Here is a 69,783-nt window from a genome sequence, read left to right on the forward strand (position 1 = left end):
TGGGAAAAAGCTCGCCAGAGGCGAAGTATGGCCAAGAAATCCCATTGGTTGAGAGAGATCGTTGGGTCCATTCATCTGATCGTTGCATCGGCCAAGAAACACGAGGAGGAAGACATCCAGCGGTTCATTTCTGATCCAAAGGTTGGGAAAATTCAGTTATTTATCCTAAAAGGCATGCATATTATAGCTTGAAAGCGGGAGAAAAACGTGGAATGAGTACGATCATTGTACGATGTCCAATCCTGCGTTGTGGACGGCTTGGGAAATCCAGCGCTGTGCTACCTTCAATCCTACCTATGCGTAGGATGCATTGTGCTCCGATCTTGGTATGATGCTGGTGGAAATGGTGTCGTATTAAAATCACAAGGATTTTATCGTACTCACAGCGCTGCTCTAATACTCCAACCATTCATCTGAATAAGGCGCACGCCCATGTCAAAATTCAACTACAGTATATATTTTTATGACTTATAAAAAGTTATACCTCCAAAAACTTCTTTTGAAATACAGTACAATGGTATAATTTTTGTCACATATAATCCACATTTGATTGGTCTAATTTATAATCAAGGTTCCATTTTGAGATGTGTGGATCATAAATAATCTGCCTATGTTCATATGTTGTGCATTTAACTTAAGGCCATTATGTACTCATATGTAATTGAAGGCCATCATGTATACTTTCACGTTTCAAAGGAATTTCTGTGTTTTTGCTATACGCTGCCCTGGAGAACGCTATTGCATCTTTTTTGCTTTTGTTTTCTGTACTTTGTCATTGTGATATTATTGTGTTTCCTTTATTTGATCTTATGTTGTTTGATAGTTATAAGGCCTGTATAGTGAGCATTGGAGGACATCTTTTTAACACAGCAAATCACCAACCTATTGTTTGTGGGCGCGCGCCAAGGCACGCCTCCTGCACTAGTATATATCATTTTTTAACAAATTAAATTTGTTTGTTTTACACGCATAACAGAGCCAGCACAAAATATATCATTGTTGTGTAAAACAAAGCCAGCACAAACATATATGTGTAAAACAAAACAAAGCCCTCGTGCGTCATTTCCCTCCACATATATCCCTTAGAAAAGAAAAAAAGAAAAGAGGGGTTGCCCGGGTCCCGCTCAACATGCAAGCCCACGAGAGCGCTACGTACTAGTGGACCAAACAAAGACAGCACCAATTTTATCATTGTTCAACGCATGACTGAACCAGCATGGGCGACACGCCTGTCATGTTCGGCGCCCGCCAACCATGAGAATGTTAGGCGGGTGGTAGCAAGGAAGGCGAATTGTACTGCTAATCTGGGTCGCACAAGTCCCGGTTACCGAGAATGGAGAAGTTGATCTTGCGGCACACACAAATGACACAGAGAGAGTGATTTCGTTATGCCTTCGCCAACCGTGATCCAAGCTCGGATGTCGATTCCTCTGTGGTTGGGGGCTAAGTAGTGGTGACGCAGCCTTCCTCCTCCATGGGCTGGAACATGTAATTGACCCATTGTAGCCTAGTGAACTTGTGGTAGGGCCTCCTGACCCTATGAGGCATGTCAGTCTGAGTGAGTGAGCGCCTCTCCTCGTCTACCGGTTGGGTAGTCATGATAGGGTCGCTAACACCCTTCCCTCCTTGAGAATTTACTTGTCTCCAAGTCGGGGCTGTAGGAAAACATCAATGTACATCTTCTAGATCCTCTCAAGTGTCAGGTAACATGGTTGATTCAGGCCACTTGATCAAACCTTGTTTGTGCATCTTGCATGCTCCCAGGCGCCATCGTCATTCCAAGGCTGCAATTGGTGCTCTAAATTCATTAGAAACAGTAGGCGACTATGAGGAAACACGCTCGCACCTGGGGTTAAGAAGCACCATAATTGGGATATGTGGAACACTGAGAATACCGTCAAGCCTTCAGGTAATTGGAGACAATAAGCCACTTCGTTGATTCGAGCCACAATGGAGAGGTATAAAGTATTTGAATGATAATTCTGGTTGGCTCATGTTGCCACTAAAGTCAGGATGTAAGGTTTTCGTTTAAAGAAAACCATACCCACCCACCCACCCACCCCCCCACCCCACCCAACTTCAAATTGTCGTTCAGGCCTCCGGTTGTCACCTTGATGTTTCATCACTTGCTTGGCGCGACCAGGTGTTCCCTTAATATGGTTATATCAACTGCCATTCTTCTGGGCACTCATTCAGTTTTGCTATGGGTATCACATTAATTGTAGTGTCTAGATGATCGGTTGCGCCATTGGCGCAAAGACCAAATGCAAACAAGAAGTTAAGCAAGATACGGACATCATGTTTAAAAATGTTCATTTTATGAATTATCTGGGAGAGCCTGCTTATTATATCCTACCCCGATTTGGTTGCCTCTTGGTCTATCTTGCTTAGAGTCATCCCAAGGATGAGACACGCAACGCCTCTCGTGCCGAAGCTCTTTTTCGGTCTTCCGAACGGCTATGGCTCAGCTACCCGTCCTTTTGGTTTCGGTAGAGGCCTAACCACCCTTCCTAGCCAGACATGCCCTAGTCGGTTGTGCCGGGTTCGCACCATAATTCATTAGCGTGATCATTGATATGTGTCCAGGATCTCACTACGTGCGAGGGTCTCTCTATTTTTATGTCGGGTATGATGGGTGCTCCGTCTGCGGTCTCACCATTGGTCATCATCACGACCATGACACGATAGGCTTGATCTGTTCAAAACGATGTTCCCTGGTCGGCTATAATATGCACGAAGGGAAAGCACTTATGACATGACCATTATACACTAAGATGGCTCTGTCTGTCAGCAACAAGAGATAAATCGAACCATGGAAGGCCAGGCAGGCAAAAGACATGTGTTTTTTTACAGAATACAATGGCAATGGCTATTTTGCAACCGTCTCTTGGTGGGGCAGTCTGTTAGGCAGCATGACATGACCGCGCACCCTGACAAAGGTAACAACAAATGGGACGAAGGGAGAAACATGACTCCGACTCAAACAGACCGAGAGCTAACCTCCCCCAATGACCTCCTGACCGAGCACCGACAATACACCAAAAGTGGTCAAAGCCCGGAACCGGAAAGCAATGACCCCCACGGACATGGCAGGAGGATCGCCAACACATGGGTGGCAGTGTGCCCAAGGCCACCACTGATACGTCTCCAACGTATCTATAATTTTTGATTGCTCCATGCTATGTTATCTACTGTTTTGGGCAATATTGGGCTTTATTATCCACTTTTATATTATTTTTGGGACTAACCTATTAACCGGAGGCCCAGCCCAGAATTGTTGTTTTTTGCCTATTTCAGTGTTTCGAAGAAAAGGAATATCAAACGGAGTCGAAACAGAACGAAATCAACTGGAGAAGTTATTTTTGTAAGGAAAGCTACCGGATGGACTTGGACCCCACGTCAGGAGCCAAGGGAGGTGCTCACGAGGGTGGGGGCGCGCCCACCCCCCTAGGGCGCGCCCCCTGCCTTGTGGGGCCCCCGAAGCTCCACCGACGTAATTCCTGCACCCATATATACCTATGTATCCTAAAACTTCCAGAAGAGAGATTAGATCGGGAGTTCCGCCGCCAGAAGCCTCCGTAGCCACCGAAAACCAATCTAGACCCGTTCCGGCACCCTGCCGGAGGGGAAATCCTTCTCCGGTGGCCATCTTCATCATCCCGGCGCTCTCCATGACGAGGAGGGAGTAGTTCTCCCTCGGGGCTGAGGGTATGTACCAGTAGTTATGTGTTTGATCTCTCTCTCTCTCATGTTCTTGATTTGGCACGATCTTGATGTATCGCGAGCTTTGCTATTATAGTTGGATCTTATGTTTCTCCTCCCCCTCTACTCTCTTGTAATGAATTGAGTTTCCCCTTTGGAGTTATCTTATCGGATTGAGTCTTTAAAGATTTGAGAACACTTGATGTATGTCTTGCCGTGCATATCTGTGGTGACAATGGGATACCACGTGATTCACTTGATGTATGTTTTGGTGATCAACTTGCGGGTTCCGCCCATGAACCTATGCTTAGGGTTTGGCACACGTTTTCATCGTGATTCTCCGGTAGAAACTTTGGGGCACTCTTTGAGGTTCTATGTGTTGGTTGAATAGATGAATCTGAGATTATGTGATGCATATCGTATAATTATACCCACGGATACTTGAGGTGAGATTGGAGTATCTAGGTGACATTAGGGTTTTGGTTGATTTGTGTCTTAAGGTGTTATTCTAGTACGAACTCTAGGGCTGTTTGTGACACTTATAGGAATAGCCCAACGGATTGATTGGAAAGAATAACTTTGAGGTGGTTTCGTACCCTACCATAATCTCTTTGTTCGTTCTCCGCTATTAGTGACTTTGGAGTGACTCTTTGTTGCATGTTGAGGGAAAGTTATGTGATCCAGTTATGTTATTATTGTTGAGAGGACTTGCACTAGCGAAAGTATGAACCCTAGGCCTTGTTTCCTAGCATTGCAATACCGTTTACGCTCACTTTTATAATTTCAGATTACAAATACCTTTATCTACCATCCATATTGCACTTGTATCACCATCTCTTCGCCGAACTAGTGCACCTATACAATTTACCATTGTATTGGATGTGTTGGGGACACAAGAGACTCTTTATTATTTGGTTGCAGTGTTGCTTGAGAGAGACCATCTTCATCCTACGCCTCCTATGAATTGATAAACCTTAGGTCATCCACTTGAGGGAAATTTGCTACTGTCCTACAAACCTCTGCACTTGGAGGCCCAACAATGTCTACAAGAAGAAGGTTGTGTAGGAGACATCAAGCTCTTTTCTGGCGCCGTTGCCGGGGAGGTTAGCGCTTGAAGGTATATCTTTAGATCTTGCAATCGAGTCTTTTAGTTTCTTGTTTTATCACTAGTTTAGTTTATAAAAGCAAACTATAAAAAAATGGAATTGAGTTTGTCTCATTCGCTTCACCTTTTTAATATTTTTCGTGAGTATGATGGAAAGGATAATTGTGCTCAAGTGCTAGAAGAAGAAATCTATAAAATGTTTGGCACTAAATATTTGAATGATGAGCATGATTGCAATGTTGTTAGTATGAATTCCTTGAATATCCATGATGCTAATGATATGCAAAGCCACAAGCTTGGGGAAGCTATGATTGATGAAGATGATATTTTTTGTCCCCCAAGTATTGATGAGCAAATTTATTATGATGAAAGCATGCCTCCTATCTATGATGATTATTGTGATGACACGTATGCTTTAAAGAATAATGATAACCATGAAACTTGTCATCTTGATCTTAATTTTCAATCACATGATAGTTATTTTGTTGAGTTTGCTCCCACAATTATTCATGAGAAGAAATTTGCTTATGTGGAGAGTAATAAAAATTCTATGCTTGTAGATCATGAAAAGAATGCTTTGTGTGATAGTTATATTGTTGAATTCATTCATGATGCTACTGAAAATTATTATGAGGGAGGAATATATGCTTGTAGGAATTGCAATAATATCAAGTTCCCTCTCTATGTGCTTAAAATTTTGAAGTTATGCTTGTTTTACCTTCCTATGCTAGTTGATTATTGTTCCCACAAGTTGTTTGCTCACAAAATCCCTATGCATAGAAAGTGGGTTAGACTTAAATGTGCTAGTCATATTCTTCATGATGCTCTCTTTATGTTTCAATTCTTATCCTTTATGTGAGCATCATTGAAATCATCATGCCTAGCTAGGGGCGTTAAATGATAGCGCTTGTTGGGAGGCAACCCAATTTTATTTTAGTTCCTTGCTTTTTGTTCCCGTTTAGTAATAAATAATTCATATAGCCTCTGTTTAGATGTGGTTTTCTGCTTTTAATTAGTGTTTGTGCCAAGTAGAACCTTTGGGAAGACTTGGGAGAAGTCTTGTTGATCATGCTGTAAAAAACAGAAACTTTAGTGCTCACGAGACCTGCTGCCATTTTTATTTGGAGAGTGATATTTAGTTAATTCTTTTTGCAGATGATTAATAGATAAATTCCTCAGGTCCAGAAATTTATTTGAGAATTTTATGAGTTCCAGAAGTATACGTTTGATCCAGATTACTACAGACTGTTCTGTTTTTGATAGATTCTGTTTTTCGTGTGTTGTTTGCTTATTTTGATGAATCTATGGCTAGTAAAAGAGTTTATAAAACATAGAGAAGTTGGAATACAGTAGGTTTAACACCAATATAAATAAAGAATTAGTTCATTACAGTACCTTGAAGTGGTGAATTATTTTCTTATACTAACGGAGCTTACGAGTTTTCTGTTAAGTTTTGTGTTGTGAAGTTTTCAAGTTTTGGTAAGGATTCGATGGACTATGGAATAAGGAGTGGCAAGAGCCTAAGCTTGGGGATTCCCAAGGCACCCCAAGGTAATATTCAAGGACAACCAAAAGCCTAAGCTTGGGGATGCCCCGGAAGGCATCCCCTCTTTCGTCTTCGTTCATCGGTAACTTTACTTGGAGCTATATTTTTATTCACCACATGATATGTGTTTTTCTTAGAGTGTCAATTTATTTTGTTAAGATATGCTTGCTGTTATTTAGAAAAATGTTTTGCATCTTTTATTTCAATAAAAGTGGCATTGATAGCCTTTGCTATGCCTATTTTAGAAGTCCACATGTTGCTGTTTGAAAACAGAAAGTTTACCGCTGTTGCAATAATTCCCTAGAAAATTCATAATTTGATAAAATGTTGAAACCTTTTGCATATTAATCTCTGATAAATTTACTACAGTGGGAATTTTCTTTCATAATTTTTGGAGCTAGGGAAGTATGGATGTTGCTGCATTCTTTACAGACTGTCATGTTTAGGCAGATTGCTGTTATGTTTGCATTGTTTGCATATGTTTGCTTCTTTAATGATTCTATTTGAGGATAGGACTATTAAATATGCAGAGGCATTTAGTATGCAATGTTGAATAATAATTTTAGTGATTTGCTACAGTAGAGTATGATAAGGTTTTGGCAATGGTTTATACTAACTTATCTCACGAGTCCTTGTTGAGTTTTGTGTGGATGAAGTTTTTGAGATTTAGGGAGACCTTGATATGAGAGGAATTAATGAGACACAAAAGCTAAAGCTTGGGGATGCCCAAGGCACCCCAAGATAATATTTCAAGAAGTCTCAAGTATCTAAGCTTGGAGATGCCCCGGTTGGCATCCCACCTTTCTTCTTCAACAATTATCGGTTAGTTTCGGTTGATCCTAAGTTTTTGCTTCTTCACATGATGTTTGCCATTCTTAGAATGTCATTTTATTTTGCTTTGCTTGCTCTTTTAATAGAATACCAAGATCAGAAATTATTAAATGTTAGAGAGTCTTCACATAGTTGCATAATTATTCAACTACTCATTGATCTTCACTTATATCTTTCGGGGTAGTTTGTTGATTGCTCTAGTGCTTCACTTATATCCTTTTAGAGCACGGTGGTGGTTTTATTATATTGAAATAGATGAACTCTCATGCTTCACTTAGATTATTTTGAGAGTCTTAATAGCATGGTAATTTGCTTAAAATCCTAATATGCTAGGTATTCAAGATTAGTAAAATTTTCTTATGAGTGTTTTGAATACTAAGAGAAGTTTGATGCTTGATGATTGTTTTGAGATATGGAGGTAATAATATCAAAGTCGTGCTAGTTGAGTATTTGTGAAATTTAGAAATGCTTGTGTTGAAGTTTGCAAGTCCCGTAGCATGCACGTATGGTAAACGTTATGTAACAAATTTGAAACATGAGGTGTTATTTGACTGTCCTCCTTATGAGTGGCGGTCGGGGACGAGCGATGGTCTTTTCCTATCAATTTATCCCCCTAGGAGCATGCGCGTAGTGCCGAGGTTTTTGATGACTTGTAGATTTTTGCAATAAGTATGTGAGTTCTTTATGACTAATGTTGAGTCCATGGATTATACGCACTCTCACCCTTCCATCCTTGCTAGCCTCTTCGGTACCGTGCATTGCCCTTTCTCACATTGAGAGTTGGCGCAAGCTTCGCCGGTGCATCCAAACTCCATGATATGATACGCTCTATCACACATAAACCTCCTTATATCTTCCTCAAAACAGCCACCATACCTACCAATTATGGCATTTCCATAGCCATTCTGAGATATATTGCCATGCAACTTTCCATCATTCCGTTCATCATGACACATTCATCATTGTCATATTTCTTAGCATGATCATGTAGTTGACATAGTATTTGTGGCAAAGCCACCGTTCATAATTATTTCATACATGTCACTCTTGGTTCATTGCATATCCCGGTACACCGCCGGAGGCATTCATATAGAGTCATCTTTGTTCTAGTATCGAGTTGTAATCATTGAGTTGTAAATAAATAGAAGTGTGATGATCATCATTCATAGAGCATTGTCCCAAGTGAGGAATAAAAAACAAAGTCCATAAAAAAAGAAGGCCCAAAAAAGGCCATAAAAAGAGAAGGCCCAAAAAAAGAGAAAGGCCATAAAAAGAGAAGGCCCAAAAAATGAGAGAAAAAGAGAGAAGGGACAATGCTACTATCCTTTTACCACACTTGTGCTTCAAAGTAGCACCATGATCTTCATAGTAGAGAGTCTTTTGTTTTGTCACTTTCATATACTAGTGGAAATTTTTCATTATAGAACTTGGCTTGTATATTCCAATAATGGGCCTCCTCAAGTGCCCTAGGTCTTCATGAGCAAGCAAGTTGGATGCACACCCACTTAGTTTCTTTTGTTGAGTTTTCATACATTTATAGCTCTAGTGCATCCGTTGCATGGCAATCCCTACTCCTTGCATTAACATCAATCGGTGGGCATCTCCATAGCCCATTGATTAGCCTCGTTGATGTGAGACTTTCTCCTTTTTCTCTTCTCCACATAACCCCCCTCATTATATTCTATTCCACCCATAGTGTTATATCCATGGCTCGCGCTCATGTATTGCGTGAAAGTTTATGAGTTTGAGATTACTAAAGTATGAAACAATTGCTTGGCTTGTCATCGGGGTTGTGCATGATGAGAGCATTCTTGTGTGACGAAAATGAAACATGACTAAACTATATGATTTTGTAGGGATGAACTTTCTTCGGCCGTGTTATTTTGAGAAGACATAATTGCTTAGTTAGTATGCTTGAAGTATTATCATTTTTATGTCAATATGAACTTTTGTCTTGAATCTTTCGGATCTGAATATTCATACCACAATTAAGAAGAATTACATTGAAATTATGCCAAGTAGCACTCCGCATCAAAAATTCTGTTTTTATCATTTACCTACTCGAGGACGAGCAGGAATTAAGCTTGGGGATGCTTGATACGTCTCCAATGTATCTATAATTTTTGATTGCTCCATGCTATGTTATCTACTGTTTTGGGCAATATTGGGCTTTATTATCCACTTTTATATTATTTTTGGGACTAACCTATTAACCGGAGGCCCAGCCCAGAATTTTTGTTTTTTGCATATTTCAGTGTTTCGAAGAAAAGGAATATCAACGGAGTCGAAACGGAACGAAATCAACTGGAGAAGTTATTTTTGGAAGGAAAGCTACCGAATGGACTTGGACCCCACGTCAGGAGCCAAGGGAGGTGCTCACGAGAGTGGGGGGCACGCCCACCCCCCTAGGGCGCGCCCCCTGCCTCGTGGGCCCCCGAAGCTCCACCGACGTAATTCCTGCACCCATATATACCTACGTATCCTAAAACTTCCAGAAGAGAGATTAGACCAGGAGTTCCGCCGCCAGAAGCCTCCGTAGCCACCGAAAACCAATCTAGACCCGTTCCGGCACCCTGCCGGAGGGGGAATCCTTCTCCGGTGGCCATCTTCATCATCCCGGCGCTCTCCATGACGAGGAGGGAGTAGTTCTCCCTCGGGGCTAAGGGTATGTACCAGTAGCTATGTGTTTGATCTCTCTCTCTCTCTCGTGTTCTTGATTTGGCACGATCTTGATGTATCGCGAGCTTTGCTATTATAGTTGGATCTTATGTTTCTCCTCCCCCTCTACTCTCTTGTAATGAATTGAGTTTTCCCTTTGGATTTATCTTATCGGATTGAGTCTTTAAAGATTTGAGAACACTTGATGTATGTCTTGCTATGCGTATCTGTGGTGACAATGGGATACCACGTGATTCAGTTGATGTATACTTTGGTGATCAACTTGTGGGTTCCGCCCATGAACCTATGCTTAGGGGTTGGTACACGTTTTCGTCGTGATTCTCCGGTAGAAACTTTGGGGCACTCTTTGAGGTTCTATGTGTTGGTTGAATAGATGAATCTGAGATTGTGTGATGCATATCGTATAATCATACCCACGGATACTTGAGGTGACATTGGAGTATCTAGGTGACATTAGGGTTTTGGTTGATTTGTGTCTTAAGGTGTTATTCTAGTACGAACTCTAGGGCTGTTTGTGACACTTATAGGAATAGCCCAACGGATTGATTGGAAAGAATAACTTAGAGGTGGTTTCGTACCCTATCATAATCTCTTCGTTCGTTCTCCGCTATTAGTGACTTTGAAGTGACTCTTTGTTGCATGTTGAGGGATAGTTATGTGATCCAATTATGTTATTATTGTTGAGAGGACTTGCACTAGCGAAAGTATGAACCCTACGCCTTGTTTCCTAGAATTGCAATATCGTTTACGCACTACTAGGAAAAGGGCTATAGATGATATGGCCACTAGTGGCGCACCAGAAACGTGGTGCGCCACTACTATATAGTAATGGCGCACCATGAGCTGGTGCGTCATTAGTGTGGTAGACACTAATGGCGCACCAGACCCACGGTGCGCCACTACTAACATATTTTTTTTATTTTTTCAGAAATACTAATGGCGCACCAGGTCACAGTGCGCCATTACTAGTTTAACTAGTAATGGCGCACCTACCACACAGTGCGCCACTACTATATTTTTTTTTGCAAAACTACTATCATTTTTATTTTTCGAACTCATGAATATTTTTAAATTTAATTCATGGGCACTTTTTGAATTCATGAATATTTTTTCAAATTTGATGATATTTTTTCATATTTAATATGAAAAAATATTGAATATTCATGAGGACACTCGATCTCGATCCCCCTCCATCTCGATCGCTATCTCCCCTCGCCAGATCCCCCTCGCCGCTGAGCACCCCCCGCACCCTCCCCCGCTCCACCGCCGCCGACGATGCCCTGCACCCTCCCCCGCTCCACCGCCGCCGACGACCCACCGCACCCTCCCCCGCTCCACCGCCGCCGACGACCCACCGCACCCTCCCCCGGCCCGCTCCACCACCGCCGCCGACACCCCGCACCCTCCCCCGCTCCGCCGACGACGACGACCCCCCGCACCCTCCCCCGCTCCACCGTCACAAATGAATGCAACTAAAAATCCAAAAAAAACAAATTTGATTATATTTTCAAATAACAAATTGGATGATATTTTCAAATAACAAATTTAATGGATGCAACAAAGAAAATAATAATAAATTACTTATGGCGCACCGCTGGTTGGTGCGCCATTGCTATGCTAAAAAAAGTTACTTATGGCGCACCACTGGGGGGATGCGCCATTGCTATCTAAAAAAACTTACTTATGGCGCACCGCTAGGTGGTGCGCCATTGCTATACCTCCCCGACTAGGCCCCAATCCCCGGCCGATCCCATCTCACATCTCTCAGCCCCTGCGCGCCGCTGCCCCGACGACCCACGACGCCGCCGCCCCCGCGCCCCCCACCACTGCAGCTCCTCCGCCGCCCACCGGACAGCAAGCCGCCGCGGCCCCCAACCATCCAACCGCCGACGACCGCACGGGGTGCAGGACAACGACCGCCGCTGACCCGCAACCGTCCCGCCGCCGCCCGTAAGCCCCCCTCCTCCTCCGCCCGTCCTCCTCCGCCCGTAAGCCCCCGCCCCCCTCTCTGCTCCTCCCTCCTTGCCCTCTCCCTGTCTACTCGATCCCCACTATATCCTTAGTAGAATTGGAGCTTTGTAGTTTACTAGTCTATCAGCCCTTTCTTGAAAAAATAAATTATAAAGTGAATTTCATCGATCATGTGCTCACAGATTGTGATTCATGTGCTCACAGAAAAATTAATAATTAAAATCAAATTACAATAGGGAGTCCCAGGTTTTGACCCCATGATACATGCTACATCTTGGGATTATTCCTCTTCTGAACAAACCATCATGTAGCATTTTCTAATCCTATTATGTCTACAGAAACCACACATTTTGTTTATAGATATGAAATGTCCTGTCATTTCCTCTCCTTTTTGCTCCAGATGATTACAATGCTCTTCACACTGTAGTTGAGTGTCATGCCCGTTGTAGAACTCTGAACATTTTTACTGATAACCTCTAAACAAGTTCTGATCTCAGAAACTTCATGAGTATATTCTATAAGATACTAATATTCTATAAGATATATTCTTTTTTTTCAAGTTCTTTCCTCATAGTTCTTCCACATTCATGGAACATATCAGGTAAATTTCAGCTACTCCAGCCATTCCTCTGGTTGCCTCCCTCCTCTCCACACTCAAGACAGGACGACCGACGGTCGACTCCCTCCGCTGCTGACCAGGACGTTGGTAATATGAACTCTCTCTTCTTCTCTCTGTTTACCAATTCTACTATTGTATAGAAACATCTTTATGTGATATGTCAACTTGTGAAGTTTGTGAACTACGAGAATTAGAAAGATTAGGGAAAGGAACTAGTTGATAAGAGGGATGCATGAGAAGCTAGCTACACTGCCATGAACTTTGTTTTTCCTTTTGACAAACACTCTTGTTAACATCAGGAATTAAAAATGCAGCATAGAACAAGATATATAGATAGCTGAAACAAAGAGGTGTGCTTTGAAAGAAAAAAATGTGCATCTGCTACTGTTTATAATTAGCCCCCTCCCTCCCTAACTAACTAGAGTAATTAACAACACTAGCTAATTAACAATACTAGCCAGCTTGCTAGCTTGATGAGTCATCACCAGTTTCTCAAATCTTGTTTCCTCTGATGATCAATACATATGTTCAGAGATTAATATGCTAGCTTGATGAGTCATCACCAACCAATATGATGATCAAAGCTTGTCTATAATTGCTTCTATGTCTCTCTGTAATATGCTAGCTTGATTAACAATACATATGATGCAAATCAACCATTAGAGATTGTGGTTGGGATTTTATGGACTGTTCATTTTGGCTATTACATGTTACTGTGCTGGCTGGCTGGCTGGCCAGCGTCTTCTCTGACTTGTTTTCCTTTCCCACTGCTCACATGTGGTGCTAGTTTGCTGGGTTTTGTCTCCGACCATCGTGTCGTGATGATTTTGTAGGTACCCCGAGAGGCCCTTGAGTTTGCCGGAATGTCGATTAACTTCCGTTCCGGCAAATTCGGGTACTCCATATGTCCTATTTTCAGCAAAGGTCATGCTAAAAAAATTCGTGAATTTTAGCATGACTTCGCTAAAAATAGGACATATGGGGTACTTGCAACAAATGCATGGGCCGGGGTATCTTAGTACTTAATTAAGTAGGATCAACTGCCTCTTCTGTTATACATATAGAAGTGTGATATCAACTCATAGTTATTACTAATGTCAGTTGCTCATCATCGATAAACCCTAATCTGGAAGAGGAATCACTCATCCTAACCATTTGCTCTCAAAATTACCACTTCACTTCACCACACTGTGGATTATCTTATTGGACCCAACAGAGATGATGTAGTTTTGAATTATGAACGTAGGAAATGTCGTCATCGGACGACGAAAGTCTCCCGGGGGAGTGCGACTGGTGCCACGACGATCGAGGTCTGTGCGACAGGCCTCACCTGGACGATGATCGACGCTTCGCATTAAGTTCGAGGAGACCTTCGAAGTTGAAACGGTACGCAACGACGACAATTGTTTTTTTCATAATTAAGCATGACTTCAACTATTTCAACGTGTAATTTTCATCTTTTACAATTCGAGTATAGCTTATCCCATGCCATGCAAGACGCTATGTCTTGGAGAGGATGGATTTTGAAGACCATGAAATTTCTGAAACAAAGAAAATTCACCTAAGGACTCATCACGATGTGGATTTTGAAGTAAATCTATATAATTCTGGGAGCGTAACCCATTTTGGTTGCAAAAATTGGGAAGCATTTTGCAAGATGTATGGTTTTGATGAGGGTATGCTTGTCACCATGGATCTTGGTGATCCTAAAATCGAGCAAGACAATATGGACATTTGGGTCCTTGTTGATACGCCTCAAATTCTACCGCTATGTGAGTTTCTCAAACATAGTTTTAGCTAATTTATATTGTTTATTTGAAAATAGTTGACAGCTTATTTTCATTGTTCAAAGAATGTGCGGGAGATGGTAGACAAAACCCACTACACCGATAGTTCCGAATTAACAACTTACAAGGAGAAAAATCATCTGGTCGGATTTTGTACTGACATTGAGAATTACAATATCTACAATCAAACTCCTCAACATTATGGTCAATACGTGCCACTAGTGCATGTGTTCAACTACGGTAACTACCATGGAGATACCCTGATAAGATTTTTTTACTATTACGATATCCGTGCATCTTTTGCATACTTCTAAAACTAGTACATCATTGCTAACTATGAAGTTATTACTATGTTTTTCAACAGATAAGCTCAGAGAATTGTATGCCTTATTTGATGTATCAGAAAGGTAGCCTTAATGTTTTGAACATACAGCCAGGTCATCCACTGGGCACCTATACCGTTTATGCTCACTTTTATCATTAGTTACCTTGCTGTTTTTTATATTTTCAGATTACAAAAACATATATCTACCATCCATATTGCACTTGTATCACCATCTCTTCGCCGAACTAGTGCACCTATACAATTTACCATTGTATTGGGTGTGTTGGGGACACAAGAGGCTCTTTGTTATTTGGTTGCAGGGTTGCTTGAGAGAGACCATCTTCATCCTACGCCTCCTACGGATTGATAAACCTTAGGTCATCCACTTGAGGGAAATTTGCTACTGTCCTACAAACCTCTGCACTTGGAGGCCCTACAAGAAGAAAGTTGTATAGTAAACATCAACCGCGTCCGCCACCCACTGCCCTCGCCCTGTGTGCACCGCCCCTTGCGTTGGTGGTCGGACCCGGTGTTTGCTCCATTGGGCATAGGCATCAGGTCTTGTAACAACCCCAGCCTAAAACCCTAGCCTTTCGCATTATATTTTGGATTGTAATGTAATTTTGGTTGGATAATTTATGGATTAAATTATTATTTTATTTTAAAACTTCTATAATTCACCTAAAATTATTTTACCAAGCATTTGAGTTGCCAATCTTATCAAGCATTTTGGTTTTCCATTATCCTTTTGCATCTTTGAAAAATATCATGCATTTTTCTACTTCAAGTCCGTTCTCTAAACTCTGCCCAATTTTTTTGATGATTTTCCTATGCTCCTCCAAAAAAAATCATGTTTTTTCGACACTCTCCACACCTAGCCCCAGTTCAAACCCATTTGAATTTAAATTCAGATGAGCTTGAATTTAAACCTTCAAATATGTCCCGTTCCATTTTTCCTGATTCACACACTTTTTTATAAAGAGCAGGAAAATTATCACATTGCACCAACTTGTCTTTTTTACCTCTGAACTTTTCCTTTTAGCTTTGTGTTTATTTGCACAGTCAGCTTGCGGATCCTCGCCGAGCAGAAACCACTGCAGATCTGCAGGGAGGAGGAGGAGGGGGGAGAATGGACGCCTCGTCGGTGGCGTGCGTGCTGCTTATCTTGTTGTTGGATGCTGGATACCAGCACTGCGATCACATCTCAAGACGTCGTGTATATATGTATGCGAGAATTGACCCCCAGGCTGCTCAATGTGATTGAATCAGAGCAACACGTCATGAAGATGGCCAAACACATCAAAGCCATCACAACCAGGTAATAAACAACCAATCACCATACTTCTCTTTATTCTTGGGCCAGCCAAACTAAACCTGTTTCCTTTTCTCTCCATGCCAGACTTGGGGTGCCTCTTGTGTTCAAATCATAGTCAAGCTTTGATAAAGCAAACCGCACATCGTCGAAATCCTTCCACGGTCCTGGTCTGGAACAATGCCTAAAGGTCCGTGCGACGAAATAATGTTACACCTTTTGTCTCTTCCGTATCTAACCTTTTCACCTCGCTATATCAGATCCTTGAAAAGGTGATACGGCCTTCCAGTGGTCACCGACGTGCATGAAAGCTGCCAGGTATGCATTTAATTCTATTAATCCTGTATATGCAAGGAAATTCTCATCTGTTTTGTTACCAAATTCTTCTGTGTCGCTCGCTTAATATTTCTGCATACTTAGCTGAGTCCATTAATTATGTTTCCTTCCTATGAAATGTTACTGTACCACAGGTACCATCACTTTTTCTTACAACATTTTTTTAAACCATGAACAGCTTTGAAACGCGAACATTTTTATAATTCCAAATTTCTATGGAAACACAAACAACTGTTGGAACGTGAACGTTTCTTGCAACTCCAGAAAAGAAATGGAAAAACAACAAACATTTTTGTAACAGAAGCATAAGACCATCATTTTTTGAAATTTTTGAAAAGAATATGAAAACGGGAACATTGATTGAATTCCAAACAAATTATAATAGATGAACATTTTTTGGAATCCAAATCATTTATCTAACAGTTGTGAAATTTTTGAATAAACACATTTTGAACAATGTTTGGAAAACACGAACTTTTTCTGAAATTCTTGATTTTTTCGAGAAATGACAAACATAATTTGAAGACATGTACAATTTTTTTTAAAGTTATGAACAATTTCTTAATTTTTTGAACATTGACTAATAAATATGAATATTTTGAAATTTAGAAAATTGGTTTTAAAAATATTCGAAATATTGAAGGTTCAGTGGTCACTAAGGATGCTCAATAGGCGAGACCATAAGTTATTTGCTTCGCTCATTCTATCCATTTGGTTAACAACGTCATGCGACGAGTGTCAATTAGGAAATTCCATATGGTTCGGGAGTAGCGTCAAATAGATGGCAACACACACAGGAGACCGGCCGACTGGGCTGGCCCATTGACACTCGCAAAAACAGAAAATAATTCACCAATATGACAATTTTAAGTAACTATTTTTAATTATGATTTTTAAGTACTTTTTCCCTTCGAACCTAGCATGGATGGAAACCATGGGCATGCCCACGTGCTAGCAAAAGTTGGGATCGTTACAAGAATGTCCCAAAAAACACAATGCTTAATGGCGGGTGTCTGGATAGGCCATGAGCACGTTTTCCTGAACATCCTGAAATGGCCCCAATTTTCTTCATGGCTTGTATGACCAATTGAAGGCACCATGCCAAGTTTCTTGGGTTTTCGAAAAGTTTTGCATTTTCTGGTGTTTTCTTTGTCAAAAAAGATCGGTAAATGATTGGACGTGTCGCAACCTGAATACGGTGTCGGAAATTGTTCAAACCTGGCATGTATGCCTACCTTGGGCATGCCCACCTGCATGGAAAATTAGGATCATTTCAAGAATGTCCAAATAGATCATGTTCAACGGAGAGTGTTCGGGTAGGCCAGAAAGGTCCGTCTGAGAGCACGTTGCTTCTCAACATCCTTTAATTGGCCCTGGTTTTTTCATGGCCTTTTATGACTAATTCAAGGCACCGGTCCGAGTTGCCTGGGTTTCGACAAGTTTGCCTTTTCTAGAGTTTTCTCGGTCAAAAAATGCCGATAAATGGCCGGAGGTGTCGCGACTTGCATACGGTGTCAGAAATCATTCAAACCTGGCATGGATGCATACCATGGGCATGCCCACCTACTTGCAAATGTTGGGTTCATTTCAAGAATGCCCAACAAACATTTTTGTTTCTTTTTAATAACCGAATTCAAATCAGGTTAGGTATTAAACCGTATAACTGAAAGAAAAAACTGAAATCTAGGCATCCAGTACGAGGCCCCCTCTCGCGTGTCACTCAACACCAAATGCTCAATCGCACGCGTGTGTCCAACCATGCAGGATACAAATGGCCCAATGCATGCTTTGTTCCCCACGTGAGAGCTAAACCAGCTAAGCTATTGTGGATTTGAAATAAGTTCATCAATGCTGAAAAAATATTCATGTTTAAAATTTTCCAAAAAAGTCCAGCAAAAAGTTGAAAAATAAGCTCGAGAAATTGAAAAGGATTAAACAATTTGAGAACAAATTCATGATTTTTTTTCTATTTTAAAAGTTTCACACATTTGAAATAACAGGAACGAAAACAAAGGAAAAATAAAATAAAAAAGGAAAACAAACCAGAATAAAGCCCGTTTTAAAAAACATGAAAAACCGGCCTAAAACTTCACGAAGTTACATTTGCCACATAATAAGCCACAAAGAAAGCAAGTCAAGTTGTGTTCATAAAATTGTTCAGAAAGTTACTTCTTAAGTTTGCACGCTCCTCATATCTCTTTAAAATTATTGAAAATGTTGTTCAAAAGAATATACTTAATATTTTGAACTAACATATATCTTTTTTTGAAATGTTCATGCTTTTAAAAAATGTTGTTCAAATTTTCGAAATATGTCATGCTTATAAAAAAACTGAAATTTTCGAAAACTGTCGGATTTTAAAACATTATTTGATTTGTAAAATTTTATTCAGAATTTCCAACAAATGTTTGAATTTTTTTTAAAAGGTACCTAAATTATGTATTAGTGTTAGTTCTTAAGTATGTGCACTCCTCGTTTTGCAGAAACATTAGTCAGCTTAACTGGTATGCCACTCACGGTTGTTGCAAGAGATGTGTGGTTAGATTCCTAGCTAGTTTTTTTGTGATTTTTCACAGCCCGCGAAGAGGCGCGCTCCTTGGTGTTAGTTTCTAAGAGTTGACGTCATTTCTTTACACAGTCATTAGTTGGGTCAACTGGTGAGCCACTCAGGCTTGTTGCAAGAGGTCTGCGGTATCTCCACTTGATTTGTTTTTCTTTTCAATTTTTACATCCTGTGAAGGGGCACGCTTACTACAGCCATCACCATTGGGCCCGGCCCAGTCCGGCGGGGGTTGGGTGTCGTATACGAAAAAAAATTCATCATTAACTAGAAAAAACAAAAAAAAAACCATCTTACCTTTTATTATGAAGAGGTATAAACAGATCTCCACCGTTGATGTGTTTAGGGGGGTTGTATCGAAGAAGAAGTGACATTTGAATATGACATGTCTGAATCTAAAATATCTTTGTTTGAATATATTGCTAGGATTTTTGTGTTGAATTTGTACTGCTACATGCGTTATTGTGCCCTTTGTGTGTCCTTTGCTCTCAAGTGTAAGCCAAAGATGCTTTCTAACTATATAATTCACTAAATCAGTGTGAAGCTGTTGGAAGAGTTGCTGATATTATACAGATTCCAGCTTTCCTCTGTCGCCAGGTACTAGATCAAGCATGAATCTTACCCTAATAATAAAAGGGCTATTGCTTCTGCCCGTACGTCATATAATTTACCTCCAAAGTTGCTACAAATTACCGAGTATGCCACCTATAAGTCAGAAAAAACGTTTCGTTTTTTTCATCGCAGGTCGCTGCGCTAAATTTGGTTTATCAGCTAGCGAACCTCCCTTAACATCAGTAAAGATGTTGTAGCGTGGTGGCTAGAGCGCCACACATCTACCCAGGAGGTGCGGGTTTGAATCCAGTCGTCACCCCTTTTTAATTTTAATTTAGTTTTAGAAATTAAGAGAAACCACAAGGAGTACAAGACCTCTATATGAGGTAAACACGTTCCCTTTTTGTCAGTCATTATGTACCCTTGGCCTTTTTTTTTGCGGGGAAAAGGGATTGTATTGATTAAATAATAGTCACATTACAATCCCGTAGGATGAGGTCTAATATTTCATCAGGCCCTGATCCTAACCAAACTGTTGTCCGTTCCTCTAGACGACCAAAACGAGCAAGCAGATCGCTCGCTTGGTTCATTTCCCGGGAGATTTTGTTGACAATGAAACGCCTCCCTTGCTTCATGAGATGCTTCACGTGCTCGACTAGATGTACCCTTGGCCTTTTAATGTGGGAGCTCATGTACAAAGTTTTCTTTACCAGTTACTACACCCATGGTGTCAGGGCATGTTTTCTATGTGCCGCACTTCAACTAAAAGTCATCTCAAGTCAGAAAAGAATTTCTTTATTTCCGTAGCTGAACTCGCGAACCATGATTTATCCGGAAAAAAAATCATGCAACCTTGCCACCACAAAATATGAAGTTTTCCGTTTGTACTATCAAATATAAAAAAGTTCTATGTTTATTGCAATCCTCAAGAGAAAAAGTTACTTCCCGAGTGCACTTCTCTACTGCAGATTTGAGTTTATTTTCTTAAAGTTCTATTAGTGTAACTCTTGATTTTTCAACCTATTTTTGTCACTCACTTAGAATTTTAGTTCATATTAAAGATATGCAATCTTTGTTCCCACATATCTCGGTAAAGATTAAATTCAGCTTGACTGCAAATGCATTTTGCAGATACAATCGTCTCTCCCGTTGCAACGCACGGGTCTTTTTGCTAGTCTATTCTAATATCTCATTCAACATGCCTAATATAAGTATCTGTGGCAACAGACTGACCTTCTAGTGGCTGTGGCTAAGACTGGGAAGATTATCAACATCAAGGAAGGGCAATTCTGTGCTCCGTCTGTAAGTTGCATTTCTATTTGGCAGTCTTCCCAAATCTGGAATGTAGTACTCCATCTTTTGATTCTTATAAGATGCGTTTGAGTTGGCACCTTGACAAAATTAAACTTTAACCATAAATTTCTTTTCCAATATATTGTTTGTACCTATCAAGAAAATTATGACAGCGTGGAAAGCACATTTAAACACGGGGCATATTTACTAAACCTTTATATTGTTTGACTATATATTGGTCAAACATTAGAAAGATACAATCTCATGTTTCATGGGCGCTTCATACGAATCAAAATAGGAGCACTATTGTTGCCACTATCTGCGTTATTGCTGGTGCCATTGTCTGTTTTAGCGTTAGCCTAAAAAACTCATGCTTAGTTTGTTCAATAATGTCCTTTGTGTAGGGAAGTTTCACATCATGTGATTTCTTTCTCTATGAGATTGAATGGTCAGGCAAAGTTGAAGCTAATTGCGCTTGTTTGGACCTTTTATTCTACTCTTTATTAATCCAACATTAGAAACATGTGTGTGCTACTTAACAGGTTATGGCCAACTCTGCGGAGAAAATTAGACTTGCTGGAAATCAAAATGTGATGGTCTGTGAGCGAGGCACCATGTTTGGCTACAGTTAAGTCATCTTTTGGCCTTTTTTTTGTACTGCCTGCTTCAGAAGTAAATAAATAAGAGAAAACACATAATATCATATTACATTATATGCTATGTAATTATCAGGAAACATATTGTACTGACTAGGGTATCCTGCTCTTTCTGGACACTCGGATATGATGTGGCATGGGGAATAATGATTGTTGTGAAGAAAAAAAACATGAAAAGTGACATCTGAGGGCTAACTAGCTCTTCAAATGTCTCTGTGTCCCTAGCCATTTAGCATTTTAGCTTGTTTGAATTTACTAATAGCAGTACATACTAATAGTCATGTTGGGGCACCATGTAGTGCAGCTGCCCTAAAACCAAGTGAGCAATACAACCATTTGCCCGCTTTCCTTATTCAGGTTAAAGGAGAATCAGGCATTAGTCTTCCTGCAACATGCAACTTATGTTAGCAGATAACTGATTTGGCAGTATCTTGTTTTGTCTTCATTGCACACACAGATGATCTAATTGTTGATCCAAGAAACTTTGAGTGGCTGAGGGAAGCAAATTGCCCAGTTGTAAGTATTATCACCTTGCTTTTGTCCACAATTGCACAATCACATATTCAGGTTGGTTCTATTCATGAAAAGCTCTGCTTAGGTTATCATTGGTGTTCGGCCACAATAAAAAAAAGGTTATCATTGGTGACATTGGGTATATCCGGATGTCCAGTATTCATAATGGCGTGATATTTGCAAAAGATGGCATTAACCTATTTTGCAACATTTGAGCTCTATCATATAATGGAGGTAGTTGTTTTTTAGTGTCAATTAAGTGATTAAGCATCGAGCTTTTTTTCCCTCTAGGGGCACATTTGCCTTAATATGGCAGATGTAGTCTAGCTTTTGTGCTATTTTCTGTTGTTATTACTCGATAATGGATTTGGGTTATTTAGACATGAACCAGATGATCGCCCTTTCAATAGTTGAATTGTACATTGAATTCTTGATCGTGTATGCTCAAATATCATGTTATGTGGTAACTATAAATGTACGATGAACGATGACATAGATCAGTGATAGAGAGGTATGCATTTTCAGGTAGCTGATGTAACACATGCTCTACAACAACCAGCTGGGGAAAAGGTATACTCACCTATTTCCAATATGCTTCTCTTGGTTTAGGGTAATTGTCCTCGCCGACATTTTTGCTCAACCTTACGCAAATTGTTCTTGTCTTCCTTTTTTTTTCCCTTTGACAGAGTCATGTCGATTTGTGAATAACATCATGATGTTTAAATGTTGCCAATAGTTTACATGGAAAGTTGTGGCAGTTGACCAAATTCTTGATTAATTAAACCTCTTCCAAACTAACTGTCTCTTGAGGATTTTAATTTTGCTCGACCGGGCATTGATTCTGTTTTGTAAGCTTGATGGTGGTGGGGTTGCAAGTGGGGGCTTACGAGAACTCATACCATGCATCGCAAGGACTGCTGTTGCAGTTGGTGTTGATGGTATTTTCATGGAGGTAGGTCGATGAAGCTGCTATCATGTTGGTTTTTGCTCCTTGTACCTTCCATTTTTGTTATGATCCATAGAGACACAACAATGTTTGTAAGATTATTTTCACAATCCTATGACAGGTACATGATGACCCCCTGAATTCACCGTGTGATGGGCCAACTCAATGGGTAACCTTTCCCATCACTGTAAGACATTTTCAATCATAACGTGTGATGATATGCTCACTTATTACTCTTCAGCATTTGTTTGTAGCCATTGCGCAATTTGGAGGAGGTGTTGGAAGAATTGATTGCGATCGCTGTAAGCGTTAGACATCCTTGCTTGGGTATGTATAGTGAGGCCAAACATCTCTCTAAGCGCTCACCGTTTTTCTTTCTCTTTGTGTGAAGCGGGTCACGAAAGGAAAGAAACCGCTCAGGATCTACTTGACTCCATTTAAGGAATGATTTGGCAGTGGATAGCAATAGGAAACCTTGTCGCTGCCAATATGGTGTATTAGTCTCTTTCCAAGCGTAGCATAGCAGTCACAGAGTTGCTGTTTTGAATCAGAGTCGATCCGAAAGTTTTGATTTGTGGTGTTTCAGTTGGAGAACATTTTGTTGAAATCGGACGGCAGGGTAAAGAAACACACAGGGTTGCATGACCATGATGATAGCAGCTTCCTCTATTTATCCCTGGTGATAAAACTGATACAGTTGTGGACAATGCTCCTTGAAAATCATAATGCCTATTAGGGGAACAAACAAACGAGTATGTTGCAACTTTTCTTAAAAGAAACTACACTAATCTACTTCGAGGTAACGGCACAACATAAACGTGTTCAGCAGGAACGCTGGAAATTTGAATGGCCTTTCAAGCAACAGTTGCTACAACAATAATCTTACTACTCCCTCCGTCCCATAATATAAGAACGTTTTTGCCACTTGTGTAGTGTCAAAAACATTCTTATATTATGGGACGGAGGAAGTAGTAATTAACAACTTATGTTTGTTCAGTAGAAAGAAAAAAAGAAATTCAGCACTGTGCTACCTTCACTCTACCTGCGCTTAGGACATCAATTTTTTGGCAGTAAATTTTCAGAATTCACATTCACAATTGATAGGATACCTTTCTAGAGATTGTACAAAGAGCAACTTATCATTAAGAGCGTTTGGTTGAACTGCTATGTAGGTCTATTGAACTTGCTATATATTGAAGAAAAAACTAGATAAATGCAGTCGCCGAGATGCTCGCTAGACCAGCTTGCCGAGCAAAAACTAGATGACACAACAAAAACTGGGCCAGGATGCATCGCAGTACCACACCAAAGGATTTTTTAAGTTTCACTCTTCCTGATTTCAAATCGATTCAGCCGAGGATATTATTTTCCACAAGCAAAAAACTAAGGTTCAGCTCCCACATGGGTCTGGGGTTTCTTGGGTTTCAGACACAAATCACAGAACCGAATGCACATATAGAAGGTACATCGTGAATCTACGGCGTCAACGCGCTGGAGCTACTTGTCCTCAGTGATGAGCAGCTGCTTCCTCCTTGGGCTTGGTCATCTGGACAGCCGGAAAAAAAAAGCATGCAACTGTAAGAAGATGGTTTGATGGTAACAAGGGAAAAGAATTGCAAAGATCTTCGATTTAGACACCGATTCAGTGTAGAGAAAAGCATATGTACATAATAATCCAGCAGACAGGAAAAGATAACCAACGTACACTAAGCAGTTCAATGGATCTGCTAAATGTAAATAAGATAGGGGGTGAGAAAACAAGATGAACATTATTATCTCTAACAAGCCTGCTATGAAGACAGAACATTGCTACACGTACGACACTACAATCGAACAGAGCCTAACATCACGCATGCTGAGTGGAGCAGCATCGTTGGTTTACTGGTCGTATTAAAATCGGATCCTAGACTGTCATATGTGAAGTAGTTTTCTTAATGACTGCTGAAGCAGAAAACAAGATGTTTATGATTCAGCAGTGATACTCAGATATTTGCAGGTATGGTTTCATTTATACAGCAGTTGGATTGTTCTATAGTATCAACTGTGTCCAATCAATCTCGAAATGCCACCGAGCAGAGCATAGAAAGAAAAGTCCCTAAATCTATACAGATCATGGTACAAGCTTGCCTGAGCAAGATGTATCTCGAGCAACTTAAATTACTTATAAATACAAGACATACGCCATGAGTGATACAACCTACTACGTCCGTACCATAATATACGGATCATTTTACAAGCTAAAAAAACTTGCAAAACGATCTTATATTATGGGACAGAGGGAGTACAAATTAAGCTGTGCAGTGTTCAACCAGGCCTCAGACTCAACTGTGAGATGACAACAGAACAAAATTCAAATGACAGCAAGCAGGTTCAACCAGAACCAGAGGAAGATCCTTTTATTTTATTTTTCTGTAAGAGTAAGAGAACATGCTAACAAGAAGCAAGTCTATGGAACTATCCCATGATGATGCTACATATTATTACTGAAACTAACAGAACATGGTAACAAGTGTTAACAACCAGTGCGTCATGCTACATAACCCTATCAAAATCGAGAAACAAAACCCTTGGGTAAGTGGGACACCAATTGCTAGGTGGTGGCAATAGATGCCGAAGTGGGATAAGAATCCTACTTGCGGTAGTGGGCACCCACATTGTCAACAGCGTCTCCGAACCCAAACCCTTGGTAAATCTCGGGCTCAACAGACAGGACGCGACACAGACCAAACCAGAAGAATAATCAACCAGCAAATCAGCCCCATCTCCGAAGGCAACCCCTTGGCTTTTTTTTTTTTTTGCGAGGGAAGGCAACCCCTTGGCTAATAATCTCAGATTCGCGGCACACAGAGCACAGTCCTAGGATCAAACCCTCCTAACCCTAGGAACCACCGACCAACCGACCCACATCGGAAGCTACCAAATCGCATCGATCGCGCGGTGCCATAGGGGATGGAAGAGGGGGATTGGGCGCGTTACGGTACCTTGAGGATGCCGAGCTTGATGGAGCCGTAGACGACGCCGACGCCGACCGCGGAGACCCTGGCCACCTGCAAAGCAACGTCCATCGCGAGGACGCCGATCATCGGTCAGTCAGTCATCCAGATCTGATCCGCGAGGCCGCGGAGGAATAGGAGTTCTATGAGGGCGCTTTCGAGTTCTTACGAGGGCGAGGGTGCTCTTGCCGGAGTAGGGTCCCGGGGTGAACGGCATGGCTGCGGCGGCGGCGGGATCCGGGACACGACGAGGGTTTGGTTGGCGCTGCGACGGCGGGGTGGAGGGCTCCTCTTCTCTTCTCTCTCTCTTTCGTGGGTGAGAAGTAGGGGAGGGCTCGGGTGATAAAGAAGACAGGGATGGATCGGGTGGGCCGGGCCGGGCCGGGGCTTATACTGGCGGCCCGCGGCGGAGACTTGTTGCGGGTGGGGCCCGCGTGGCAGTGCTGGGGAGCGGGCGGTTACTTCTTGTGCTCCAAGAAGAAGAGTCTCCTCCCTCTTGGAATTTTGTTTTTCTCAACTTGTTTTGGAAGCTTGGTTTAAAAAAATTGTGTTCACCCTCTTGCTAAGAATTTACGTAAACGCGAGGGAAATTTACGATTTCCAACCACTTTCTGGTTATTTTTCGCAGCATCGCCCTTCTCTCGTATGCTTGCACACTACTCCCTCTGTCCGAAAAAGCTTCTTATCCCTCAAATGGACATCCCCATTTGAGGTTTCCGGACAGAGGGAGTACTATTTTGACAGTTGGTAACATGATACCGCGAGCGGTTTTCCCAACAATGAAATCGCCGCCCTTTTAGTCAGGTTTATTTATATACACACAAGAGAAATGCCAAACCAGCACCATATGGAGGAAATGCCTGTGTATAAGATATCAAGTGTGTATGACATTCCTCTGAAATGGTGCTACACAACAAGCACCAATTTTCCCAAACAGAAACGCAAGCACTCCCTGTAATCATCCACAATGTGCACATTTATGTCCTCTCACACATCCACCACTCAACATTTTATACACCAACGGCAGAAACACACAGCTATTACTGAGGGGAGTTTGTATCACATCTCAAACACCTTGTGAATTCCGGCCCCAGGGCACCACCTGGTTAACACACACATACATACATACACCGGTCAGTGAGCTCTCCCATTCGCGCAGCGCCCACGAATATGTTACAAAAGGGCCTCCAAAATAAGGGAGAGGATGTAGGTTACAAAACACAATCGCCGCCTCCAGTGAGCACGCGGCGCAAGATAAAACTTAAACCTGATCACTAACTCCACACACCTAAACACAGCCATCATGGAGGTCTAACAGCAGCTGCACATGTCAGGATACCATTAGATCAGACTACTACGAGGGGGGAGGGGGAGGAGGGGCGGGGGCCTTCAGCTTTGGGACCTTGAAACTGGAGTGGAAGAGTACCTGCTGAGGCGCAGGTGATGACGACGACGCGGGTCTCAGGTGCGTCATCCTCGAGGAGCAACGCCGGAGCGCCAGTCCCTGCATGCAGCAATGGTGTTCTGTCAGCACACATATTCCTCCACATAGTATCCGTAGATTATACTTTTACCAGCTCAGTTGCACCACAGGAGAACAAGGGTACAAAAGAAACCAGGAAAGAAAAACCAAGGAAGGTCTTGAAGCAAGTAGTATGTTTTCTATGCCATATACCACAATACAAGCTCAGAAAACATTTAATAACAGGTCCAACTTTCAACATGGTGATACACATTGCACCAAACTACAGCAAAATATCTTGAAGCTACTATTTATAAGAACAAAATAAAACTTCCTAGCACTCAAAACCAAGCACATTAGGTTCAATTAACCTCAATCTGTACATCCGTATTCAAAGCTCACATTGCCAACATTTGTATAAAACTTTGATGCTCAACACTTCTAAGTATGTAAAGGATCGCTCTTGTCCATGATATAGTTAAAACTTTATTGTGATTGCAGAGATATTCGGAAACCGAAAGTTTATCAATAGTCTCGAGGAAACTATGCGACAGTCCCATTGCGAGCATTCAAGACTTAAAGAACAATCTCACCAAGTTTCCATCAGTTTACTGTTCGTCCATATTTACAGCAAGATGCAACTCATGCAGCCCACCAAGAATTAGGACATCATAATATGTGAGGCAGAAAATTCAAAGCGACACAGGCAAAGACGATAGGCCCTCTCATTGTCGTGTAATTTGGACTATGCACGCAGACAAATAAACTAGCCACCTCAGGTGTAGAAATAGTTCAGATGAAATACTGATAATGAAAACAGCATATGTTTGCCATCCTACTACTGGTATCACAAGTGTATCTATGATGGTCCTTTATGAGCACCTACAACTCACATGATGCTCATCTAAATTCCATCAGCATTACTATGTGTCCATATTTACAGCAGGATGCATCTTACGCGGCCTACCAAGAATTAGGACATTGATGTGCAAAAAGGATTACAGTGTATATGTGGTGGTCCTTCATGAGCATCTACAACTCACATGATGCTCACCTAAATTCCAACAACATTATTGTTTGTCCATATTTTACAGCAGGATGCAACTTATGCAGCCTACCAAGAATTAGGACATAGATGAGTCATGTCCTACTACTAGTCTACCAAGTGTATATGTGGTGGTCCTTTATGAGCATCTACAACTCACATGATGCTCATCTAAATTCCACCAACATTATTGTTTGTCCATATTTTACAGCAGGATGCAACTTATGCGGCCTACCAAGAATTAGGACATAGATGAGTCATGTCCTATTACTAGTCTCCACAAGTGTATATGTGGTGGTCCTTTATGAGCATCTACGACTCACATGATGCTCATCTAAATTCCATCAACATTATTATCTGTCCATATTTACGGCAGGATGCAACTTATGCGGCCTACCAAGAATTAGGACATAGACGAGCAAAAAGGTTTACAGTGTCGTGTCCTACTATTAATCAGTCTCCTGGGTGTATATGTGATGGTCCTTTATGAGCATCTACGACTCAGTGATGCTCACCTAAATTCCATCAACCTTATTATTTGTCCATATTTACAGCAAGACGCAACTCATGCGGCCTACCAAGAATTAGGACATAGATGAGCACTTGGTTAGTGCCATAAGAGTGGTACGTTCGGTCTTGCTTCTGCGTATAGATGAACAAACCAGTAATACAAGGTTACAAGCAAGGTTGACAGTAATATGGTTAAATCAAGGAAAATATTTGGCCACGTTCTTAAGTCTCCTTGAATTCAGATCTGATGGTCCTTCATGAGCACGTAGCAAGGAACATAATGCTCACCTAAAATCCATCAAGTTAACTCTTTGTCCATATTTACAGCAAGACACAGCTGAGGCGGCTTGCCAAGAATTGGACATTACAATTATTGGTGAAAAGTTGCTACTGACGCAAGTAAATTGCAGATTTTACTATTTATGAACAAAAGCTGATCGCAACTCATGCAACATCAAAGACTTAGGACATTGTAACTGATGAGGAATGGGGTTACAATGCAATAAGATGCATAATATTTCCTCTCTGCGGAGGGTTGTTTACGCATATAGATGAGCAAGCTAGCAGTACAAGGTTACCCATTAGCTCGAAAGTGATAAACTGGTAAGTCAGAGACATATTTTGCCTGGTTCCGACTCCTCTAAGAATGTACTTTAGTATATGTGATGGTACTTTTGCTTTATGAGCACTTGCAACTCAACTAATACTCACTTAAATTACATCAACATTACTCTTTGTCCATATTTACAGCAAAATGCAACTCATGCAGCCTTCCAAGAATTAGACATTGCAACCAGATGTTGCTACACGGTCACAGGAAAAGTTATTTTTTTCTAAAACAGGAACTCAGCGTCTAGGTTATCAGTGGAGCATGTCAGTAGCTCAGTACATGAATGATATACTTGGGAATGGAATACTTACACTTGACAACGAAGAGGCACACTGACGCTTCTGACTGGTCTCAGGTTGATCTTCTTCTGCCATTTGCCTCCGAGGATTACCTTTAGACTTGCCCCGTACAGATGGACCTTCAGACCTAGATCTTCTATGTGTCCCACTGATATCCTTCTTCCGCTTTTGACTAGACTGAAGGTGCCCACTCTTGAGTTTTTGGATTTCATCATCTTTCTCACTGACCAGGGAGTGCATTTTTTGTAGCTTATCCTCAAGAGCCAGTACCTTCTTTTTGGCATCATTAGCTTCTGCTTGCAATCTGCGAACATCGTCATCCTTCTTTTGGGCCACCACTTGCAGTTGCAGCTCCTCCACCTTCCGCTGAAGCTTCTCTGCTGCTTCAGTAGCCTGTGCTGCCTCCATCTTCTTCTTCTTAAGGAGCGTCTCGTAATCCTTCTCCATTGTCTTGTACTGGTTCCACACAAAATCCTTTTCTGCAAGTAACGCGGAAACCTCACTCTCCTTTTGCGAGCTCAGGGCCTTATAGGCTTTCTTTAGCTTCCGTATCTCTGCTCTCAAATCTCTTCCGCTGTGCTCGGGGTCTGTAATCGGCTCGCTGAGCTCGGCACAACTTTCAGCTTCCTTCAGTTTTATCTAAAGTTAAGAAGAAAACAGGAGGAGCAGATACAAAACAACAGTTAACGAGATGGACAAAGTTTACTACTCCCTCCGTTCCGAATTACTTGTCTTAGATTTGTCTAGATACAGAGGTATCTAGCACTAAAATGAGTCTAGATACATCCGTATCTAGACAAATCCAAGACAAGTAATTCGGAACGGAGGGAGTACATGCTTGTGAGTAAAGCAACTTATGTTTTGGCAAGTACCTTCAGTTCATTGTTTTCTTGAGCCAAAGCAGCCGCATCCCTTTTGAAATCCTCCAAGTCACCATCTTGGTGTTCTACATCAAACACAAAACGCAATGATATCAGCAACCAGTAGCAATATAACTCCTTAGCGAAACGTTATTCCAAATGGAAAAAAGGAAAGCACTAGCTGTCATTATAAGTGGGTCGCAATCGCCAGGAATCCTGGTTCTTGATGAATGTGAACAGAAGCAATATGCTGTGGAAATGACGAAATATCATCGTTGGACTACCGCTTTGGCGTCCAACGGTGCAACGATGTATGAAATGCCGCCGTGATTAACAACTTTTGAAGCCCAAGCAATATTATGACATACACATTTGGTGAATTAGCTTAGAACTTCCGTAAAATGTCTGTAGGGCGAAACATACAGAAATAACTAAACCAGCACAGCAGCATGCATACATACAGAGAATCTTGACAAAATTCACATCAGGCATGCCACAGCAAGCATCACAACAATGTCAATCCAAGCATTGCAGAGCGAACGCAAGCAAAGATGGAACATTTGGCGGGTGTGGCAGCGGATATGCCTCCGGAGACGACCCCTGAGCCGAAAAAGACGCCGGCTTTGGCACCTAGAGCTACCCAAAACCCTCCAGAAGAATCCATGCCCCAGGATTTCTGGATTTCTCCCACCAAATCGACAAGAACGGCACATAGGGGGAGGGAGTTGGGGAATTTGTGGTCTTACCGATGTAGATCCGGTGGCGGCGCACCTCGAGGTCCTTGTCGCCGAGGAGCAGGTCGAGCTTGGCGGCGTCGCCCCGCCGCAGGCAGTCCTCCACCCTCCGCGTCTGCCAGCGAAACCCTAGGGACCGTCAGCCGCCGGCCGGACCTCGTCGGAGAAGGATAGAATCAGGGAGGAAGGGGGGAGGGAGGGGCGGACCTCGTCGAGGCGGTCCCTGAGGACGGCGTCGCGGTGGAGCCAGAAGTCGTGCTGGATCTTGAGGACGGCCTCGAGGCGCGTGCGGTCGGCGAGCAGCGCCTCCACGTCCCGGTGGCTCTTCCGCAGGACGGCCACCATCCGGTCGTAGATGCGCAGCCACTCCTCCCGGCCGCCCTCCCGCGCCGGCGACGCGCCGCCGCCGGCCATGGATTGGTTCGAATCAGGGGTGGAGCGGGGGTGGTGGTGGGCGTTTCCGTCTTTTCACCTGAGGATTGCGGGCGGGGTTTGGGGGTCGGAGGGAGAGCCGGAAACGACCGTTGTTGCTTAAATAAAAGAAATCTCACATTTTTTTGAGGGAAAAAACCTCACATTAAATATCTTGCTCCATGGCCATGGAGAAAATAAATTTTCCTTTCGTTTTTACCTCTTCATTGTCATGGAGGTGTCTCCTTCGGCGTGGGCGAGGAGCCAGCGAGGGTGTGATCTCGTGAATCCCCCTCCGGGGGTGAGCAGGGGATGCCGCCCCTGGTCTCCGGCGGCGGTGTAGGGCATCTCCCCCTGGCAGCGAACGCAACGCAATCGAGCTCCGTCATCGGTCGTTATCCCGGCAAACCTCAATCTCTGGGTCCTTCACTGTCTGCTCGACCGATGTTTGAGCGTGAAGACTTTGTCTCACCGCTGAGTGAGAGTTTTCTAATGACGAAAATGACATTGGGGTGTGGCGGCGTGGTTATGGGAGAAGGGTGAACACTTGTCCCTGAACATTGTTTTTGTCTCTTTTTAAAGCACATGTTCATCATTTGGCAAAAAGATGTACTACAACTTTACTTTACTTTGCCATTTGCCAGCAAGAGGCTCATTTATTCTGATCATTGTTGAGAAAATCGTTAACTAGTAGTTGCTCGGTTGGCTGGTGAATAAGAGATTAATAGGCTAATCGGCAAGTTAATCAGCCAATTAATCAATTAATCGCCTAGAACCTACGAGCAGGGATTAATCGGCCATTTAACTGTAAATTTAAACAGTAAACTCACATGAATATGTTAGTTTTCATGTAGTAAAAAATATTAAGATTCTTCTGTGCAGACCTACATTGACACAGTACTGCAAAGTATGCCCAGCAGTGAGTATACACATCAACATTCAGGTGCAGATCATCGGCTTCTTATTTCATTTCCAGGATTGATATGGTCCTTATGTTCATCCCACAAGTAACACACATATTACAATGCTGCCCAACAGGGCGTGTAATACTTTCGTTTCCTTTCAAAAAATTGGAACGTGGCATGAGCCTCTTGCTAAAAAAAATTGAAGACACATATTACAATGCTGCTGATCACCGAGTGGAACTAGCAATCGAAACTATCATCGAAAACACAAATGGAAAGAATTATGGAAGCTCGGCAAAATGAAGTCATGCTCAGCCATACCAGAAGAGAATTTTCCCATAGTTTTCTGAGTCAGTCATATTGACACATGCGACCATACTTTGTTTAATGCTCAAGTAACTACGCAATAAATCGGTTATGTACCACGATATGCTCTTTATACATTAACTGATCATGTGATTCAACACTTAAGTAGGCAAGAATCTGAGACTTTCATGGGTTCCTTTTTACCATTTTGCGGACACGCTGCAACCATGAAAAAACAAGTGCCCAGCCCCTCCAAAATAACAACTCAAATTTCAATTCATTACCGGGTTTTACTTAGGCCTAGACCTTGCTCAGATGCACTTTTAAAGTAACTCACCGACTGCATTATACGTTTGATAGCTCCAAAATAACAACTAATCCCTCCGTTCCTAAATATTTGTCTTTTTAGAGATTTCAAATGGACTACCACATATGGATGTATATAGACATATTTTAAAGTGTAGATTCACTCATTTTGCTCCGTATGTAGTCACTTGTTGAAATCTCTAGAAAGACAAATATTTAGGAACGGAGGGAGTAGAAACTTCAATTCATCACCGGGTTTTACTTAGGCCTAGGCCATGCTCAGGTCCACTTGTAAAGTAACTCACCGACTGCATTATACGTTTGGTAGATGCTAATCCTATGCCATCTTTTTTTTTCTGTGGCCTATACTATATGGCCTCTGAAAGAAAGAAAGAAAGAAATATACAGTGCAGTCGTGCATCAAATAAAACCGCCAAAATACCTGCTCTGTTGCCTACTCCATGTCATGCGTATCCATGAGCTTTTCCCCTTCCGAGCCATCCGGCACCAACACTTCAAAAGCAGCCTCATTTTTATGTTGAGAAAACAGTGGAAAATAGGCAGAGAGTCCTAATAGATAATTTACACGTTACTTTTTCAGCTTCCGGAAACGAATTCACACACGGCAAGACCAGCAAAATGGAAGACTGGAACTTCATCAGTCTACAAAAAAAGTGGCAGCAGTTATCAGTTCATCTGCTCCTAGCTAGCCGGGACTCATGGCCACATTTCATTAAACCAGCCCTGTCGTCTTTCCTGAGCTCGGTCTGGTATTGAACTACGATGTCATGAACGTATTGAACTGAAGGATGAGTTCAGGGCGCCCGTCGAACAGGACCTTCAAGGCGCTGGTGAGGGCTCGAGCATCGATCCTTCAAAAAGAAAAGGACCAACAGGAAAGTTTACAATCCGTCAAAATTCAAAACAGAGAAATTTGTGTAGATGTAGCTGCTCATGCATCACGGACCTGTTGCTATAGACTCCGCGCAGGAGCGCCAAGAACTCCCCAAACTTGTCAGGTTTGTCCCTGAAACTATCCTTCACGGCACGGATGTAGAGGATCGCGGCGTTCATCGACTCCTCAAACTTGCCAGGTTTGTCCATCAAACTATCCTTCACGGCACGGATCTTGAGGAGCATGTCGTTCATCGACTGCTGGGCAGGCCTTCAAGGCAAGGTGAACCAAATAGAACACCATCAGAATACAAGACTAGTATAAAACCGAGAATCACAAGAAAAACGAGTATTTACCGATTGCTTTCCGTTGGCGAGTTTGACCTTACTGTCATCTTGCTCCACTTCCCCTTTCTCTGGTACCCTCTTCTTGTTGAGAGGCTCTAGAACTTGATTACTCTTTTCCTCATCATTTGCATTCTGCTCATTATACTACAAGCCAAATAGCAATTAGTCAACTGACACGCCCATGAAACCAAAACCCTTACTAGACCAAAGACAATCCAAATTCCAACAGGAAGCTTTTCAGAGAATGAGAACAAGACAGAAATGTAGATAAATGACATTCCAAATTTTATTTGTCTATGCATATTAGTACAAGGTGATCAGCTTTTATTAAGATGCAAGCCAGGTCTGCTTAACAGGTGCAAGGGTGTCCATTAACTGTACATGTATGGAAAGACAGGGTCACTATAAATAGTAAAGGAATAACACAATGATAAAAAATGGTATAGTGTGAGTCGTCCATATACATGGAAATGAAATATTTACATTTGGTAAGGAGGAAGTGACGCACTTGCGCTTCAGGCTAGTCTGAGGTTGCCCATCTTTTGCTAGCATTTGCTTAGAAGAACAAATTTTCATTTCTTCCCCCCTTAAACCAGGACCTTGTGAACAATTCTTTGTGTGTGTCTCACTCGTATCCTTGTTGCACTTTTCACTAGTCTCAGGCTGCCCATCTTTGCATTTTTCAGTTTGCCCATCTGTTTCCTTGGGCATACAGGTCATCTCCTGTCGCTTATCCTCAGGAAGCACCTTCCTTTTGGCTTCAACTGCTTTTGCTCGTGCTCGCGGTTTGTGAATCTTATCATCCTTCTTCTGGGATGCCACTTGCAGCCGCTTAAGCTCTTGCTTTGCTTCAGTAACTTGTGCTGCCTGTTTACTGCTGTAGCTACGAAGGTCAGCATAGTCCCGCTCCAGTGTCGTAAACTGCTCTCGCACGAGGTCCTTTTCTGCAATTAGTGCAGAAATTTCCTTGTCCTTCTCTGCAATCAGTGCTGAAATTTCCTTATCCTTGTCTGCAATCAGTGCTGAAATTTCCTTATCCTTGTCTGCAATCAGTGCCTCATGAGCTTGGTTCAATCGTCTTAGCACTGCTTCTAGATCTCCTGCAATGTGCTCATGGCCTGCGGCATTTAGGCAGTGACCTGCGCCACTTTCAATTTCCTTCACTCTTATCTAATAACAGTATAAGAAGCAGGCATGGGCACACAAGATACGAGTTGAGAAAATTGACAGGATATAAGTTCAGAAAATTGACAGGATGCACAAGCTAGCTGAGACGCAACTCGTGTTTCGGTAAGGTACCTTAAGCTCCTCGTTCTCCAGCTCCAAGACTTGTATGAAATCTTTTAAATCCTCATTTTCACTCTTTAGGGGTTCTACATTGAATGCAGCGGACAGGGACAAGGATATTGGATCATAAGAAAGCGAAACGTAGCAGACTGTGCTCCCAAATCCCAAACATCAATATAGAGCAACAGAGATAACGCAGTGCTAGTAGCAGACAGAGTAGTAGGTGAGGAAATGCTCCCCTTACCGGCGAACATCCGGTCATCGCCGGAGGGCTGCTGGGCCATGCACGTTGCCTCCCACATCCTCGTGTTCTCATCCGCCTGACATTTCCGCGAGCACACACCAGTCAGCAGCCGAAAGCCCGAAACCCTAGGTAGGATAAAGAGGAGGGAGCGGAGGGGTCACCTGGAGGAGGCGGCACTGGAGGAGGACGTCGCGGGCCTCCCAGGACTCGTGCTGCAGCGCGTTCACGGCCTCCAGCCGCGCGCGGCCGGCGGCGAGCGCCTCCACCCGCGGCACCATCGCCGCCGCCCGGCCGTACGCGCGCAGCCACTCGCCCTCCCGGCGGTCCGCCCCCGCGCCGACGACGCCACCGCAGGCCATGGAAGGAATCGCGGAGATGGAGCTGGCCGGCCGGCGCCGCAGCTGCTCTGCTTTCTTGTCACGGCGGGCGGATGGCAGTGGAGTGGAGCAGAGGAAGCCGGCGCAGGAGCTTGGGTAGCCGCAGTATAGCTGAGTGGTGGCCCCCTTGAGTCAGCGAGTGGGTGTGTCTGACCGGTGGGCCCTGTGTAACAGGTTTGGGCCGGGTTATAAAACCATATGTCAAAGAAATGAGATGAAAAACAATTTGTGCATTATTTTATTAGTATTTATTCGCAAGAGAAAAGTTTGATTTTTTTTAAACTATCCTTGCATGGAGCACTGAAGGAGATCTTTGATGTAACTATCGCCGTGCCGCCAATATTACTTTGTGTTTCTCTACCGGTGTCTCGCTTAAATCATAGTTCATGTTAGACCACCAATGATGTCGACTTTTCTACAATTAAGCGAAAAATCAGTGTCAAATTGCTGCCTATGTTATATATCTTTTGAAGTACATTTAGTAGTGTTACATTATTACCTGCTCATTTCCTCAATTACTAGTATCCGAAAATCGAAGCATCATGGTGGTCAAGCATAGGCCTATGGTCCAAGAGGCATGCCGCAACTGTAGTACAAATAATTTCACCCAAAGAATAGTCAAGAAGCTTGATCGAGTGTTTGCCGACACAGTGAAGCATCACTAATTTCGATGGCGTTGTCGACAAGCTACGTTATCATTGTACATCATAGAGTAGAGTACAAACTGTAACAGATTCAAGGCACTGAGCACCGCTATTGTCCAGAAAAAGTAGTCCAAGTGTCCGTTGTCGAGGTCCTCTGGGATCCACATCGTGGCGGACGCGACAACGCCCAGCGCTGCCGAGTTGAGGTAGCTCCCTGCCGCGATGGCAAGCTGCCCGAAGGCGGTGCACAGGCTCCTCATGTTGTTCGGAGCCCGGTCGTAGAAGAGCTCGATCATGCCGATGACCGTAAACACCTCACTAACACCCATCACGGCGTATGCCGGTGCCTGCCACATAATGCTCACCGCTTCCCCGATCGCGGCCTTTGCGAGACGGTTCCTCTCGAGAAGAGCTAGGTAAGCCATGGCGAGAGTGGACAACGTGAGACCGACGCCAAGGCGCTGCGGTTGTGTGAGACCTCGGTCCTCGCCAGTGGCGCGCCGAGCCAGGGGCACTAGCACGACGTCATATATGGGGATCAATACAAGTGTGGTAACCACATTGAAGCTGGCGAGGGAGGCCGGTGGCACGGCGAATGACCCCACGCGGTTGTCCATTGCCATACCCTGCTCAATCACCGTCGACGACATCTGTGCCGTGATCATGAAGAAGACCAGCAAAGACGCCCATGCAGGGCACAGACGCAGCAGCATCTTCACCTCTTCAACATGAGAGAGTGTGCATAGCCTCCATGGGCTCGTCGCCACACCTTTCTTCTCCTGTGTCGATGGTGATACAATGGCAGCCTTGTCCAAAAATCTGCACATGTAACACATATTTTCAGACACAAAATTAAAAACGTATGATGTTTACTCACTAGGATATTCTATTACCTACCTGAACTGAGTGGTATGCTGAACACTGAATGTAGCCTCCGATGGTGATGAAGGCGGGTAATGCAAGGTTGTGCAATCCTCAGGCAACTTCAGATGGCGATTTCTTGCAGCTGCAACAACAACCTGGGAAGCTGTTGTCATGGGACTTTCTCCTTTTGACTTGTATCTGTACATCCTCCTACTTGCGATGAACACCATGAAACTAAGACTCGTGAGGATCATGGGGATCGCAAAGCCGATCCCCCACCCAACATTGTCTTGCACCCAGATGATCATAGTGGTCGACAAAAGAGAGCCAATAGTGTTCAAGAAGTAGAACCAATTGAAGAATGAGCCCTTCTTCACCCGCTCCATCGTGTCCGTGATGTCAAACTGGTCAGCGCCAAAAGGGGAGGTGCAGGGCTTGATGCCACCGTTGCCAAGGGCTGTAAGATACAGTCCAACATAGACGGTGATACGGTGAATCTCACTGTGGTTGGAGGATTGCATCATCCATGGGAGTGTCGTTGAAACCGTCAGAACAAGCATCCCCTAGCAAAAAAAAAACACATGGAAGTTGTTTATGAATGCTCACAACATAATTTCTTTCAAAAAAAGGCGGTGCTTCCTCCGACCTCTGTGTCTATTGGTTCACATCAACAACATATGTTTCACTTACGATGATGTAGACTGAGAGGAAAACCACTAATGTCTTGTACCTCCCCCAATACGTGTCTGCCAAGAAAGCTCCGATAAGCGGCGTAAAGAATGTGGTGCCAAACCAAGTGGACACATTTCTGGCCGCGTCGATATTGCTTTCATGGAGCACGCTGGTGAGGTAGGTGACCAAGTTCTTTGAGATTGCGAAGAAGGCCAAGCATTCGCTGAATTGGACACCTAGTACAGGTCAAACAATGAGAATAAGTATTGTGCATCTTTCAGAAAAGGAAAAGAAAATGCTTAGTTGTGAGTTATGCAGTATGCGAGTATACCTAAGAGGAAGAAGCATGCTCTCCAGTTTCCTGTGCTTGCCTTAACAGCAGGTTGCCCGTTAACATCAACTGTTCCGTCATTAGTGTATCTTGAATCCCCATCCTGCGTGTGGCACAGTAAGACCTCTGCTATGAGTATGATCTACTTATTTTTGGTGGCACCAAGTATCCTCTGCTATGATTTTCGAAAACGGGGTATTCCCCTTTTTGAAAAAAATTATACTCCCTCCGATTCATATCAACTATCGTTGATTTAGTATAAAGTTGTACAGCGACAATTAACATGGATCGGAGGGAGTATCAAACCTCTTGTACACTGCTATTTTTATCACTGTTAGCATGAACCTACTCAGCTAGACAGATACAACTAGCTAGTACGAACTTCCAGACTTGAGGCTGCCACTAACACACGTACAATTAATAATAGCAGCGCTTTGACATAGAAACTAAATAGATCAAGATTTTTTTCTTCTCTAACAGACTCTCGCTAAGCTTGATTACTTGAATCTCCACACTAGGTGCCGTTGGTGGCGCGACTTAGAGGACCACAACTCTTACTCTCCTTGCAACAATGATCCCAACTTGGTAGTCAATAGAGAAGAAATGGTACGGTTTTCTTTGTACTTGCCTGATGGAGTTCAGGAGGTAGGTGATGGAGCAAGGGCCTCTCCTCGTCTCCTGCCGCTTCCATGGCTGACTTCTGCTTTTAAGCACCTGCAACGGCAGTGGCAGGACAAGCAACCTCCTAGTCCTTCTCCTTCAAACTGCAATCACCAGATCAAGAATACTTTCATATTTGTTACAGAAATATTGGTTGGTGTTGGATGGGAGGCACCAAGAGAGAGAGAGAGAGAGAGAGAGAGAGAGAGAGAGCCTGGAGGATGAGAAGGAAGATGGAGGCAGTGAATGATGACGTATTGTAGTGGTTGGTGTTGGGTGGGAGGCACCAAGAAAGAAAGAGAAGCAGATGGGATGTCTCTCTCTCTCTCGGTTTGAAACTTTGAGTGGACATCGCTTTTGGTTGTTAAGAGGAACCTACAAATCTGTCTGCCAAACTCGCATCTGTTTTTTCTTTTGTTATTAGGAGTAACGCCACATGGGAATCGAGCCCAAATTTATACCCTTTTTTGTCGTTGCAGATGATTGTTGGTTGAACGTGATAGAAGTGGCCATGGTGGATGGCTACCGGTGATGGCAGAGAGTAGCGGTGCGGTGCTTCCCATCAGCACTGCACTAACCCTAGATCGATAGGGATGTAGGTGGGGTGTACGGCGCTGCGACGAACCTCGTGATGCGAGCCGCCGGCCCCCACCTCTTTATATAGTGCAGGTGACAGGGGCCCGTCAACCATAGTGGGTTGAGCGCCCCCGGTCAGGGCGCGGATCTATGGGCCCGGTGGGTTGTTGGGCCCACACGGTGAAGATCATCCTAACATTCTCTCCCTTGATCTCAACTTTTACTTTTGACCTTATACTTTTACTTGTTTCATAACAGATCAATACATAAAACATGTTTCATCGTCACAGCTCAATTGCTGATAGAATCAGACAACCACAATGTACCTCTCTGTTTTGAAACAAATTCTTTAACCTTGGGCCCTTTAATTGTCCGGAAATCTTAGACTATACCATAAAACCCATGTCGACTATGTGTTCTCCGAACACACTGGGCGATAAGCCTTTAATAAGCAGATCTGCAAACACTTATCTGTTGCTTTTATGCTTCAAGCATTCCTACATAATTCCGGACTTTCTCCTTTACAGCGCATAACTCTGTGTCAGTGTGTTTGGCATCAACACTTGACTCGTTGTCATAGGATCAAAAGACTTAAAATAGTTATCGCTGTTGTCAACCATTATCAACTCCGGGTACATGTCTTCATAACCATTTTGCCTGTCCCTCAGCCTCATATCAAGCTATAACATATTTTTGCATCACATTGATGATAATTGTTTCATTCTTTAGAGCTTTTCCACACAAAAAACCTCCAAGCACTAGTAGAAAAAGGATCTAATGTGAGACACATTAGTCCCGGTTCGATTTTGGCCCGGTACTAATGGCACCATTAGTGCCGGTTCGAACGGCTATGCATTAATGCCGGTTCGTGTTGAACCTTTAGTACCGGTTCGTGCCACGAACCGGTGCTAAAGGGGTGGTGGCAGGCTGGCGTCAGGCCGGGGCCCCATGATCACCTTTGGTACCGGTTCGTGGCACAAACCGGTACTAAAGGGCTAAACGGGTCTGACCTATAGTCCCGGTTGGAGACACAAACTGGGACTATAGGGCAATTTTCAAACTCTACCCCCCGGTGTATCGCCATTTCAGTTTTGAAAAAATCAAAAGAAAATGATAAAAACTTCAGCAAATAAAATCCTTCGAGAGGTAGTTATATTACTACACCTACTAGTTAGGAAATTTTGAAAACTTAAATTTGGACATATTTTGCAAAAAATGTAGGAAAAATGTAAAACGACTATAAAGGAGCAAGGGGGGAGGCGGTCGACCAGGAGGAGGGCGCGCCAGGGGGAGTCCTACTCCCACCGGGAGTAGGCCTCCTTTTCCTTGTTGGAGTAGGAGAGGGAAGGAAGGGAGAGAGGGGGAGAAGGAAAAAGGGGGGCGCCGCCCCCCTCCTCGTTCAATTCGGACTAGAGGGGGAGGGGGGGCGCGGCTGCCCTGGCCGCCCCTCCTCTTCTCCCACTGAGGCCCATGAGGCCCAATTAACTCCGCGGGGGGTTCCGGTAACCCCCCGGTACTCCGGTTTTTATTCGAAACCACTCAGAACACTTTCGGTGTCTGAATATAGTCGCCCATTATATCGATCTTTACATCTCGACCATTTCGAGACTCCTCGTCATGTCCGTGATCATATCTGGGACTCCGAACTACCTTCAGTACATAATAACACAAAAACTCATAATACCGATCGTCGCCAAACTTTAAGCGTGCGGACCCTACGGGTTCGAGAACTATGTAGACATGACCGAGACACGTCTCCGGTCAATAACCAATAGCGGAACCTGGATGCTTATATTGGGTCCTACATATTCTACGAAGATCTTTATCGGTCACCGCATGACAACATACGTTTGTTCCCTTTGTCATCGGTATGTTACTTGCCCGAGATTCGATCGTCGGTATCTCAATAACTAGTTCAATCTCATTACCGGCAAGTCTCTTTATTCGTTCCGTAATACATTATCCTGCAACTAACTCATTAGTTACAATGCTTGCAAGGCTTATAGTGATATGCATTACCGAGTGGGCCCAGAGATACCTCTCCGACAATCGGAGTGACAAATCCTAATCTCGAAATACGCCAACTCAACAAGCACCTTCGGAGACACCTGTAGAGCACCTTTATAACCACCCAGTTACGTTGTGATGTTTGGTAGCACACAAAGTGTTTCTCCGGTAAACGGGAGTTGCATAATCTCATAGTCATAGGAACATGTATAAGTCATGAAGAAAGCAATAACAACATACTAAACGATCAAGTGCTAAGCTAAACGGAATGGGTCAAGTCAATCACATCATTCTCCTAATGATGTGATCCCGTTAATCAAATGACAACTCATGTCTATGGCTAGGAAACATAACCATCTTTGATCAACGAGCTAGTCAAGTAGAGGCATACTAGTGACACTCTGTTTGTCTATGTATTCACACATGTATTATGTTTCCGGTTAATACAATTCTAGCATGAATAATAAACTTTTATCATGATATAAGAAAATAAATAATAACTTTATTATTGTCTCTAGGGCATATTTCCTTCAAGAGAAAATGACATGCCATGATGATCCAACCGCCACAAGTTGTCTAGTGGTATATCGCGCAGGGTGATCAACCAGGTGATCGGATCAGCTGACTGACGCGTAGCGCTACCGTTAAATAAATCGATTTGTAGCGCATTCTACTTTTATTTACTAGGAATTGCAATTTAGGACATATACGATTCTTCCACGCTTCAAAAATTATAAACCGATGAGCCATAGCTTCTTCACGTGTCTTGGCGCCTATTATTTCATCGCTTCCTGATTTTGTTCATATCAGTGTGAGTGCTTGAGTTTATGAAATTCTCCATCCCAGGTAGTTTTTTTTTTATCAATGCAAACTTTAAAGAGAAAGGTTTCAAGAGAAAATGGCATTGGGGTCAGCTGACCCGAATTAATTTGCACTAACATTGAGTTTATGAACATTTTGGTGGACGTGGCAGGGGTGAGTTTATATGCGCGAATTTCTCAACTCCAAATGAACACGGACTGTTGTCGCGAAACCGGGCTACCTGCCGCTCTGCCTCATGGCCGGAATGGAGCAGAGCAAGAATTGGAGCAGGTTCAGGGCGCCGAGCACCGCCATCAGCCAGAAGAAGTAGTCCAGGTGGCCGTCGTCGAGGTCCTCCGGGATCCATCCCGTGGCAGACGCGACGGAGCCCAACACGGCCGAGTTAAGGTAGTTCCCCGCTGCGACAGCAAGCTGCGCGAGTGCGGTGCACAGGCTCCTCATGCTGTCGGGCGCTTGGTCGTAGAAGAGCTCGATCACGCCAATGGCCGCGAACACCTCCCCGGCGCCCAGTATTGTGTACGCCGGTGCCTGCCACATGATGCTCACTGTTGCTCCGGTTGCGGCCACCGCGAGCCGGTTCCTCTCAAGTAACGCTGAGTAGGCCATGGCGAGCATGGACAGCGCTAGACCGACACCGAGGCGCTGCGGATGCGAGAGGCCCCGATCGAGGCCGGTGGCGCGCCGTGCGAAGGGCACCAGCACAGCGTCGTACACGGGGATCAACACGAGCATTGCAACCACGTCGAAGCCTGCAAGGGAGGCTGGAGGCACGGTGAATGGCCCGACGTGGTTGTCCATCGCCATGCCCTGCTCAATCAGCGTCGACGACATCTGCGCTGTGATCATGAAGAAGACCACCATGGACACCCACGCAGGGCACAACCGCAGCAGCATCTTCACCTCCTCCACCTGAGGCATCGTGCATAGCCTCCACGGACCCGCCTCCACGTCCTTCTTCCCCGGCGTCGGGGGTGGCACAATAGCAGCCTTGTCCAAAAATCTGGGCAGTAAACGTAAATTTTTTAGATATAATCAGCAACATGAGCATGTTTGATCTTGGGGATATTCTACATTTCTACTACCAACCTGAACTGAGTGGTATGGTGAACCTTGAAGGTAGTCTCTATTGGCGGTGAAGGTAGGTGATGCAAGGCTGAGCTATTATCAGGCAACTCCATATGGCAATTCCTTGCAGCTGCAACAACAACCTGGGACACTCTTGTCATGGGGCTCTCTCCTAGTGTCTTGTACCTGTACACCCTCCTACCGGTTACAAACACCGCGAAACCGAGGCTCATGAGGATCATCGGTACGGCGAAGCCGATCCCCCAACCGACATTATCCTGCACCCAGACAATCACAGTGGTCGATAGAAGGGAGCCAACGTTGATCGAGAAGAAGTACCAGTTGAAGAAGGATCCCTTCTTCACGCGCTCCGTTGGGTCAGCCATGTCAAACTGGTCCGCGCCGAAGGCGGAAGTGCAGGGCTTGATGCCGCCGTTGCCAAGGGCTGTAAGATAGAGTCCTGCGTAGACGGCGACACGGTGGATCTCATGATGGTTGGAGGATTGCATCAACGTTGGGAGTATCGCCGAAAACGTCAGCACAAGCATCCCCTAGAAAAAAAAGTTATGGGAGTTATTCTAGAATGATGGCCGTGCATTTTCTATAAGAAAAGGGGAAGTGGTGTCCCCGACTCTGCATCAGTCGATGCTCCGATCCACGCACAATGCACACATAATGTATTATGTTCATCAGCAACATATGTTCCACTTACGACGGTGTAAATCGAGAGAAAAATCACGATTGTCTTGTATCTTCCCCAATACGTGTCTGCCAAGAAAGCTCCGACAAGTGGCGTGAAGAATGTTGTGCCAATCCAAGTGGACACATTCCTTGCCGCGTCAATGTTGCTTTCGTGGAGCACACTGGTGAGGTAGGTGACCAAGTTCTTAGAGATGGCGAAGTAGGCCAAGCACTCGCTGAATTCGATACCTAAAATGTAGTGCAAGTCAAACGATGAGAGTTAATGTTGAGCATAATTTTCTTTTGCATTTATTGAGGAATCGGCGAGTTGCTGCTGTTGTTGTACTCCTTACGGTATTTTTTCCTTTTTACTCCGCTCATTAAATATTTGTCAAGTCAAAATTAGCAAAGTTTGACTAGATTTATATTAAAAAATATTAGTGTCTACAGTACCCAATATATATATATACCATGAAACTACATTTTATAATGAATCTAATAATAATGATTTGGCATTGCGGATATTGATACTTTTTCTTATAAATTTGGTCAAAGAAGAGATACTTTGACTTTGAACAAAACTTGTAGGCAAACTAAAAATGGCCGGAGGGAGTACCTAGAATGAAGTAGGAGTAGTACCTAAAATGAAGAAGCAGGCTCTCCAGTTTCCTGTGCTCGCCTTAGCAGCTGGTTGTCCGTTAACATCGACGGTTCCATCGCAAGTATTTAACCTTGAATCCCCATTCTGCATGATACAGCAAAGCCTTTGCTATGTTTTTTAACCTATAATTTGTCACAGTGCTGTACAAAATTGAACTATACTTGTTTGTGCAGAATCGCTAGTGAACAACTGCTATATGTGTATTGTTTTCTATGTACTTACCTGATAGAGGCCAGGAGGAGGGTGATGATGGAGCAAGGGCCTCTCCTCATCTCCTGCTGCTGCTTCCATGGCTGGCCACTTCTGTTCTTCTGCAACTGCAAGAGGAGGAAGATGAGCAAAGAACACTTCTCTTCTTCTGTTCTTCCGCTGCTGAGAAGAGATGTTGATTCACTACATGAAAGGGAGGGAGAGAACCTGCAGGCTGCAGCAGGAAGATGAGCGGTGGAGGATGGACCCGAACTGGAGCTGGTGAATAATAATCAGTGGTTGTGGAGGAGCGGCACTGAAGAATCAATCGACGACAGAAGCAGATGGGGTGTCTCTTTCTTTCAATTTTCTTCGATCGATGGACATCGTCTTCGCTGTAGGCGGAATCTACAAATCTGTCGCCACCAATCCATCAGATGGGGCCCGCGATGATTTTCAGCATATATATATATATATATATATATATATATATATATATATATATATATATATATATATATATATATATAAAGAGAAGATGGCCAGAGTACTGATCTTTATGTTAGCACTTTATGAAGCATGACATATTTCAATTAGGAGTAATAAAAAAAATGCATGCATTCATGCATGTGTTTTTTTTTTCAATTATGTGTTCTTGAAAATTGGAGTTGTATGAGAGCCATTGCAGAACCAAAAGAAGCAGATGGTGTGTCTCTTTCAGTCGGAGTGGACGTCGCTTTCAGTATTGGAGGAATCTATAAATCTGTCGGCATCAATACCATGGGGCCTGTGACAATTTTCAATATATTTTTTTTACATAAAAAGGTCAAACTCGCGTCTCAAAAACCGAAGCTGCATAAAAACGCCATGTATTTTGTAACAAGAAATAAAACTTTAATAGAGGCAGCTAAAGCATCGTTAGGGCATCTCCAAGGAAGACATGTAAAACACCGGTATATATCCGGCTGGACATATTTGTTCACTTTTGTAATTCAATGGGACCTGTATCAATCTGTGAAGTTGTCCGGACGTTTCAATTCCGGTATTTTGAAGACAAATGTGGGGGGTTTTACCGGAGTCCGAACATGCAACTGACCATTCACATGCATGGCCCTCTCTTCTCTCTCTCCTCCCAACCACATATGCATGGTCCCCTCTTCTCTCTCTTTCAAACGGGATACTAAATCATAAATATCCCACCACATGCATGGTTCCCACCTTTTTTTTCTCCTCTCAGCCGAATACTTTGTAATTAACATTAAATAACCCCCTCCCGTATCATGTCTGCGGATCACGTCCAGATATAAAAATAGACATATACCGAAGAAATTTGCGGATCAGCGTTGGAGATGCCCATAGGCAGCACTTGAGCTGATGACACGGACGTTGTAACAAACATTAAGGGACACCAGGAAATGAAGGCGTGCATTGCCCCTCCCTCCTATCTTGAAGGTTAGATTGTACTCCCTCTGTCCGGATTTATTAGGCCCCTTTTTTGGCTAAAGTTTGACCAAAAAAATTAACTAATAACATATAAACTATATTTAACACAAATTATATCGTCGAAAGTTCTTTCAAATACAAATCTAACAATGTACTTTTTGTAGCATATTTTTTATATTTTATTAGTCATATGAATGGCCAAAGTCTGACTCAAAATACTAGGGGGCCTAATAAATCCGGACTGAGGTAGTAGATTCATGAGAAAAAGTGTTATAGTAGTTAAACAGAAGTAATTTAGGGCACAGAACACATGTTATGCATGCAGCTTGAAGCTAGAAAGATGGTGCAAGCATACAAGTCCTTACACACACGCAAGTTTATGGAACTAAACCGATTAACTCCCACTAAGAACTCGAGGTGGTGTGAACAGAACAATAGTGGGCATGATTATGTTTGTTTTCCACACTACTATTCATGATAAGAAGCAAAGGTACTGCCTATTATAATGTATGCTGGAGAAACTGAGATACGACGGATGTACCTTGGCATACAAAATTCAACATCCATTAGCAGACATGTTTAAGTTTATTGTGGGTTGATGTACGTTAGTATAGGTAGAAGAAGCAAAATGGAACTTGTTTGAACAATTTCTTGGCAACAGATTTAGTGTTGGAGACAACTACATGCATAATATAATCTATGCAAAGTAGTGGCTGCATCCACTTTCGGTGCACGGTGCACCCACGCAAGAAAACATATCAAAACATTTCGAAAAAATATGAAACTTCGTGGAAATGATGATCAACAAATGTTATGAGGGCTTGCAAAATTTGGTGGTCAAATAACATTCGAGAAGCGCTCTACAAAAAAGACAAAATTGCAAAATCTGCTCAAACAGTGCACGTACGTTTTGACTAATTTTCAGTGATTTTGTCTTATTTGTAGAGAGCTCCTCGAATGTTATTTGGCCACCAAAATTTTCAAGCCACCATAACATTTGTTGATGATCATTTCCACGAAGTTTCAGATTTTTTCGAAATGTTTTGATATGTTTTCTTGCGTGGGTGCACCAAGAGTGGGTGTAGAAGAACCACTCTCAATAATCTATTAATTACTGTTAGAACTCGGAATTTTCCGGTCGCCTGCAGCACGCCAAGGATGTCACCTGCTTCGATGCCGTCTACAGGGGAAAATATACGAACTTAAAATCTCAAATTTAAGCATTTCAAAAAATTCTGAAAAGAAATCATAAATGTTCACAGCACATATGTCGACAACCCCTAAAAATTCAGGTCAAAATTCGAAATACACACGGAGAAACAAAAATGACAAATTCAGGCGGGAATAGTGTCATGTTTGCTTTTGTCTTTTTTTGACACTATTCATGAAAGATTAGTCTTTTTTGTTTCTCGGTGTATATTTCGAATTTGGATTTGAATTTTTTAGGGGATGTCTTCACATATGTCATGAATAATCCATGATCTTTTTTCATAATTTTTTGCAACGTATTACCTAATACTTTCCCGTCTGCAGGTTGTTGTACGACGTGGCGGCGCTGCTCGCCCTAGTGGCGACCCGCCCCTGCTCGTGTCTGCCATGGGTTCTCAAGTGATGCAACAACGGCCAGATGGTGCACTCCATCATCAACTCCCATTGCTCCGTGGAGACGCCAACGTGCCGCCGTGGCCAGGACCACGTCATCCTCGCGCCATCGGGGGCACCACCTACCAATACTAGGAACTAGGTTGCTAGCGTGGATGGCATGGCCGCATGGTTCTTCTCCGTCCATCCCGGGCGGAGGCTCATCGATATTCGTACCGGGGCCGTCACCAGCCTACCTCCCTTACGAGATAAGACAAAAATGGTGATGGACAATTAGCGCCGCGTCGTCTACAAAGATGTGGATACAAATTATTTTCATGAATGCACCTACTGACCTACATATTTGAGTCACATGGTGAGCTTTTGTGGACATCGGTCCAGGTGAAAAAAAATCAGATTCATTACAGTTATGGTGACCCGCCGCACGTTCTCCGGGTAACGACGCGTGCACTTCAGAAAGAGCCTAGCAGTGGCGAGGTGGAGTGGGTGGTGAGGGATGGCTGGAGCCTCGGCAACGATGTCCTATTTCTGGGCTGTCTTGCCAGTTTTTTCACACAGCTGGATTTTTTTTGAGAATGGGGGGGGGGGGGGGGGGAGTTCCCCCACCTGAATATATTGCTCAAAGGACTGCCGTGACAGTGAGTACAGAATTACATAGGCACGGTGCAATGTGAAGAGAGGTAGGAACGCCATAAGAAGGCGTCCTCCTTGTCTTGTGTATGCACAAGACGATGAGACCAGAGATCCAAAGCAGAAATAAGGTTCCTTAGGGTTATTACAGAGCTTTGATCGACCAAACGAAATACCATGTCATTACGTGCTGCCCAAATCATCCCTAGTAAAGCCAAGAGTACCGAAGGCCATGCTGTGGTCGGGAGGTGAGGAGGAGCAGTGACGTCCCATAAGTCTGTGATTTCACTGGTTGGTGGCAGGAGCCCAAGTCGTCGCCAAATTTTGTTGGCAAGAGGGCACGTGATGAAGAGGTGGTTGGAGTCTTCGGGTAGCCTAGCACACCGAGGGCATATATCTGAATCGATTATATGCTTGCGTGCAAGGTTGACTCTAGTGTTGAGACGATCTTTGAAGAGTAGCCAGGTGAATACTTTGAGCTTCCGAGGAACCTTGGCATTCCATATGAAAGGAGCAATGAGATCGTTATCTGGCCAAGCCATGAGGGCACCGTATGCGTGCTTGGTGGAGAAGGTAATGCCATGTCATAGGAACCGTTGATCTTCCCCTGCCGATGGCATGAAATCCTGCAAAATAGCCACAAGCGACACAAGCTCTTGTTCTGCCGTGAGGGAGAGGCGATTACGGAGGTTAGCTTAAATACTGAAACGCAAAATGTTAGCCACTTTAACCAGCTCTAAGGTGGAGTGTGAAAATAGGTGGGGGAAGGCGATGGCAAGGGGTTGTGAGACCAGCCAAGTGTCTAGCCAGAAAAGAGGTTTGCGGGGAAGAGACCACTAGAGCGTTAGGGTGTTGAAGATCAAGCCACTCAAGCCAGGGTGTTTGTGCAGTGGAGAGTGCTTTGGCTGCAAATTTCATAAGGAGGCAGTTGTTTTGAACATGTAAGTTTTTGAGCCCTGGACCACCGATTTTTTTGGTAAACAGACATTTTTCCATGCAATAAGACATTGAGCACCTGAGCAAGCATCTTCTCCTGCCCAAAAAAACTCCTTCTAGAGAGTCAGTGTTTTGATTATTTTCTTTGGGATGCAAAACACAGACATAAAATAGGTGAGGATTGAATCTAGCATCGCAGAAATGAGGATGAGCCGATCACCTTTATCGAGAAGTTTGGCACGCCAGCCAGTAGGTAGTTTCCTAGTTCGTTCTACCAGAGGGTTGAAAACATTGGTGAGAGGTTTGGTCAGGGCGAGAGGAAGACCGAGGTAGGTTTGCGGGAAGGAAGCGCATGAGCACCCCATGGCGAGTGCGATGGAAGCAGTCATGGCTTTGTCTGTGTGTAGGGTGGCTAAGGTGGTTCTAGAGAAGTTGATGGCGAGGCCCGAGGCGTGTGCGAAACTGTTTAGGATTACTTTAAGGGTTGAGGCGGCGGCAGGAGAGGCGGCTGCAACGATGAGCGTGTCATCGGCGTATTGGAGGACAGTGGGAGGCAGTTGGGAGAAAATGGGGTGGTGGAGAGTAGGATCAGAGTTCTGGAGGATGAGCTGTTGAAGAAGGTCAGCGACGATGAGGAAGAGGTAGGGAGAAGCCGGGTCCCCTTGTCTCAACCCATTTTTGCATTGAATCCATTTGCCCGGAATCCCGTTCATAAGAATGGCCGTTGTGCCTGTGTGGAGAAGATTTTGGGTCCAGCTGCGGAAGATTGGAGAGAATCCACGAATTGCCAGGATTTTGTCGAGGGCGGGCCATGCCACTGAGTCGAAAGCCTTCCTGAAGTCCAGCTTAAAGACCATCGTTGGTTTTTTACGTGAGTGGCAAGAGCTAATAAGATCGGCAGAAAAACAAAATTTTCGGCGATGTTTCTTCTAGAGATGAAGCCAGTCTGGTTGCCATGAACTAGCAGAGGGATGTGCGGCTTTAGGCGAGAAGTGATAACTTCAGCGACAGCTTTGATTGGTCAGTTTTGCAGTGAGATAGGCCTAAAGGCGTCAAGCGTGGTTGGCGCGTCCTTCTTGGGGAGGAGGACAATGTGGGCACGGTTTAAGCGTTCGGTGTCTGCTAAGCCTTGATGAAAAAGAGAGAAGAAAGACATGATTGAATTTTTGACTAATCACTAAAAGAAATATGTCAACTTGTGACCACCACTATTGGTCACTGAATGGTCACAAATTTCCATTTGTGACCTTTTTGTGACCAAAAACATAAGGTCAAAAGCTGGCCGTCGTAAACTGACTATAGCGACCTTTCTTCTGAAATGGTCGCAAACGTTTATGACCAAAATACATCTACTATGGCGTTTTGGTCACTAGCAACCTCCCCAGGCCACGTAGGCATCCAGCGTGGCAATCTGATGTGGCACAAGATTCGGCCCGGTCCAATTCGATTTTCTACATGGGCCTAGCCCAACAATTCGGCCTTTTACTGTATTTTTTTTCTAGCTACATGGGTTATTTTTTCTAATAGTTTTGATTTCTACATTGGCCTGACCCAACAATTGGGCCTTTCGTTTTTGGGCCATGGCCTTTTTGGCTCAACAGTTACATTTCTTTTTTTAAGACATATCACAATAGTCAGATGGGTTTGAGTGGGTCCCAATGGTCAGAGTCATGTTCTTCAAATTTTGATTTTCCAGTAAATAAAAACAAATATTCAAATCAGAACTGACTGAAAACAGAAGTAATGCTTCAACAACCAAATTTGGCACCTTACAATCAAACATACACCACGTTTATAATCGAACATACTTCACATCAGGTTTATAGCCACCAAGAACACAACTAAATATCAAAATATAACTATCTATCAGAGTATAACTAGCACCAATGAGCTAGAACTCAATGCTTCTTCACTTCTTGGAGCCCACGACGAAACACGAATGAAGTACAACATCTGCAAGTTATCAAACAATACGGGAAGGAGCAAAATAAAGGCAAATCTAAAAGCATATTAACTTGTAGGCAGTCTGTGTGCATAAATAAAGTAAAACAAGCAAAATGAGGCATAGAAATCAGTGGATACAAGTAGTTACTATCAGCAGCAAGTAAATACTACTCCAACCACATCACGTTTACAATCCTATAAATGCAACATTTTTATCATTTAAGCATAGAAGGACAAATTAAACATCATTTAGATGTTTGAAACAAAGAACCAGAATTTAAACGTTTGAACAGCAAAAAAATTGTTCCAGTAGATCATATCCGGTATAAATTAACTCCTTTGACACCAATATTATACAACATCAAAGAAGTATACATACTGATCAGGTTTAATTAGCACATAGAAGCTAATGTATATTCTGTAGCACATAATTCAACATCATGCAAATGCACTATAGACACTGAAAGAAGAAAACACATACCCACATTGTTATATATAGTTCTGCTAGGGAATTTTAAAAACATAATCAAATGCAAATAGGAAGAACACCAAGATTGGTTTCTGTACGAAAATAAACTACAGCGAAAGGAAGGGTAACCGATGAAAAAAATTCCTGATATACAAAGGTAAGCTCATTGTGCATTTTCTTTTTCAATGTGATACACAATAAGCATAAGTAACCAAACAATAATCCAGTATTGTTCGGTGAACTTAACTCAAACAATAATCTTACAACAGGGTGTGGAGACAGAAGTAAAAACCAGCATCATGATTTATAAGATGCAATGAATCAGATTGATTCTTCTCGTACACTCATTAGCAAAGAATCTTAGTCAAACTAAATAAAGGATCTCCATTGTCAAATGGGCAGAGGCAGTCATGCAGATAGATATTCCTTCACCTAAGGTTCAGGTAAGTGCAAGAAGCGTGGAAGATCCATTTTTAGAGCATCATTACCCAGTCATACTCTCCGCGGACCCTTTCCACTCCATACTCCATGCCTACATACACTCCAGCAACAGCACCTGCAGATTAACAGAAGAAGCATCGAAATGTGTCAGCGAACATAAGAAGAAATGGATGAGTGTTTGACGCCAATGCATTTATATCAGCCAAATAAAACAACAGAGTAATACGCTTTTACTTGGTTACCCCAATATGCGCCCTCCTTGCACATCTTCTTCAGCTGCATAAACGACATATTAGTACACTGTAGATTTCTGAATCGGGAAGAACATGTTTGAATGGAGAAGACGGAAATAGGACTCAAGCGAACAAGATAGAGGAAAGGAGAGGACCTTCCATGGCCCTCCTCTTGAATCAGCATCGGCATCGGCATCCCCAGCAGCTTCTCTCTCCATGGCCTCCTTCCTTCACCGCGCAAGGAGGGAGATGAGATGGGAGGGCAGCAGCTTCCGTCTCCAGGGCCTCCTTCCTTCACCACCAAGGGAGATGAGATGGGAGGACAGTGCCTGCACATGACCGAACGCACACACGCCTACATCAGATGAGATGCAGAGAGGAAAAAACCAGAGATAGAAGAAGAAGAAGAAGAGGAAGAAGAAGAATAAGAAGAAGAAGAAGAGAATGAGAGGAGGGGTCTGACCTCCTGCAGTCTCACCATGGCCATCTAGGGTTCCTGGAGCCGCCGAGGAGGGAGGGAGGGACCGAGGCCTGCAGCTTGTCGAGCGACTCCTGCGCCTGGTCGGAGCAGCGGACGCAGAGTGACTTGATGGCCTCGCTGGCCTCCTCGGCGCGGTTCTACTGCTTCATCACGATGGCCATGTCTTTGAGCGCGGTGTCCACGCGGTTGCCGGCGTTGATGGCGCCCCAGAACAGCGCAATCGCCTTCTCCGGGTCCTTGTCCACAAGCTGCCATCCATCACAGCAGAACCACCACCGTCAGCCCCGACCATCAGCAAATTCAAATCGCAGACAGGAAAAAGCTCCTATACAAGGACGCACCTGGACGCGCTTGACGCGGACGTAGGGGATGTCGCCGACGGGGACATTGTGGGCGACGTGGAAGGAGTCAGAGTGCGTCTGCAGCATGGACACCGCCGCCGGCTTGACAGGGGAGCAGGGCGCGGACTTGGTCGGCCGGAGCACGCCGCCAACGCCGCCGCCGGCGAGCCACTGGTCCAGCTGGTGGTGGTGCTGCATCATGGCGGCGCCCTGGATCGGATTAGGGAGGAGGGAGGCGGCGCAGGGGAGGAGGTCGTCCGCCACAGCGACCCCGTGAGCCCCGGGAGCCCCGGCGAGGGAGAGCGCCAGGACCCCCACTCGTGGCCGGTGGTGGCGACCATGTCCACGACGGCCTCCATCTCGGGCCAGTTGGATCTGAGAGTGCGGAGGGGAGGGATCTGGGTCGGGAGTGCGATGGGGAGGGCCAAGAGGTGACCGTGTGGGGGGAACACCGGAGGAGTGGGGTGGGGGCGGCGGCGCGTCGAGATCTAGAGGGAGGGAGTGAGGTTGGGGGTGGCGGCGGGGGATCCAGAAGGAGTGGTGTGCGGCGGCGCTGGATCCAGAGAAAGGGAGAGGGCGAGAGCGCTAGGGTTCGCTGCGCGGGGAGTAGTGTGCGGCGGGGTAGCTCGCGGTGGGTGGGTGAGACCGTGAGAGGGTGAGGTGAGGGCCGTTGGATCCAGGAGGATCCGACGGTGATTTATCCATGATCCGCGTGAGAGGCCTTTGGACCAATCAAAACGTAGTATATAGGTATGATATTTTGATCATTTAAATTGGTTGTAATTGACTAAAAGTAAGGTGCTAAATCATCTTAGCTATTTTATTATGACCTGAAAATATGAAAAAAAAACTACTCATTGTGTCAGCAAATTTGACTATAGTTTTCAGGAATAATCACAAATTGAAATAAGACAAATATTTTTAAAGAGTTATGAGAAATGAGTTCTCTTAAATCATTTTTTTGTTTTTCGAGTGTCCAAAATGAGTTTTTTTGTGAAGGACCTATAATATATTTATTGCAAAAGTGGACCAAATCAATTTTCTAAAATATTAGGACATATTTAATACACAATTGACCAAATGGTTGGGTGTCAAAAGATTCGATTCACCTCTGGTGAAAAAGACAAATTCCCGCCGATTTAGTAGGAAGTGAGTCAAACTTGAACTGCAGCTGCCTCATAGTTTGCTCTTTATTTTTTTTAAAATCATTTCTAGATACATAAGTATCTATTTAATCAGAGAAACATCAAAAGTTTTTCAAGATTCAACCACTAGCTAGGAACGGTCAAGCCCGCTGTTTTGACCGCATTTTCAAACGGGCATAAAAAATTCAAAAAAATTCAAAAAATTGGAAAACCTTCGCATTGTGTCATTATATGTGACCAAGTTTCCAGGAAAAATAATAAACTTGTAATAGGGAAATTATTTTAAAAAAGTGTTCTCAGAAATGAGCTGTCCTGCATGAAAATTCATGGCTTTCATGCCAGATGATCAATCTTATGGCCACATTCATGGCATAGTTTGTTCAAATGATCTCATATTGTGCACAAGGGTGCATCTTGGAATTCCAAACAATGTTGATTTGGGAGGTTTTAATTTTCTTTGCTCAAAAGAACCATTTCCCATTTTTCGAGTGCCCAAAAGGAGGGTTTTTTGTGAAGGACCTCCCAAATAATTGTTGCAAAATTGGACCAAATCATTTTTCTAAAATACTAGGCCATATTTAATGCACAATTGACAAAATGGTTGGGGTGTAAAAAGTTTTGATCACCTCTCGTGAAAAAGACAAATTTCCGCCGATTTAGCTGGAAGCGGGTCAAATTTGAACTGCAGTTGCCTCATAGTTTGCTATTTATTTTTTCCAAAAATCATTTCTAGGTACATAAGTATCTATTTAATCATATAAACACCAAAAAATTCCAAGATTCAACCACTAGCTAGGAACGGTCATTCCCGCCGTTTTGACCGCATTTTGAAACGGGCATAAAAAATTCAAAAAAAAATCAAAAAATTTGGAAACCTTCGCATTGTGTCATTATATGTGGCCAAGTTCCTAGGAAAAATAATAAACTTGTAATATGACAATTATTTTAAAAAAGTGTTCTCAGAAACGAGCTATCACATGTGGAGATCAATGGCTTTCAAGCCAAATGATCAATCTTATGGCCACATCCATGGCATAGTTTGTTCAAATGATCTCATATTGTGCACAAGGGTGCATATTGAAATGGCAAACAATGTTGCCTAAGGAAGTTGTCACTTTCTTTGGACGAAAAAACCATTTTCCATTTTTTGAGTGCCCAAAAGGAGGTTTTTTTGTGAAGGACCTACCAAATAATTGTTGCAAAATTGGACCAAATCATTTTTCTAAAATACTAGGCCATATTTAATGCACAATTGACCAAATGGTTGGGTGTAAAAAGTTTTGATCCACCTCTCATGAAAAAGACAAATTTCCGCCGATTCAGCTGGAAGCGGGTCAAATTTGAACTGTAGCTACCTTGTAGTTTGCTCTTTATTTTTTTCAAAAATCATTTCTAGGTACAAAAGTATCTATTTAATCATAGAAACACCAAAAAAATTCCAAGATTCAACCACTAGCTAGGAACGGTCATTCCCGCCGTTTTGACTGCATTTTGAAACGGGCATAAAAATTCAAAAAAAAATCAAAAAATGGGAAACCTTCGCATTGTGTCATTATATGTGGCCAAGTTCCTAGGAAAAATAATAAACTTGTAATACGGCAATTATTTTTAAAAAGTGCTCTCAGAAACGAGCTATCACGTGTGGAGATCAATGGCTTTCAAGCCAAATGATCAATCTTATGGCCACATCCATGGCATAGTTTGTTCAAATGATCTCATATTGTGCACAAGGGTGCATATTGGAATGGCAAACAATGTTGCCTAAGGAAGTTTTCATTTTCATTGGACGAAAAAGCCATTTTCCATTTTTCGAGTGCCCGAAAGGAGGTTTTTTTGTGAAGGGACTACCAAATAATTGTTGCAAAATTGGAACAAATCATTTTTATAAAATACTAGGCCATATTTAATGCACAATTGACAAAATGGTTGGGTGTAAAATATTTTGATCCACCTCTCGTGAAAAAGACAAATTTTCGCCAATTTAGTTGGAAGCGGGTCAAATTTGAACTGCAGCTGCCTCATAGTTTGCTATTTATTTTTTCCAAAAATCATTTCTAGTTACATAAGGACCTATTTAATCATAAATACATGGTTTGGTGGCGATACGTCGAGGTTTGGGCGGTGGCCGAGGGCCCCAACTCTAGAGCGCGTAAACTCGCATGCCCGTCGCATGGTCACCGCGTGACCGTAATGTTGCCATGTGTTCTGGGCGGCCTAGGCATGTATAGTGGGTTGGGCACTCCCCAGGTTGGTGCTAGGAAGAAAATTACAACATAAGATTCTCACGAGGAGACCGATCGATGCTCAAACATGAATTAGCAGCCAAGTGTTTGATTAGTGGTACGGGAAATGCACATGGCCAATGGGCATGAGTTTTGGCTGAGGATGATCATCTACTAAGGAGAATGTCTTCACAAATTTTTAGCTCAAAAGGAGGATCCTAGGTGGTACTTGCTTTGCAAAGTACCACGCTGGACAAAAATATGAATGTTGAAGCTGGGCTCAAAATAATGAATGGAGTGAGCTGAAATTTTGTGGAGGATGGTTATTTGGGCATAGGAAAGCATTATAGAAAATTGATACCATTTGGACACGCCAAAGTAGTACTTCCTCACAATGCTCTTCTATGGACAGAAACTTGGGAAAACTAGTGAGAGAGATTGGATGAATGAAATGAGCTCAAAATTGGTGTAGGTAAGTTACTTAGGTATGGTCATGCGCTGGTAAATTTTCAGATCATTGGGGTAAGCCTAGCTAGTACTTACTTCACAAAGCTTCTCTCGAGGTAGAAACTTTGGAAATTTCCCGAGAAAGATTTACTAGGAAAATTTAGCTGAATATTATCATGTGGCAATGATTTGGGTATGGAAGAGTTCCCGAAAAGTTTGAGGGTAATAGGAGGGGTCTATATAACACTTGCTTTGCAACGTGCCAATTTGGCCATAAAATATAAATTAAACCTGGGCTCACATAGATGATTTGACTGAGCTGCAATTTGGAGGAGGTTGATAATTCTGGCATATGAAGGAACTGTATAAATTTCATGTCATTTAGAGATATAAAACGGTACTTCCTTCACAATGCTTCTAGGTGGACACAAACTTTGGAAATTTGCCGAGGAAGATTTGCTAGGCAAATGGAGCTGAATTTTGTCATGCGGTAATAATTTGGATAGGAAAGAGTGCCCAAAAATTCCGAGGGCAATCAAGAATATATAAATAGCACTTCCTTCATAAAGTGTTTTTGTGAACAGAATAGGAAAATGAATATTGTTGAATTAGTTTTGAACTAGGCAAGGAAGGATTTTTACATATTTGATGAATATATGCCCCAAAGAATTTATGAGATTTTCTTGGGAATTTTGGGAATGCTAGAAATATAGGTTGCTTCACAACCTAGGGCAAAAACTGCCACATGGACATGACACATAGGCAAAACTGATGAGATGGCGCCTAGTCATCACAACCCACCACAATCTACAAGGCTATGACCATCTATATTGGTCATTAACAACTAGAAATAAGGCAGCGGACTAGCACTGTTTGCTTTGTGACCATTTCGTGTAAGGAAATTACGACCTTTCTGACCAAAATGGTCGCAATGGTTTAGGGTTTGGAGCCCCCTGAACAGCTTTTGACCAATTGGTCTAAAATGGTCATAAATTTATGACCAATTCTTCGAGGGTCACTGACAGAAGGTCATAAGTTGACATATTTCTTGTAGTGAATGGCCAGAAGGATCTATATAAAGAGGGTCTGAAACCGTCTGGTCCAGGGCTGGCTTGGGGGTTCATGGTGAAAAAAGCGAGCTTGATTTCCTCTTCGGAGAAGGGCTCATCTAAGACGTGGAGTCCGGGCACCAGTTGTGGGTATACAGAATTCAGAACAAAAGCCCAAGTTGTCGGAGCTGGAGTGCCAATTAGTGAGACGAAGAAGTCACGTAGGATTTTAGCTTTTTGCTGGTGAGCAGAGTATTCGGAGCCGGCCCTAGTGAGGGTGAAGATTTTATTTTTCTGTAAACGTTGAGAGGCAGACATGTGAAAGAACTTAGTGTTCTCACCATCGTTGATGGCGCGCGAAACCTTAGCACGCCAACGCCAGTACGACATTTTCTCCTGAATGGTGCACTTGAGAACGGAGACAATGATTTTGCGCGAGAGATTCTGGTGTAGATAGAGGTCTGTTTTCCTCCATGAGGTCTAAGGCAGTGATTGCAACATGGCAGCGAGCTTCGCGGAGGGGGGCAGGAATGCGCAAACGTGCCCACTTTTTGAGACGGGTACGGGATTTTTTTGAGCGCGGAGACAAGGGAAGCGGCTGCGTTGGATGGCGAGGAGGGCTGTGAGGCCCAAATTTGGCTGATGATGTCGCTACAGGGCCGGAAGTTGGCCCAGCCAGGCTCAAATTTGAAAAAATTAGATCGTGGGATGGTGGTGGTGATGTGGATGAGGAGTGGGACGTGATCGGACATGAAGCATGTGCGAGAGGATTGTGAGGTTTTAGGGAAGGCGTCCGCCCATGCAAGGTTAAAGAAAACACGATCTAGCTGTTCTAGGGTGGGGGTGGCTCGATTGTTCGACCAGGTGAACCTGCAATCAAGTAGGGGCAGTTCGATGAGAGCTAGATCATCTAAGGTTTGGTTAAAAGCATTGGCTTCGGAGTGATGGAACGTAGAGTTTTTTTATCATAGGGGAAGCGGATGAAGTTGAAGTCACGAGCGATAATCCAGGGGATGTCATCGGGTTGTGAGATGGATGAGAGCTCGTTTAAAAAGGCTTGCTTGAGTGATCGTGATGATGGAGCGTAGATGTTTGTGATGGCAATGTGTTGGGTGCACGCAGTTGTTTGTAGGATTAGGGTAGAGGAGAAGGTTAGATGTGAGTAAGAGACGACTTGAAAAAAGGCAGAGTTGATGGCAGAGATAGTGCCACCAGCGGACTCGACAGCTGGTAGCGAGAAAGCTTGATCAAGTGTTCGTGGAAAAAAGGATTTTAGTTTAGAGTCGGGGAGAGTGTCGAGTTTTGATTCTTGCAAGAGGGTTATGTGCGGCTTAGTCATCACTAGTTCGGAGAGAACATCGGAGCATTTATCGTTATCGCCAAGACCACGTACGTTCTAGGAGCAAATTAAGAAGGCATCATTACACAGCTGGATATAGGCAGTGGTTGTGTCTACTTTGTATTTAGGGATGGCGTGTTTAGATACAACTTTGTTGACAACAAGACAATGCTTGTGAAGTGGCTACCTCTCGGATGGAGAGCCACATGCGTGTGGCTCCGCCCCGACATTAAGTTAGCGCTCGAGCTATCAAAATATGATGCATAACAATTAACCCTTAAGCCAAAATGACAAAACGTAATTTATTAACTTTGATTTGTTTTGTTTAGAAATATTGGAATGAAAAGTGGTGTTCTAGTTCGCGGCCATTTATTTGTAAATAATTCATACTTTCTTGTTGAAGGGCTTGAACTTAGGTATTAAGGAAATGAATTGGTGATTGCATCTTTAAGTATTATGTAACTTTGTAATTTACTACCAAACCTGTGGATGTAATGCTCTTTAATTTATTACTCCCTCCAGTGCATCTTGTGTTTGTTCTCATCACCATTCCATCCCACCAAAAACGCGCTATCAAATTGGTGATTTTCTTACATAAGCGATTTGATAAATGGAAGTAGCACATCAAATAATGACCAACTTTGCTCCAAAACTTTTCTACGCTCGACATACACGACTGACGATGTCCTGAACTAGGAGTACTCACCGCGTCGTCTCCCGACCCGTGGGTCAGACCGAGGACCCCCATGGCGGTTAACTAATGGGCCACTTCGGATAGCTCATGACATATACGAGGAAGATTTCACAAGACTTGGTGATCAAGAAAAGGACTCCTCTCCACCGACGTAGCCGACTAGGACACTTGTTATCCGAGGCCTCCGATACATTATATAAGCCGATGCTAGGCTAGTCGATAGATCATTATGACAATCATCATACCCCTAGGGTTTAGACCACAACTTACGTTCTCGAGGTAGATCAACTCTGTACTCGTCACCATCAATATTAACAAGAGCGGGACGTAGGGTTTTACCTCCATCAAGAGGGCCCGAACCTGGGTAAACATCGACTCTCTTCTTCTTGTTACCCTTGATTCAAGATCCACAGCTCGGACCCCCTACCTCGAGGTCTGCCGGTTTTGACACCGACACCAACCACATGTACGAAGTTTAAATTTCGCATTTTTGACGACCCGTTTCCTATCTTAAATTTCATTTTCATACTTTTTTTGTGCTTGTTTTTCTTCTCCCATATCATTGTCTAGTTGCATACTTTAGAATACTAAAATTGCACTTCCTTCTCAATTGTGCAACTTGAGTTGTACAAATATGCAATTGATTGCTAGAAACTTTCACTCGACTGAATAGCCAAGTTAGACACTTAGATACGACAGCATGCACAAAATAGTCCCTAGACCAGATAAAACACCCATTACTGCAAACAGATTATCAGTGGCAGACCTAAAATGATTATCAGTGGTGGGTTGGGAGCCCGCAACTGGTAACATGCCACTGATAATCAGTTACCGGTTATATTGAAGTTATCAGTGGTGGATTGGAAGCAACCCCAATAGCCCGAGCGCCTCTCCTTCTCACGAGCGGATCTGCCACTACCCTCGCCCCATCGTTGCCCCACCACCGCTCGCCGCTGCGGATCCGCCGGCTCTTCCGCCTTTCCTCTCTGGCCTCCGCCGCCACCGGCCCTCTCCGCCCTCCCTCGGTCTTTTTCGCCCTCTGTCGCCCTGTTCTTCTTCCCCTCCCCATCCTCTCATAATCTTCTCCGGCGCGTGCACTCGCAGATGCAGGCGAATGGCTCGGGCAGGACACATGGCTCATGGCGGCGGCGTCTCTCCTCGGGAGGAGCTCGGGCATTGAGGTCGAGGTGTGCGCTGCCCCTAGGACGGAGTCCACCGACTTGTGCTGGTCATGGTCCACCACCACCATGCCTTCAATCCGACCTCCACCACTCCAGCAAGCAGGAGCATCGCAATTGCTGCGGTCTTCTCAATTTAACTATTGAAATATTAGTTTATTGATCCTTTGTGAGATCATGTTTTGTTTGCATCTGATAATTAGGATGACCTCCTTTCTTTTAGGTTTGTATGCTAAGATGAACTTGAGTGACGAGGTTGATTTGTTTGTATGCTAAGATGAACTTGAGTGATGAGGTTGATTTGGAAGATCATGTCTCCAGATAGGATAAAATCAGTGCTGCTAATGTGAGTTGATTTGGAAGATTGTCTCCAGATAGGATAAAATCAATGCTGATGATGTGAGTGCCTTTTCATTATCCCGAACATTCTTTTTCACTTGTACAACTTTAGCATAGGAAATTTCATTGCCTCAGCTTAATTAGAAAATGATAATGATTTCTAAATCATTTACTCTTAAAATCTTATCATAGTAAATGCGGAAAACGAATGAGATCAGAAATATAGGCGGACGACTTGACCATAAGGTCGGATGTTTTCGTGAGCAGTAAGCAGTGGATCTGCCATTTTTGGGGGAAAGCTGATGGCCCTTTTGTCATGTTAATTCTTTCGACGGGTGACCTCCTGCTAACCACACATTTGTTTCATATATATTGACACCTATAATAGAAGTAGCAATGCCTGATTATGAGATGTTATGTAATTGCTTGTGTAAATTAGGCACCCTAATACGTCTCCAACGTATCTATAATTTTTGATTGCTCCATGCTATATTATCTACTGTTTTGGACATTATTGGGCTTTATTTTCCACTTTTATATTATTTTTGGGACTAACTTATTAACCGGAGGCTCAACCCAGAATTGCTGTTTTTTTGCCTATTTTAGGGTTTCGAAGAAAAGGAATATTAAACGGAGTCCAAACGGAATGAAACCTTCGGGAACGTGATTTTCTCACCGAACATGATCCAGGAGACTTGGACCCTACGTCAAGAAACAAAGGAGGAGGCCACGAGGTAGGCGGCGCGCCTACCCCCCCCCCCCAAGCGCGCCCTCCACCCTCGTGGGCCCCCTGTTGCTCCACCGACGTACTCCTTCCTTCTATATATACCTACGTACCCCCAAACGATCAGATACGGAGCCAAAACCCTAATTTCCACTGCCGTAACTTCCTGTATCCACGAGATCCCATCTTGGGGCTTGTTCCGGAGCTCCGCTGGAGGGGGTATCCATCACGGAGGGCTTCTACATCAACACCATAGCCTCTCCGATGAAGTGTGAGTAGTTTACCTCAGACCTTCGGGTCCATAGTTATTAGCTAGATGGCTTCTTCTCTCTTTTTGGATCTCAATACAATGTTCTCCCCCTCTCTTGTGGAGATCTATTGGATGTAATCTTCTTTCTGCGGTGTGTTTGTTGAGACCGATGAATTGCGGGTTTATGATCAAGATTACCTATGAACAATATTTGAATCTTCTCTGAATTCTTCTATGTATGATTGGTTATCTTTGCAAGTCTCTTCGAATTATCAGTTTGGTTTGGCCTACTAGATTGGTCTTTCTTGCAATGGGAGAAGTGCCTAGCTTTGGGTTCAATCTTGCGGTGTCCTTTCCCAGTGACACTAGGGGCAGCAAGGCACGTATTGTATTGTTGCCATTGAGGATAACAAGATGGGTTTTTTTTATCATATTGCATGAATTTATCCCTCTACATCATGTCATCTTGCTTAAGGCGTTACTCTGTTTTCATTAACTTAATACTCTAGATGCATGCTGGATAGCGGTCGATGAGTGGAGTAATAGTAGTAGATGCAGGCAGGAGTCGGTCTACTTGTCTCGGACGTGATGCCTATATACATGATCATACCTAGATATTCTCATAACTATGCTCAATTCTGTCAATTGCTCAACATTAATTCGTTCACCCACCGTAAAATACTTATGCTCTTGAGAGAAGCCACTAGTGAAACCTATGGCACCCGGGTCTATCTTCATCATATTAATCTTCCAATACTTAGTTATTTCCTTTGTTTTTACTTTGCTTTTATTTTACTTTGCATTTTATCATAAAAATACCAAAATTATTATCTTATCATATCTACCAGATCTCACTCTCGTAAGTGACGTGAAGGGATTGACAACCCCTTATCGCGTTGGTTGCGAGGAGTTATTTGCTTTGTGCAGGTACTAGGGGACACGCGCGCAACCTTCTACTAGATTGATACCTTGGTTCTAAAAAACTGAGGGAAATACTTACGCTACTTTGCTGCATCATCCTTTCCTCTTCGGGGAAATCCAACGCAGTGCTCAAGAGGTAGCACACCCCTTTTGTGCCTCCTCCTGTGTGTTATTCACTGTGACATTCATTTTCATTCTGCTACTATTTGACAGGAAGTTGGCATGCCTGTTGTCCGCAAAACTCGGTAATGTTATCCTGCCCAAGGACTTCGAGAAGGGTTACCGAACCAACGTCAAGAAGCCTTAGACAGACTTCGACTTCTACAAATGAGGCAACAAACTATTAAAGAGGATGCTTTGTTTCCTAAGGGCAACAATTATTAACACTAGAGTTGAATTTGTTGACGGTCGCGTCCGACAGTAATATCCCTGTATCTTGGTGCTCCTGTAGTTTGCACTCTCATTAGTGTTGTTAAGCTACTTGCTTGCACAAAGTGTCATGGGAGTTGCTTCCCATCGAGAGAGAAGAGTTCAAAAAGGGATAGAGCAAAGAAGAAGGACAAGGAGAGGGCAGTGGTGTCGTGTGGAGACTGTGGCCGGTGAGGCATAACTGGAAGTTTCTCTAATGGTCGACAACAAGGTACCCCACTGCTCTGAATATTTACATGGTTAATGTGAGTTGAATCATCAAAGGTCTGCGCATTAGTAATGGTTGAAAAATTCATCGCATAAGAGAAAACTGAATGGTCCGTCAGTTCTTTAATAATACATATTACAGAATGTACCTTTCTGTTTGATGGTAGGATCACTGCACAATAGGCTTTGGAGCAGGCTCTGATTCATAGAGAACTCCCCAACAACCTCATCTTTTGAGGATGTTAGATGGATACTGAATCCAGTAAGCCTCCAATAGATAAAGGAAGTCAAATTTTCTGTTGGTAATTTGCTTGACAGGGTTCTAGCAAATATATGATTGTGCCTACAACAGACTACTTCTGCCTGAAGATTTGAGGCATGACTCAAATTTCGTTAGAAATGAACAATTGAGATCTCAGTTTTTGTCATGCATATTCGTACGAATTTCTTATTCAATGGATCAAAAAAATATTCTATAATTAGATCTTGGTATGTTTTCAGATTTTTCAGAGAAGAAAGAACTCTAGAGGTGTGCATGTTTGTCATATTTTTATGGAGAATCAAGTCTGCAGAATACCTACTGATTTGAGGAATTCGGATGTTACCCATGGTCATACACGGATGTAGTTTATGAGAAACTATCTTATGTTGATGGTGTGTAAGCATATCAGCCTCCCGGTTGCCTATTTCATTCCTCATGGGACCATTATGCTGGGCTAATTGAGGTATATCAAAATTCTATATTGAACCTTCGTTATATAGAAAGCTAGCCAAGCAACATCAGAACGACCGTCCTCAGCTAGCTTTATATTTGGTTGTGCATCACTAAGATGATAAGATTACAGATTTACAATACTAATTTCCATAGATTTATAATTGTTTATGCTTGCTGTTTATGGACGAAATTCAGGATAGAAACCTTTTCTGGCGAATCAGGATAAACACATTACAGGCATACGGTCTTGTGTGAGGATAATATGTAGCATTGTCCATCTAATCTTCCTCACTACACTTGATGTGGCTTATTGCTAGGCTGAAGGGCTTAAAGAAATGAATTGATTAAGAGGTGTAGCATGTCTTGCGTTTTATTACCTGATCCTTATTTTAGACCAATATTTATAGCTGGCTACTTGCTAACTTTGCACATATATACATGCTAAATTGTATAGCATCTTATATTCCGATGAGAGGGATAATGAAAATATATAGAGGAATATAAATCTGCATACATTATTAGCATCTTACAATTTTATATTTGGGCTCATGGCCACTTCAATATCTTTTTTTGGTGATCAGCAATACTCCTTTCTCGATGCAATGGGATATATATGTTTTTTCCCATGGTTGCTATTTTAGTAAAAAAATATGCAAATTTGTATTCATTCTGTTCTTTAAGGAGTATACTAGGACACTCATTTGAATAGACGTACTATGCACGTGGAGCTCTCAGAAAAGCTATATGAGCAAGTATATCATAATATTGGTATGTGGATCACATATAGGATTTGGAATGTACATCTCAAATCTTTAAATGATTTTAACTACTACCAATACCGGTATGGTTGCATTATTGATCACAGTGAAAATGGATTGCTATTGTTGATTCGACTTGAGTCTTTGCATCTAAACTCATGTAAGTGATTTGCCTCTCCATAGTTTTTTAGGTCTTATAATTTCTCCTTCCATATCCAAAAAAATACATAAATTAATTAATCATACTTATTAGCTGGTTATTTCAATGTAAAAGATTGTGTGTTTCAAACATTTACCTTTTGAATATTTAGAGTATGTTAATGCTATTTTTTATTGTTTAGGTAGATACCCGCGACAATGTTTACCTAATTCTATTGTTAGTTTAACATGATTAATTAATCATACTTAGTTGGTTATTCTATTTTTGGAGCAAACTATAATTTGCAACCAATCAATTTGTTTTTTATTTTCATAATTTTTCAAAACTTTCGCATATCTTGAGAAGATTGAATTCGATTTATCAAAAATCAATCAAGTACTGAATTCAAGGAAAAGAGGATAAGCGTCAGAACCGGTGGGGTGTCATACTGAAAAGGTGGTCCTAGATAACATATGTGTGTGTGTGGGAGTAAGGGGTTATAAATCATGATTATTGGATTAGGACTGTGTGTTCTTCCCGTTGCAACGCACGAGCATGTTACTAGTATAGTATTATGAACACAAAAAACAGGAAATGATACAAAACATACCATGATATGTTTGACGATGTTGGTCTTACTTAAACGGTGCACAAATGGCATTCCCAAGTAGTGCACACTTGATGGTATGACCGTTGAGACAACTTGCTCCAACTAGCAATGCCAGACACCACGACCGATGGGACGATGTGCTGCAAGTGATGGGGTGACATGCTGCTAGGGCCGGTTGGATGGTGCTCAGTCCTACATGAATCTCCGTGCAAAAGATCCAATGGCTATACGATCAACTGAGACTTCGTTCGACTGAGTTTTAGCAATATCGGTAAAGTACAAAATCAATATAACCTTTTTTTTTGAAAAACCGAAATAACCTTGACATATAGTACTAAGCTTGTAATTAGGCTCACAAGGGCATGTTTGCAAACATGGTATGGAACTTCATCCAATTAATACGGGTGCAATTTCCGTGGGGAGCGAGCCACCAATTTTTTCGGGGAATTTACGCACCTGTAAATGCATTTTTTTTCGTAAAGGGGGATTCCCGGCCTCTGCATCAGAGCGATGCTTACGGCCACAATTATAAATAAATAAAGTAGTTCAATAAGGTCTTGCAATCTGCTGCAAAAAAGTAGGATGGCTCACAAAGAGCTAGAAAAACAAAAAAGGCCCAAAAGCCACAACTGGCTGGCATAAGATAGATAGATAGGTAAACTAATCGTCTATCCTATTACATGACCGCCATCCAAACCGGTTGAAGATATCCCGCGCTACCATCTCCCACCGGACAGATCCAGTAACCAAACGCTCCCTGGCCTCTGTCGGAGTGAGTAAGTACCACATACGGATTAGCGCAGTAGCCCGAAATAAAACCTGCAAATAATGAATAGTTGTTGTTCTGTTAAAAGCCAAATCATTTCTACAGTTGCAAATTGCCCATAACAACGCACATGCTCCTACTCGAATTTGTCTAGCTGTTTCGGCCTCTATACCAACAAGCCACGTTCCAAATAACGACCTGACCGAATTCAGAGGAGTAATGTTAAAGGCAATTTGCACCGAGCGCCACAACACTCTCGCCAACGGGCAATCAAAGAAAAGATGCTGGATAGTTTCATCCCGATCACAGAAACTACACCTAGTAGAACCTGTCCAGTTGCACTTAACCAAATTATCTTTTGTTAAAACGACTTGTTTATGTACAAACCACATAAACACTTTGATTTTCAGAGGAACCTTAACTTTCCAAACATGTTTTGAACTAGGAATAACACTAGATTTGATGACATCAATGTACATCGACTTGACTGTGAATTCCCCAGATCTAGTAAGCTTCCAACACAACTGATCGGGCTGATGAGTAAGTTGAACCTCCATCAGTCTACTCACCAGATGAATCCAAGCCTCCCATCGGTCCCCAGCAAGCACCCTCCTAAAGTGAATATTAAGGGGAGCGGATTGCAAACTCGTTGCAACCAGCGCATCACGTCGCTGCACAATACGATATAGCGACGGATACTGAAGAGCCAGCGGCGTATCACCAAGCCAAGTATCCTCCCAGAATCGAGTGTTATTGCCATCACCGACAATAAACTTTGTTCTATTAAAGAAAGTTGCTTTGACCCTCATTAGCCCCTTCCAGAAAGGCGAATCAGTTGGTCTAACTGTCACCTGCGACAAGGTCTTAGAGTACAGATACTTGTTACGAAGAATCTGCGCCCAAGTTGCCTCAGTCTCGGCAGATAACTTATATAGCCACTTACTGAGAAGGCATCTGTTCTTGACTTCAAGGTTCTCAACCCCAAGACCCCCTTGGTCTTTTGGTCGGCAGATGACATCCCATTTGGCTAAACGGTACTTTCTCTTAAGTTCATCACTCTGCCAGAAGAAACGTGACCGATAGAAGTCCAGTCTTTTCCTAACTCCAACTGGTACTTCAAAAAAGGATAAAAAAATATAGGCATACTCGTGAGCACCGAATTAATGAGAGTCAATCGGCCTCCATACGACATGAGTTTTCCCTTCCAGCAGCTCAGTTTCTTCTCAAACCGATCCTCGATACACTTCCACTCGCTGTTAGTCAACTTACGATGGTGAATGGGGATACCTAGATAAGTGAACGGTAGAGCCCCCAATTCGCAACCAAACAGTTGCTTGTATGCATCTTGTTCCTCTTTGGCTCTACCAAAACATAACAACTCGCTTTTATGGAAGTTAATCTTCAGACCGGTCAATTGCTCGAAAAGGCACAATACTAGCTTCATATTTCTCGCCTTAGCCAAGTCGTGCTCCATAAAGATGATTGTATCATCGGCGTACTGTAGGATGGACACACCATCATCAACTAGATGAGGCACCAAGCCACCTACTTGTCCGGCCTCCTTTGCCCGACCTATCAAGATTGCCAACATATCAACGACAACGTTGAACAGAATAGGAGACATTGGATCACCTTGTCTGAGGCCCTTGTGTGTCTGGAAATAATGACCTATATCGTCATTCGCTTTAATTCCAACACTCCCTTTTTGCGTGAAGGATTCTACTTGGCGTCGCCAAGCTTCATCAAAACCCTTCATGCGTAATGCCTGTTGAAGGAAAAGCCATTTGACTTTATCATACGCTTTCTCGAAATCCACCTTAAAAACCACTCCATCC

At 43.1% G+C, this 69,783-nt stretch overlaps 4 protein-coding genes, 8 non-coding genes and 2 pseudogenes across 18 annotated transcripts; 1 reads left to right on the top strand and 13 right to left on the bottom strand.

Moving 5' to 3' along the window:
* Positions 1-15,791: 15,791 nt before the first annotated feature.
* On the top strand, positions 15,792-23,972 carry LOC125534698 (2-dehydro-3-deoxyphosphooctonate aldolase-like; annotated as a pseudogene). The gene is made up of 12 exons (XR_015615359.1): positions 15,792-15,883; positions 15,965-16,067; positions 16,138-16,195; positions 19,311-19,370; positions 20,553-20,627; positions 21,161-21,245; positions 21,732-21,790; positions 22,313-22,357; positions 22,641-22,739; positions 22,855-22,902; positions 22,988-23,035; positions 23,125-23,972. The product of XR_015615359.1 is annotated as a 2-dehydro-3-deoxyphosphooctonate aldolase-like (transcript).
* A 59-nt stretch (positions 23,973-24,031) lies between these two features.
* Positions 24,032-26,052, bottom strand: LOC125535012 (uncharacterized). Its single transcript, XM_048698074.2, has 3 exons — positions 25,896-26,052; positions 25,715-25,780; positions 24,032-24,279 (listed from the first exon to the last, which is right to left on the bottom strand). The coding sequence occupies exons 1-3, from the start codon at positions 25,941-25,943 to the stop codon at positions 24,241-24,243; spliced, it is 153 nt and encodes a 50-aa protein (XP_048554031.1). The 5' UTR covers positions 25,944-26,052; the 3' UTR covers positions 24,032-24,240.
* Positions 26,053-26,574: 522 nt separating this feature from the next.
* Positions 26,575-31,762, bottom strand: LOC125535011 (uncharacterized). 2 transcript variants are annotated; one of them, XM_048698073.2, is made up of 6 exons: positions 31,454-31,762; positions 31,259-31,361; positions 30,525-30,598; positions 29,665-30,291; positions 27,153-27,230; positions 26,575-27,047 (listed from the first exon to the last, which is right to left on the bottom strand). In XM_048698073.2, exons 1-6 carry the CDS (start codon positions 31,658-31,660, stop codon positions 27,015-27,017), a joined length of 1,122 nt encoding a protein of 373 aa, XP_048554030.2. In that variant the 5' UTR covers positions 31,661-31,762; the 3' UTR covers positions 26,575-27,014. The 2 variants fall into 2 exon arrangements, with proteins under 2 accessions (XP_048554030.2, XP_048554029.2); XM_048698072.2 differs by having other exon boundaries at positions 26,575-27,230.
* LOC125541969 (small nucleolar RNA snoR103) lies at positions 27,730-27,838 on the bottom strand. The gene has a single exon (XR_007297757.1). It is a non-coding gene; the product is annotated as a small nucleolar RNA snoR103 (small nucleolar RNA).
* Positions 28,044-28,150, bottom strand: LOC125541958 (small nucleolar RNA snoR103). Its single transcript, XR_007297748.1, has one exon. It is a non-coding gene; the product is annotated as a small nucleolar RNA snoR103 (small nucleolar RNA).
* Positions 28,194-28,301, bottom strand: LOC125541963 (small nucleolar RNA snoR103). Its single transcript, XR_007297753.1, has one exon. It is a non-coding gene; the product is annotated as a small nucleolar RNA snoR103 (small nucleolar RNA).
* Positions 28,356-28,463, bottom strand: LOC125541959 (small nucleolar RNA snoR103). The gene has a single exon (XR_007297749.1). It is a non-coding gene; the product is annotated as a small nucleolar RNA snoR103 (small nucleolar RNA).
* Positions 28,519-28,625, bottom strand: LOC125541960 (small nucleolar RNA snoR103). Its single transcript, XR_007297750.1, has one exon. It is a non-coding gene; the product is annotated as a small nucleolar RNA snoR103 (small nucleolar RNA).
* LOC125541961 (small nucleolar RNA snoR103) lies at positions 28,701-28,806 on the bottom strand. The gene has a single exon (XR_007297751.1). It is a non-coding gene; the product is annotated as a small nucleolar RNA snoR103 (small nucleolar RNA).
* On the bottom strand, positions 28,982-29,089 carry LOC125541966 (small nucleolar RNA snoR103). Its single transcript, XR_007297756.2, has one exon. It is a non-coding gene; the product is annotated as a small nucleolar RNA snoR103 (small nucleolar RNA).
* LOC125541968 (small nucleolar RNA snoR103) lies at positions 29,400-29,512 on the bottom strand (annotated as a pseudogene).
* Positions 31,763-33,952: 2,190 nt separating the features above from the next.
* On the bottom strand, positions 33,953-36,567 carry LOC125535010 (uncharacterized). The gene is made up of 7 exons (XR_015615493.1): positions 36,109-36,567; positions 35,948-36,023; positions 35,716-35,789; positions 34,900-35,586; positions 34,426-34,560; positions 34,142-34,339; positions 33,953-34,046 (listed from the first exon to the last, which is right to left on the bottom strand). It is a non-coding gene; the product is annotated as an uncharacterized LOC125535010 (transcript).
* Positions 36,568-36,984: 417 nt separating this feature from the next.
* On the bottom strand, positions 36,985-39,787 carry LOC125535009 (protein NRT1/ PTR FAMILY 8.5). The gene is made up of 5 exons (XM_048698068.2): positions 39,464-39,787; positions 38,836-38,938; positions 38,523-38,740; positions 37,866-38,395; positions 36,985-37,787 (listed from the first exon to the last, which is right to left on the bottom strand). Exons 1-5 carry the CDS (start codon positions 39,524-39,526, stop codon positions 36,986-36,988), a joined length of 1,716 nt encoding a protein of 571 aa, XP_048554025.2. The 5' UTR covers positions 39,527-39,787; the 3' UTR covers position 36,985.
* A 3,175-nt stretch (positions 39,788-42,962) lies between these two features.
* On the bottom strand, positions 42,963-45,867 carry LOC125531146 (protein NRT1/ PTR FAMILY 8.5). Of its 5 annotated transcripts, none has more exons than XM_048695556.2 (6): positions 45,725-45,867; positions 45,530-45,624; positions 45,286-45,410; positions 44,678-44,895; positions 43,987-44,516; positions 42,963-43,900 (listed from the first exon to the last, which is right to left on the bottom strand). In XM_048695556.2, exons 2-6 carry the CDS (start codon positions 45,577-45,579, stop codon positions 43,117-43,119), a joined length of 1,707 nt encoding a protein of 568 aa, XP_048551513.2. In that variant the 5' UTR covers positions 45,580-45,624; positions 45,725-45,867; the 3' UTR covers positions 42,963-43,116. The 5 variants fall into 5 exon arrangements, with proteins under 5 accessions (XP_048551513.2, XP_048551511.2, XP_048551512.2 ...); XM_048695554.2 differs by having other exon boundaries at positions 45,286-45,391; positions 45,725-45,784; XM_048695555.2 differs by lacking the exon at positions 45,725-45,867 and having other exon boundaries at positions 45,530-45,713.
* Between the last annotated feature and the right edge of the window lie 23,916 nt (positions 45,868-69,783).

The sequence above is a fragment of the Triticum urartu genome, chromosome 2A (assembly GCF_056163025.1).
Source record: "Triticum urartu cultivar PI428250 chromosome 2A, HENAU_Tu73, whole genome shotgun sequence".
In the NCBI taxonomy this organism is placed as follows: domain Eukaryota; kingdom Viridiplantae; phylum Streptophyta; class Magnoliopsida; order Poales; family Poaceae; genus Triticum; species Triticum urartu.

What these genes read in the sequence shown, in the direction of transcription:
- LOC125531146 (XM_048695556.2), bottom strand. Translation starts at nt 45,579, where the DNA reads ATGAGGAGAGGCCCTTGCTCCATCATCACCCTCCTCCTGGCCTCTATC. An exon ending in CTCCTCCTGGCCTCTATCAG is followed by an intron (nt 45,411 to 45,529) that starts GTAAGTACATAG and finishes AACATAGCAAAG; the next exon opens with GCTTTGCTGTATCATGCAGA. An exon ending in TTCTCTCGATTTACACCGTC is followed by an intron (nt 44,517 to 44,677) that starts GTAAGTGGAACA and finishes TTTTTTTTCTAG; the next exon opens with GGGATGCTTGTGCTGACGTT.
- LOC125535011 (XM_048698072.2), bottom strand. Translation starts at nt 31,660, where the DNA reads ATGGCCGGCGGCGGCGCGTCGCCGGCGCGGGAGGGCGGCCGGGAGGAG. An exon ending in AAGAAAACAATGAACTGAAG is followed by an intron (nt 30,292 to 30,524) that starts GTACTTGCCAAA and finishes TCTTAACTTTAG; the next exon opens with ATAAAACTGAAGGAAGCTGA. An exon ending in GTGCCTCTTCGTTGTCAAGT is followed by an intron (nt 27,231 to 29,664) that starts GTAAGTATTCCA and finishes TGCTGCATGCAG; the next exon opens with GGACTGGCGCTCCGGCGTTG.
- LOC125535009 (XM_048698068.2), bottom strand. Translation starts at nt 39,526, where the DNA reads ATGGAAGCGGCAGGAGACGAGGAGAGGCCCTTGCTCCATCACCTACCT. An exon ending in TACCTCCTGAACTCCATCAG is followed by an intron (nt 38,939 to 39,463) that starts GCAAGTACAAAG and finishes TGCCACACGCAG; the next exon opens with GATGGGGATTCAAGATACAC. An exon ending in CAGCATACCACTCAGTTCAG is followed by an intron (nt 37,788 to 37,865) that starts GTAGGTAATAGA and finishes TTACATGTGCAG; the next exon opens with ATTTTTGGACAAGGCTGCCA.
- LOC125535012 (XM_048698074.2), bottom strand. Translation starts at nt 25,943, where the DNA reads ATGCCGTTCACCCCGGGACCCTACTCCGGCAAGAGCACCCTCGCCCTC. An exon ending in GCAAGAGCACCCTCGCCCTC is followed by an intron (nt 25,781 to 25,895) that starts GTAAGAACTCGA and finishes GTTGCTTTGCAG; the next exon opens with GTGGCCAGGGTCTCCGCGGT. An exon ending in TCAAGCTCGGCATCCTCAAG is followed by an intron (nt 24,280 to 25,714) that starts GTACCGTAACGC and finishes CCGGCTGTCCAG; the next exon opens with ATGACCAAGCCCAAGGAGGA.